Source organism: Fundulus heteroclitus, chromosome 16 (genome assembly GCF_011125445.2).
Source record: "Fundulus heteroclitus isolate FHET01 chromosome 16, MU-UCD_Fhet_4.1, whole genome shotgun sequence".
Lineage (NCBI taxonomy): Eukaryota > Metazoa > Chordata > Actinopteri > Cyprinodontiformes > Fundulidae > Fundulus > Fundulus heteroclitus.
This window is the reverse complement of record NC_046376.1, coordinates 29,432,852-29,486,928: the sequence shown is the minus strand read 5'-3', so window position 1 is coordinate 29,486,928 and position 54,077 is coordinate 29,432,852. Positions and strand designations below refer to the sequence as shown.

The following is a 54,077-nucleotide window of genomic DNA, read 5'->3' as shown; positions in this document are numbered from 1 at the left end:
AAGAGAGAGATGCTCCGTGCCTCCTCTCCCCTTCCTCTCCTCCCACGCCCTGAGCTGTCTGCTGTGTTTGGGTGCTGTCAGCAGAGTGCCCCTTCCTGCCTCCCGTCTCCTTCTCGGTCTAGTCGGCAGGAAATAAAGGGATTCGTTAAGGGGGGGTCTCTCGGGCCACGTCGCTTTCTGGGATAGCAGGAAGTGATTAGTTTGTGCAGAAACCGAATGTGGGGACTTTGCCGTGGAGAACTGGCCCCTGTGGCGAGGAGGAATGCAGTCAGTCTGTTGGGTGGGTGGAAACCAGCTCTTTACAACTGCGTTCTGTCTGGAGGTCATTTGTTACCACTTCCAGTCAGTTTGTTTTTTCTATTTAATAACAGCTGCATGGTGGCAATTTTCTCATCTAAGTCAACGAGATAATAAATATTTTAACCTTGGCAGCGATTTAAGCTTTTCCATTACATGAATAACAGACTGATGTGTGCAGCTTTTAATTCAGGGTCACATCTCTAGGATTCATTGCTGGGGTTGAGCATGCATGCCAGCGTCGACTGTAGAACTGGTGTCTGGGTCACGGCCCTGTAGCGACTCCTGCTGCTTTGTCTACTGCAGTCCTACGCTTTTTATTCTTATTCCTAAACGCTATTTCAAGAAGTAAAGTCTGCATCTCCTTCATTATTATCAGCCGAGCTTTTAAAACAACCTTGATAACAGAGCGTTCACAACCGCTCGCACCAAGAAATCTACTTTTGTCCGAAAGATTTTCTCCTCAACCAGCCGTGATTGGTAATCAAGCTAGTCCACATCTGACAATCCGTCTAGTGATATCTAGTGATCTGGTGCACAAGAACATTTTGAAGTGCACAATAAAAGAAGAATACAGTATTTTCTTGGTGTACTACTATCTGTGTCACGTAAAATATATAAAATATTCCCTTTTATAGTCCCACAGAGGGGAAATATTTCCCGTCCCATAGGGGGCAGTGTGCTGCCAACACTGAGTGGCACACGGGGATCAATCTGTGGTCAAGGGTCTTGCTCAGGGACCCAGAGTGACATACTGAGCTTTTAACCGCCGACTTTTAGGGCCTCTGCAAGACACAAGTGCCCAGCTCCCTAAACAAGTTTAATTTTCAAATTATCCAGAAAAAACAAACATGTTTTGGTAATTGTTTGTTTTAAAAAGAAACTAGGATGCTTTACAAAATTTGTAACTTGAAATCCCCACAGAATCTCTGACTGGTTCATCTCTCAACTTATAATCAAATAGAAATCTTTTTGAGCTACTAAAATCAGCACCTTTGTTGGTTTTTAAGTAGCTCTTACGGGCATGAAGGGACTTCCCTCCACACGAATCAACATCAGTATAGTGGCAATGAAATGAAAAGACGATTAAAAAAAAATATCTAGTTTGTAAATATTTATGAGGGCATCACAAAGGAAAATTGGATCGACCCTGTTTAGTCTCGACGTGGAAAGGATGAGTTGCCCTCTGCTGGTTATTATGAGTATTGCACGCTTTAACGTGAGTATGAGATACTTTATTATAACACTTTTGTCAAATACGTAAATTTAATTGGTTTTAACTTGGCAAAGCATTTTAACCACACAGCGGGATGTATTTGCCCCTTTAAAATAAAACACCAAAAAATAATATTATTTATATATATATATATATATATATATATATATATATATATATGGAGTATCTCATGCTCTTCCCACATGACTTCGCCGTGTTTCTCCTTTGTTCTCTGCCTTCAGCAACACACACAAGTCTTTGATTTACCCTTCTTATGGTCGGCGTCCTGCTTTGATTTTTACAAGTTGCTGCTGCATCAACATTTTCCTCCTTCATCTTGTCCCTCTCTGTCCCTGCCCATTGTCTTTTCCACCTGGGGCTCTGTCCTGCCGCTTCCAGCCGTCAGAACCAGGCGAAGGATCAGGCCCAGCAGGCTCTGGTGTCCCCCGCTCAGCTCCCAGAAGAGGCGGAGTGTCTCACGGTGCCCAAATACAAGAGAGACCTCGTTCAGAAGCTGAAGATCCTGCGTCAGGAACTGTCCCAGCAGCAGCCACAGGCCGGCCACTGTCGCATCGAGGTGTCCCGTGAGGAGATCTTTGAGGTCAGAATACCGTCAAAACCTAGCAAAGCATGTCTGGTATGGACTATAGGTAGTTCATACAGTCCCTTGTAAAAGTATTTATACCCTTGGGCCTTTTCAGCTTCTCACACATGACAACGCCAGGCTGAATTTACTGGGATTGTATGTGATAAACCAACAGTGTATCAGGGTGATTGGAGCTAAATATGAATGCTCAGCAAAATGTGTCATTGTCCTTCCACTTCGCAGTTATGTGCTAATTCCTGTTGGTCTATCACATAAAACCCAAAACAAAAGCCTGTGGGTGTAACGTTTGAGGGGCGTGAATACTTTGGTAATGCACTGTAACTAACCTCAGAGGGAAACCGTTGTCACAGCTTGAACACACGACGAAACGCCTGATCTCTCTGGTTCTTTCTGATTTAGTGCCACCAGAGTGGAGTTTCCTTCCAGGAATAAAGAAAACTTTGTTTAAATCGTCAGTTTTCCACTTATTGCTGATACGTTTGGTTCTTTTAGATGGAGCAACCAGTGTGTGTTGTCTGTGTACCTCCATCCATACAATTGCTTATTGTGCGAGCTATTTGAAACCATTCTTCTCCCACCTGCCCCCCCCCCCCCCCCCCCCGCCAAAGGTCAATGCCCTGCACCGTCTAGCTGTGAGAAGGTTTCTCTCACTCGTCGTTATCTATGATGTGTGAAGGTAACTCTGCTCCAAATCCAAACCAGACCTCTCGTTTAGAAGAGGATTTTCTCAGTGGGGCAGTGTTTTTTTTTTTTCGTTGCTTTTTCTCTCTCTGTCTCTCTCTGTCTCTCTCTCTCTGTCTCTCTCTCTCTCTCTTTCTGTCTCTGTCTCTCTCTCTCTGCATCTAGGAGGTGCAGGGCCTTCACCAGAACAACACCACCTGCAACAGACTGCATGACCCTCATAAAGCACACGCTGGAATGTGCTGGAACGGCCGCGTCTGTTAATCTGAGCGAAGACATTTTTGTTGGCTGATCTCAACGTATGAGAGGCTGGGAGGACAGGGTGTGTGTGTGTGTGTGTGTGTGTGTGTGTGTGTGTGTGTGTGTGTGTGTGTGTGTGTGTGTGTGTGTGTGTGGCGGGCTAAAGCAAGTCTTAAGGGTTCGGAGAGACAGAACGGCATAGCTTCTCCAGACCAACTCAAGCAGTAAATTATGCCTCTATAGGAAACTTTTCGGTGGTGGACTTTCACAGCTGTCTCTGAGTTTATTTTCGTAGAGTAGATAAGACATTCCTGTTCCTCCCACAACACCCATGAGTTTGTCTGCTCCGTCCTGAGGGCATGGTGGAGCCTGGCAGAGGAATAGGCAGTGTTATTAGAGTCTTGTGCTAGTGTTTATTATAACTGCCTCTAATCCACTTAAAACGAACCACCCACTGAAGCTGTAAGCTGTCTGCACGTGTGGTGAGCACTGGCAGCCTCAAGATGCAATTTAAAGGGGACATATGATGCAAAATCCACTTTTTATTTAGCCATTAAATACATTTGTGGCATAGACATCTCTATATTCTGTCTGGGTCACACTTTTCAAGCCGTTCAGTTTTCTGTTACGTCTTTTTTGAACAACTACACTGCAAAAAGGGAACTAAAAGTAAGTAAAAATGTCTTGAAATTAGTGTATTTTTCCTTGATTTGTGGAGCTAAATAAGACTATTTGCCAATGGAATGAGTATTTTTCCCCCTAAAATAAGATAATTAGATATCCTGCACTAGAAATAAGATGATGGAGATGAATTGTTCCTATTTTAAATGCAAAAATCTTATTCCATTGGCAAATAGTCTTATTTACCTGCTCTAATCAAGGAAAAATACACTAATTTCAAGAAAATTTTGCTTACTTTTAGTTCCCTTTTCGCAGTGCAGATCACCGTATTTGCTGCGGAGCTGCTAAACAAGGTCATGGAGGTCTAGCTTACCAAATTCGTGACTACGCCATTTTTATTCCTTGGACCTATTTTGTAATCCAAGCCGAAGGTGCCGAAGTTACAAGTGGATAAGTCGTCTGTTTTTCATCACACTGTCTCTCCAGCGTACTACAAAAATGGCCGAACGGGGTGGAGAGGAACACTCTTCAACTTGGAGAGATGGCGGGGTTAAGTGCCTCTTTTTAATTTAAAGGGACAGCACCAAAATAAGTTGCTCTCAGGCACACCTTAGAACAAAAGAGTGAATGTGGAGGTAAATTTTCAAGAAATTCGGGCCAAAACATTGCAGTTCCACTTTATATTTACCACAACTAAATGATTTCTATGTGTAAAGGGAAAACTGAAAGCCATACGTCCCGTTTAAAAGACAAAAATGACTGTACACTGTCACTTTTTGGTTTCTTATAGAACTGGGTCACGTTCAAAGTAGGTTTTGGACATCCTGTAGCTATTAAAGCTCTTTCTAAAACTTGTTGACCTGTGGGGTTTCAGGTGTCTGAAGCAGTGAACAGTCAGGTCTGCAGAAAGGATCAAGGCTGAGTTTCCCTCCATCCAGGAGATGTACAGGTCTAGGGTCAGGAAATGGGTGCTAAGGCTACTGCAGACCTTTCAAGCAAATAATTTAAACTATTTCCTTCAGGTTGGCGCCACGGAGACAGTTTCTTCTCTCTGATGAACACAATGAACACCTCACATCCTGAGTTGTCTACTCCACACTAAGACAAAATAAGCATATTTGTTGCCTTTTTCCTTAGTAATAAAAACAGTTGAGCTGTGAATTACTAAAAGGGGTGCATCGCTGTTGTTGGTCTGCTGAATAAGATACGTTCTTGGCTCAGTGTGACCATCGCTTTAACTCTTTCCAAATAGTGATTCCAGAAACTGATTTTTCGTAAAGATTTGACTTTGCTCACGTGTGTCCGTCTGTCTTGCAGGAGTCATATCGGCAGGTGATGAAGATGAGGCCGAAGGACCTATGGAAGCGGTTAATGGTGAAGTTCAGAGGCGAAGAAGGCCTCGACTATGGAGGAGTAGCCAGGTGGGCAGAGCCAATGATTGTTTTATCCTGTGTAGCCAAGTCATTTATTGGTCTGACAACATCATATGTCACACACAGTAGCTTACAAAAGTGTCCATGCCCCTTGAATGTTTTTACTTTTTGTCTGAGCACGATCAGAAAGTGTATTTTACTGGCGTGGCCTGGGATAGACCGACACAACTTCGAAGTGGATGCAAAATATACTTGTTTTTTATAATCATTTACAAATAATCTGAAAAGTATGATGTACTTACATATTCAGGCATCGTCACTCTTAATATTCCTAAAATCCAGTGAAACCAGGTTCCTTCATCAGTCCGTTTACCCAGTCAAAAAAGAAGTAAAAAAAGAAAGCCACATGAAGTCTTGTTTGCATTTGCCATGAGCCGAGTAGAGGACAGAGAAAATAAAAAATGACACTGCACCTCACCCTGAACGCACCATCGTCTCCATGAAACATGATGGTGGCAGCTTGATGCTGTGGGGATCAGAGTTGATGGGGCGATTGAACCCTAGGAGAGGGGGAAGTGGTGGCCTAGTGGTTAGAGAGCAGGGCGCTTGCTTCTGGCAGAAACTGCAAGGATTCTGGGTTTGAATCCCACAGACTGACACTCTGGATCCCCGAGCAAGACCCCTAGCCCCATAAAGCTTCCTGAGCGCCACACAGTGTTTGGCCCCTGCTCCCTAAGGGTTAAATGGAGAGGACACATCTCATTGAAATGTATGTTGCAGTGACAAATAGGTAATTATATATAAAAAATAAAAAAAAAACTGTCAGACTTTAAAGTTACGGCAAAGATTCATCTTCTTGCGGGACAAGGACCCTAGACAAATAGAGGTGCAATTGAATGATTAGGACCCAAACAAAGTCATGTAAGAAGCTCTCCATCCCGTTTGACTGAGACTGCACTGTTTTGGAAGAAAAAATTAGCAAAGTTTCAATTTCTAGACGAGCAAAGCTGGTAGAGATATACCCCTAAAACACTATCAGCCATAACTGCTGCAACGTGTTGCCCTGCAAAGTACAAATGCACGTCCCACTTTGTAGATTATTTCCTCAGCAATTTTGAAAACTGTGTATAACGTTTGTTCTGCTTCACACACGCGCACTGTGGTTCTAAAAGTAGTGGTAAATGCTTGTGCATGGTACTGTAAGTATATTTTCTCGCCCGTCTCCTTTGCAGCTAATGTGTGAACCCTGTGCCTTGTACTGTGCAGGGAGTGGCTCTATCTGCTGTCGCACGAGATGCTGAACCCGTACTACGGCCTGTTCCAGTACTCGCGCGATGACATCTACACGCTGCAGATCAACCCGGATTCTGCCGTAAACCCTGTAAGTCAACACCAGGAAACATGGCTGGGACCAAAGCAGCAGAAATAGTGGGACAACAACGAAGTTTCCAGGATCTTTCCCCCTCATTTTCTTTTTTTTTTTATGTGCTTTTGTACCGTTTCATATTTTTTTATAAAAATGTCCATCTGTTTAGTGTAAAACTTACCTTTTGAAGCTAAGAGTCAAAGTTGGCTGTGTTAGCTGACACTGCAGACAAAACACTGAATATTATGCTGGAAATGCAGAACGTCAATCGAATGCTTTTGATTAAAGGAAGATCAGACTCCGTCAGCGGGCAAACATTTTTTTTTTATCGTTCACATCTTTAGCACAAGTTCGCATTCAGTTCAGTTTATTTGTGCACCCCCGATTCACAAAGCCCGTCGTCTCAAGGCACTTTCCAATAAAAACAAAGTCACTTTAGTCGAATCCAGCAGGACGGATTCCAAGTCAACTTCACTCATTGCACCTGCTCCTGGTTATAAAGCAACGCTGTTAAGTTCAGTTTATTACTCAACCGGGTTTAAAGGTTTTCTGTCTGAGGAAACAGCGGTCCGCTGCACTGTAGCTCTCCGTCTGGTCGGTTGGATCGTTGTGAAACAACGTCTGCGTTGTTGTTTGTTTAAACTACAGCCTGATATTAAAAGTAAAAGTGTTTTTCCCTCCTTGCAGGAGCATTTGTCATACTTTCACTTCGTGGGCCGCATCATGGGGATGGCTGTGTTCCACGGCCACTACATCGACGGCGGTTTTACTCTCCCCTTCTACAAGCAGCTGCTGGGTAAACCCATCACCCTGGACGACATGGAGTCTGTCGACCCCGACCTGCACAACAGCCTGGTTTGGATCCTGTACGCCTCGTTTGTTACCGAGCCGTGTTCAAGCACATTTATAAGGCTTTAGCCCAGTGTTTGTTTCCACCGTACTCACCCTTTTAAATGTTCTCCTGCCACCAGGGACAATGACATTACAGGTGTGCTGGACCACACCTTCTGTGTGGAGCACAACGCGTACGGAGAAATCATCCAGCATGAGCTCAAGCCCAATGGGAAGAGCATCCCCGTCACACAGGACAACAAGAAGGAGTACGTCCGCCTCTACGTCAACTGGCGCTTCCTGCGAGGCATCGAGGCCCAGTTCTTGGCGCTGCAGAAGGGCTTCAATGAGGTCATCCCCCAACACCTGCTCAAGGCTTTCGATGAGAAGGAGCTGGAGGTGCTTGAGTTTCCGTTTGTCGCCGTCTTCTCGGTGCGTCTAGAGTCTTGGAAAAGCGACGCGCTAAACGGTTCCTCTCCCTCCCCGTAGCTGATCGTGTGCGGCCTGGGAAAAATCGACATCAACGACTGGAAGTCCAACACGCGGCTGAAGCACTGCACGCCGGACACCCACATCGTTAAGTGGTTCTGGAAAGCCGTGGAGTCCTTCGACGAGGAGCGCAGAGCCCGGCTGCTGCAGTTCGTCACGGGTTCCTCCAGAGTTCCTCTGCAGGGTTTCAAGGCCCTTCAAGGTAAACCGAACCCCCGACGTGCAGAAATAGACATTACCTGTGCATTCCTGGTGACGGTGTAGGTACCAGATTGACTCGGGTCCTGCGCCTTCTGATGACGTCACTATACATGGTTGGTTTAACGTTTGCTCAACTGCGCAAAATATTGTAATTGGTCTGGACAACTTACTAAAGTAATTATAGCGGGGTGTAGGTTTTATTCGAGAGCGGGATTGCGGTTTGTAAACGAACAATTTTACGAAGAAAATCGCCATGGTCCCTGTGCCTCCCGATGACGTCACCTTATGGCAACACCACTCAAACAAACTACATAGAGCCCGCGGTCTGCATTTGTAACGAATCAATTTTATTAAGTTAATTTAGCGGTTTCTTTTTTCTCAAAAGCTTGAACAAATATTCAAGCCATTTTACAAAAAAAATCAACAAATATTTGACAATTGGCTCAATGTTTGGAAGAATATTGTTAACAAAAATGGAAGGGCTAGCCAGACTAATTTATCCAGCATATATCTTAAATGTACCAAATACCACAATAAAAAAATAATCAAATTCATCACAATTTCATCTGGAATAATAAAAAAACATGTGATCAGAAAGAACATCAGTACAAAAAGGAGGAATGAACGTTATTGATTTTAAAGTGATGAATGCGGTGATAAAATTAAATTTGGCTGCTGACTTTTATTAAAAATTAAATGAGTTTATGGTTTAGTTTCCCTTCACAACTTAAAAAAATTGGAGGAATTAAATTTCTCTAAGGTTGTAACTTTGATCCTGCAAAATTACCGATTAAATTGTCAGACTACCACACAAGTATTCCAAAATGATGTTAAAAGTTTTCATGCCTCGACTAATTTACAGGAAAATAACCGTAAATTAACAAAATAAAATTGATTTGTAACATAATCTAGTTCCGCGGGCATAATCTAGTTTGTTTGAGATGAGTTGCCATATATAGACGTCATCGGGTAGCGCCCGAGCCAATCTGGCAGCCCGAGACGATCTGGTACCTACAACGGGGTTCCTATGAAGTCTGAAAGGTAACAGAACAATTCTGAATAAGGATTGAAGAAGATCAGTATGGGAAACTATTTTTATTTTGCAAATTTATCCCTTTGTCTAAGAGTTGTCTCCACTCACTAATAGATGTGTGTGTCTATTAACCTTTACATTGGTCTCTATTCTCCTGTCTGTTCAGCCATTCATCTACTTTTTAACAGTTTATAGCCCACATTAAAAGTCTGGCTGCTGTTTGCTTTAAATTCATGGTGACGTTTTCTATTTAATAAAAAAAAAATAATTCAACAAAAAGACTGGAAACTGTAGTTGAAATTGTGAGACAACGTTAAGTAGTTTGAAGAACAAGTGTACAGAGGTGGAAAGGTGCCGTTTCTCTGCCTGACGCTAAGACTCAGCCTTTGCGCGTGTGAGGCTCTTTGATCCGGAATGAACCCTCTCCCTCTTAATGTTCTGCTGCGGTTCAGCGGGTCCAGCCTGGCAGACAGGACTGCCCACACATGATGAGTACCAGGTGATCCACTGGCAGACAGGACCCTTCAGCACCTCTTGTAACACGAACAGCTTTTCTCGGGCCAAACATCAGCAAAAGCTGTAAACCTAAAAGGTTTCACAAGCGAAGCAGGACTTCATTGGATGGACGTAAAGCCAAAGTATGGGGACATATGAACTTAACAGAATCAGCGTCATGCTGGGCCTTGTGGTCATGCCTTATTTTCAACCTTTTGTCACATTACACCCATAAACTTTGATTGGGATTGCATGTGCGTTGCATAATTGTGAAGGGGAAGGAAAATAACACATGGTTTCCGACATTTTTAAGAATAAGAACATTAAAAGTATGTATGTATTCAGCCCTTTTTAGTCCAGTACCTCTAATAAAACTCTGTGAAAACCATAGCCTTCAAAAAAGTCACCGAATGGGTAAATAGGCCGTATAAAAGGTATTGTGCAAGGAGAGAGCATAGTGCTGTGGGGTTAGCAGGGACAGGAAGGCTGGTCCATTGATGCAAACATATTAGAGGGTTCAGAACCAACATCCCAGGCAAATGTATTGTGGTTTTTGGTCGTAAACTGAGAAAGTTTAACAGCAGTCAATACGTTTGTTGTAGCAGAATAAAGGCCGTTGTCTTTAGGCACCATAGATGATTCTGAACCACAGAGGCATATTTAATACAGTTTATTAGCAACATCCTGTTTTTGGTCTCATTAAGTGGCGTGTGGTTCCAACTTCTGTTAACACTGCCCACGTAGCTGTGCCTTTTATTTTCTTATGCGATTTATTCGTCACAGTTTGCATCAAATATGTTTCACGTAAATGGCAGCGTAAATATTAGCATTTCTATCAGATGAACGTGTTTGTTTGTGGTCAAACTCATGAACTGTATTTAGTTTAAACTGTAGGCTGAAGGTTACGTGGGTGGATAGAGACCCCCACACAAGTCAGAGTGCCTATAGGCTTAATTACAAAACTTAGCTGTTGAACTAACACGGTAACCTTACGAAACAGCTAAGAAATGACACAGACTGATTGATATTGATATTTATGTTGCTTTTTGCTTGTTCAGTGACCTGTTTTGTGTTGAGGCCATCACACGGATAAAAACCAAGGAGGTGCAGAGCCTGCTCCTATCTCTGGGTCTGACGGCGGTTTACGCTGCGTGTCTAAATGACTAACTACTTCATTCATTAATCCCAAACCTAGTTCCAGAGTAGTGTTTGTTCTCGGTTTCTGAGTTGGTAGTCTCTCCAGAACCTGAAGAAATTATTATTATTATTATTTTTAAGTCTTCCTCTCAAATGATTTCGTCTGCAGGTGCTGCTGGACCCCGACTCTTCACACTACACCAGATTGATGCCAGCACCAACAACCTGCCCAAAGCCCACACCTGGTGAGGAAGCCATCTGTGTTATAACAGCTTCTGATCCTCTGACAGATTGTTCATTTTTAAGATTAGCAGCATTATACTAAATAGGGAAACACAGCACCCTCTATATTGTTGGCACCCCTTGTAAAGGTCTTAAAACACCTTTATTGCGGTGGCATAATGTCCTGCTGAAAACCTTTAAAAATCCTAACCTGTAATTTAACTACATTTATATTGTGTTGCAAAACATGCTGTGTTTAAAAGACATTGCTGTTTATACAATAAGCTGCACCATGCGCTATTGGTGCCCATAACCATTCTTACAAAGTAAACTTGTCTGGACATTTTTTCTTATTTATATTTTTAGTAGAACATGGTCTTCAAGTTGGACAGACTCATTTGGAGGTTTAAAAGTCAGAACAGGGCTAAAGGACCAACTGGTGGTGGTGGCGCCACCAGTTGGTCCTTTAGCCCCATAAAGACAAGGAGCGCCCCACAGGCAGCAGCCACTGGTGCTACAAATACCTCTAAAAAATAGGATAAGTGGATGTTTGGGAGTCTGGGCTGAATAAAACTAATCTCTGTCCTACCATCACAAATGTAAACACTTTGCTAAAGTATAATGGGACCTTAATTGGAGCTCTTTGCTTTGGTCCCATGAATTTAAACTTTTCAGCAACAAACTCACCGGGTGGGTTGGGCCTGAAATAAAGGATGGATAAGTTGCATACGGTGGAGGATCTGTCATGCTGTGGGCCACTTCTCTTCTAAGATTCCTGGGAAGCTTGAATGCATCATTAAGTCCTTGAAATACCAAAATATTTAGAATCAAAAGGTTGTGTGTGTGTGTTCAGATGATCACACACACACACACACAAGATCTTTATAAACTAACTTGTTTTTGTTTCCCCAATACAAAAAATCCGCTTAAATTAACGGCCACATTTCTAGAACATTTTCTGTGCAAGGTTTTGCAGCAGAAATAAAAGCCGAGTGTATTTCTCACGCCTCTTTAACAGGGGTGCCAACAGGTGTTGAAGTGCCAGTCACACTCGACAAAAGCCTATATCAAAATGGAGTCTCAGACTTATTTGTCGTTTGTACTGATTTTCTTTGCACTAACGTCCGTGTGCCGTTCTTTCTCCCCCCCCTCCAGTTTTAACCGAATCGACATTCCTCCCTATGAAACCTATGACAAATTGTACGACAAGTTACTTACTGCCATCGAGGAGACGTGTGGCTTTGCTGTGGAGTGAACGACGGACACGTGCAGAACCCGACGACAGCCGGAAGCTGCTGGGGTTGACCTTATCAAGCCACCGACTACAGAACAGCTCCTTCAGTCCGGGTCGGGTGGGAGGGGCTGCTCTCTGACACGTAGCCAAACTAAGAGAGGAGGACACCAGAAAGGCCCTCCGACCACAGGGTTGTTTATAAACCCTCTTCCCTTAATATCATTTTTAGCATTAAAAAGGATCTATCCAGCTGCTAATAACTCTATTTACTAACTTGTGGAAGCTTCAGATTTTTCTGACGCTTCTTTTTTTTCAGCATTTAAGAATAGACCTTATTCCATGTAGCAATGCTTCATTTTAACGAGCAGAACACGAGGTCTGTCTGCTCTTAAAGAAAGTCACATTTAAAGGACTGATTTGTTTGCTGCAAGAATTTGACAACCACTTGGAAACACTAAATCTGGATGCAGAGAGAACAAAATTGGAGGCCCAAAGCGATCACGCCGGGACCATCGGCGTTGCCAAGGAGGCGATGTGTGCGCAGATGGGACAGCAAGGCTAGATACTGAGACACTGAGCTGCAACCGACTGTTTACAACCTCCTCCAAAGACAGAAGCAGGGACCTGTGCTCCCTGGAGCCCTGATTCGCACATTTAAGAGCTAGGTGTGTCTGAAAATGAGTAAATGAATGCATCGCTTGAAATGTGATATTTTTGTATAACCAGGATATGGGGTGGGGATGAGAAACAATAAAATTCTATGTAATATATATAATTTATTGCTATTATGTTCCAGAAACCCCTTTTTCCACTGTTTACGGGGGATAATACACAAATGTTACCAGTTATCGTTTCAATAATAGAAGACAGTTTGTGGAAATAGTGGTTGAGCTTGACAGAATGATGTGACTTATTTTGACAGAATCTCTACATCCCGTGTTGGGAGAGGTCTGTCATAAGGGCAAAAAAAAAAAAAAAAAAAGTCCTCTTGAGTGCCATAATCATTTTTGACATACCGTATTTTTCGGACTATAAGGCGCACCGTGAATTAACATGTCTACGTGTGTCTTTGTCCACATATAAGACGCACTGGATTATAAGGCGCATTACATATTCTTCCCAAGTGTGTAATAAATATCACTCCGCCCCTCTGGTAGGGAGACCAGATGTCCCCGATTTCTGGGGACAGACCCCGTTTTGGATGACCTGAAAAAAGCTGTCCCCGGAAATGTTCCCGATTTCAGTTATCACGATGGAATAAAAATAGTTTAGCGTAACAAGAGGTATTTATCTGGTCTTGCCGCTTTCCCTAGTAGAAATTTGCTGAACGCACCTTCCCTGCCCCCCATCAGTGTTGCAGTTCAGACAAAACAAACCAACAACCCAGGGAGAGATTCTGTGCTTTAAAAAATCAGAGACGTCCCAGTTTTAATTAGAGAAATTAAATCTGGTCACCTTAAGTTAAGGAGGAAATACACTGGCTACGTAACGTAAGTGGCGCGGCTTATAGGCGTGTGTTTAAAAGCATAGATTTAGACTAGACGCAGCAAAGTACGCAGAAGCGTAATTCTGCAGAGAGAAAAACTTTCATCATGGTTAAGTAATTACAGAAAGACAAATTATAAGTAATATATGGGTAAGGTATTAAATTATCAGTAATATATCCTATGTTTTGATCTCCTAAAAGTCCGTGTCTTGACCATATCTGATTAGAAATCGCAGATTTTAGTTTGTTAGCTTGTCACAACTACATCATGGCGCTTTATTTTTGATGACTCTTATTTTGGTATACTTCAGGAAGTGAACTTCAACACAGGATGTTGTTTTCCCGTTTATTCCCTGCCAAACAGGAGCAAATACGCGTCTGAAATTAGAACTTCTAACTTCATTAGAAATTAGAAGTCTAATTTAGCCGTTGCGTAGCGTTATGATTCTGGTGTATATTTATTTACTGATTAAAATGAATAGCTAACCTAAGCGTAGGACGCGTGTATGCTGCTTTGCTGCGCTTTGCAACGCGTCCGGTGAGTTTCCTCCTTAACACCGCTATCTCCTGAGAGGGAGAGCTATCCATCTCTGTCGGGAAGACAGAGTAGTTGGACCACACTGCCCTGTTTCTAACATAAGGCCAAAATAAACTTAGCTTTTATATTGAATTAGCTTACCTGGTTTATTGTTGCTAGCACGTACTCCGGGTGAGGGCTGCGTTACGTGACTGTACTTCTAGTTTAGACATTACAGTCAGGCAGTCTTGTAGACAGCTCAGGGGTCCGATCAGGTAGTGACACAGTGTACCGTAATGCTCCAAATATCCATTGAGCTGAGCAGCTTCGTTGCTAACTAAAGTCGTACTTACACATTTTAACAGATTTTTGAGCACATGGTACCACATAAAATCGGTCAGTGTGCACACAGCAATCATATATAAGGCGCATCAAATTTTTTTTGAGAAAATGTAAGCATTTTTAAGTGCGCCTTATAGTCCGAAAAATACGGTAATCAATAATTGCAAATATTTAGCTGACCCTTTAAAATCTATTAATTATTTTATTATTATTTCCACCCTGGAGTGTGGTGGGCAGTCATTTGTAGCTGGACTATATTCATGCAGCCGGCAGTGTATCGTGTATGGTGGCACGAAGTTCATCACTATCTGCTTTGTGCTGCCTCCATGTTATTTGATAAAGTAGAAACCTCTACTACCTTTCAGCCATGTGGTGCTAAATAGCATTTACTTTTGATATATCTTAGCAAGCGGGCTCAATGAACCTACTACTGCTTAAAGTGCACACCGCCCTGCTCATGCTAACACCTGTTTTGTGGCTAATGGAGCTCTACCTGGCCGCCTTCTCAGGAGCTGCCATACATAGTTTGTAATATTTAAAAACTAATGCTGGCCATTTGTCTTGATTTTCTCTGTAAGAGGATTAAAAGTGTCTTTTGCATTCATATTTTCACAGCAGACAATAACATTATCCATGAGCTGATTTTTTTTCACTTTTGCATGTGTCCATATGATCTTTGGCTTGAAAGCTGACTGAATGGGATGAAGTTGTGATTCAAATGAATTATTCAGTCGTCTCTGAGAAGTTTTTTTGTTTTCTTTTATTTTCACAGTTACAAATAAAATTCTTGAATGTCTTTTTAAAAAGAAAAAATGCTGCCTGTTTAGCAATCTCTGAGACCGCGGACTGTTCTCATCATTTGCAAACACTTAAAAAAAAAATCTTTCACAAATGTTTGCAAAGTGAAAAGTGTCCTCAGATGGTGCTTTGTACAGTAATAAGATATTGTTCATATATGTGGATCAAACAAAGCGTAATTTATCTTTAACTTAAGTAGATGTTTGTTTTTGTTTTCTTTTAACTACGATCTGCAAAAAGGAATTGCACACAAACAAAAGGAGCTTGCTGTGAGTATTTAACGGTGATATCTGCGGCGGATACGAACTCACCTTTTTTTTTTTTAAGTCCAGTGCACAAGCTGATCCCAGCGGGTCACCCTACTTTCTGTTCTACACTACATGGCTAAAAGTCCCCCCCATAACTGCCTCCTTTTAATAAAAAGGTCAATCTTGAGATTTTATGTAGTTTCTATTTTTTATTTTTATCCAAACAGCATGATCCATTAGCAGGACTGTATTTCTCATAGCCGACTGATGCAATTTTATGTATGTTAACACTATCATTTTGTAAGAGTATCTTATTTTTGTGTGTAATTAGTTCTAATTAAACTTGCCTTTGTCTAACAATGTAAGGCCTTGTACAACAACATGTTCCGTCTTTTCTTGGGCCTGTAAGAAGAGTGCACAAAGAGAGTCTGCCATTGCGTTAGTGTAGCTCCCGTCTAGACCTGTGATGGTTTAAACGCCGGACAGACGGCTCAAAAGGAGCAGGGGTTTTAAGGAGGGGAAAGTGTCATATACTGCTTTTGGTTCATCAATCTGAGTCCAACTAAACTCTGCTTTTTACCCAAATAATTGACAAAAGTAGCCTTATCATAGCCATCAGTGGTTTATGATGCAACGCTTTTGATCATAAAATATATTTTATGAAACAAACATCTGGGTTTATGGAGACAAAAAAAAAAACATGGAATTTTTAGGGGTTATTTTAGTTGTGTTTATTTTTAAGGTGAATAAGTAACCAATATTAAGACCCTGCTTTTTAAAAACACATTGCCATGTTACAACCACCAACTTTTAGAATTAGTATTAGCCTTATTGCTCATTCTATTCTGGTGTTTTACACGTACAGAGAAGTTGCCTTGGTGAAAAGGTACTATACAAACAAACATACAGCGGACATAAATGTAAATGTAGAATGTGGAATAAATACAAGCACGCACACATGGATTTTATTGTAATTTTATATGGTTGAGAAAGTGCCGCATAATTGGGAAGTAGAGGTTTAGGTCTCACCCAGCCAGAGAACCTTTTCCCCCCTGATCTACTTGGCCGGTGGCAAACTGCAAACAGGACTTATTTTGGCTTTATTTTGAATTTGACTTCACTGGCTAATTGGGTGACTTCAGAAAGGAATTCGTTCCACTTTATTTTATTTTTGGGGTATCAGGATAAATGGAGCTGAAAACAAATACACACCACACTTTTCAGATTTTTATTTGTTTAAAATGTAAAACTGTATAATTTTCTTTTCACAACACAAGCATACATTGTATTCATCTTTTACTTACAACCCCCATAAAATACATTAGTAAAAAAAAAAAAAAAAATGAAAAGGCAAAACAGATATCAATAGTTTTACATGGCACCGTAGGATCAGAGGTTCTACTATAACAAAAATAAAGAATAACTGAAATTAATGCAGCTCTCCTGTGTTTTTATGTCCTGTTTTATCGTTCAGTTATTGTTTGGAAAAAACTTTAATTCATTGATTTGTTACATGTTTATTTTTCCATAATGGTCCAAATTAGGTCAATACAATAACCCAGTTTTTGCAGAAGGCCGGGTTTTTTTCCTTCTGACTTTGAAAGTTAAGATAATGCCATAAAGAATCTGCGTAACATATCGGCAAGTGGATATGAAATTAAACAGAAATGTTAATATGAGTCTTATTCAAAACACTGTGAAGTAAAAAAAAAATCCTCACAAAAGTCTGGGTTGGTCTTGATTGCGTCATTTACTGTAATATAGTCATCGGAAGTTGGGCGTATAACCTCTCTTTTTCTCTGGTACATATTCATCCGCCAACAATCGAAACAGTGAAGCCATAAAGTTAACCATGTATAATATCTTACAAACATTTATTTGTTACTTGGTTGTTCTAATCAGTGTTTTTAATTAAGTTTAAAGTAGATTCAAATTCTAATCGCCGATTTTTTGCGCGTGGTCTGTTTTCTCTTTGTGTGTGTGCGCGCGCGTCTTTGTTTAAACCCCTACGTTCTTAATTTCCTCTGTATGAATACTCAAAGTGCAACGACGCCATGATAAGAAGTCAGGACCTTGATCCTGGTGTGAAAACGATGTAAAAGTTGTGACATTTCTTTGTTCTTTTCACGTTTGGGGAAGAACTGGGATGCGAAACTGTTGCGGCGGATGAATCCGTCGGAAGTGAAGACTTTCCGTCTCACATATAAACCGGGCCTCATTTCTTGGAAACCGGCATTTCAGCACCACTGCCGGCCGCTGTTTCTGTCTGCTGTCGAGGCCACTTTGTACTTATATAAATATTTTTTAAATCGCAAGTTTTGATCCCAATATGCCTGGATATTCTGACAGAGACCGCGGCAGAGATAGAGACAGAGGGTAAGTTCGTGTTTCTTTTATGTAATTTGTGTTTTTAGAAGAATTTTACTGTCGCGTGACATGGCCGATAATACTTCAGATACTGAAAAAAAAGTGTTGGAGCTGTGCAGTACGTTTCCTGGCGTCGCCACGTTTACCACACAGCGGTTATTTAGTAGTTTTCTTAATAAAACATCTGTATTTTCAGCCCTTCGTCGTTTCGTTTAGCCTGAGGCCTAGTGTGGCCTCGTGCCCGCACACAGCTGCAGTTTGTTAGCTTGAGGCTAACCTTTGCGCAGCTAGCTCCAAGTCTTTCCTCTATTGTGACCCGTTTTAGTAACAAACAAAGTAAGATTGTGAAAAAAGAAAACGTTAAATCATTTCTGACGTCCATTTTATGTCTGGTTAGGGACTCATGTCTGATATTTTTGTTTCCGGCAGAGAGGCTTGAGGAGCACGGCTAACGTGACGCTGCTTAGCTAGTCGGCGTTTCGCCATGTGGCGGCGTTAGAACGCGGACACAAAATGCCGGCAGTGTTTCCTTTTTTTTTTTTCTCCCCCACCTTTCCTCCTAGTTCTCCCCTGGTTGGGAGAACGCGATAGCTAATGTAAACGAGGCGTTTCATTTTTATTTCCCTCCCATTTTATCAAGTGAAGTTTATGGTGTGTAGCTTTTCGTGTTAGAGATCTATATTTACCGCAAATGTTTTTTTTGTGCTCACGAATGTCCTGCTCTACCCCCAACTACAACGTTTTAGCGCTTAAAATACAGAAACTCGTTTATTCTAAGGCTTAACAACCTTGTACATTTTTGTATATAAAAAAAGCCAGGATTCTTTGGATCATTAAGATGAATCAAACGCAGTTCAGTTGTACTAATTCTGTTGTATCCTGGCTGCTGGTGTCATGAATTGGAAGTCTACTTTGTCCACAGGGGTTTTAGAAACTAAAATATTTGCTTCCATCTGCAGCTATGGCGGTGGACCTCCCAGGTTCGGTGGGAGCCGGGGTGGTGGTGGTGGAGGAGGAGGAAAGTTCGGCAATCCTGGTGAGCGGCTGAGGAAGAAACACTGGAACCTGGATGAGCTCCCAAAGTTTGAGAAAAACTTTTACCAGCAGCATCCTGACGTTGCCCGTAGAACACTGGTACGTATATGTTATGTAACTATAAACAGGGTTTCTCCTTCATGTGTTGGTGCTTTGCAAACATCTGACTACTGAAACTTCTGTTACAGCAAGAAGCTGAGCAATACAGAAGGTCCAAAACTATTACAGTGAAGGGGAGGGAGTGTCCAAATCCCATAACCCAGTTCCATGAGGCGAGCTTTCCTTGTAAGTTTAAGAAAAAATACTGTTTTATTTGTTGTTTAATGATCACAGTGCATTTTAACTCTTTTCCATATTTATTTTTTTGAAGCTTATGTGATGGAGGTCATCAACAAACAGAACTGGACTGAACCAACACCAATCCAGGCTCAGGGTTGGCCTTTGGCTCTCAGTGGCATGGACATGGTTGGCATTGCTCAGACTGGCTCTGGCAAGACACTTTCCGTAAGTTGGACGTTTTCTTTGGCACGTTGTACAATTTGCAGCAGTATGCAGTCTTGATAATCAAAATCCTTTGTTTTTTTTTGCAGTATCTTCTGCCTGCAATTGTCCACATTAATCACCAGCCTTTCTTGGAACGTGGTGATGGTCCAATTGTAAGTTCATGTTTAAGTTTCTCATTTTACCACACCTGTTCTGTTTTTAGCAAGCTAGTATTTATATTTTATATGCTAGTGTTGAATTAAAGTCATTTTTCTTCCTGGCAGTGTTTAGTGCTGGCCCCCACTCGTGAGCTGGCACAGCAGGTGCAGCAGGTGGCGGCTGAATACGGCAGAGCTTCTCGTCTGAAATCCACCTGCATCTATGGAGGGGCACCCAAAGGGCCTCAGCTCCGTGACTTGGAAAGAGGTACAGTTTGTTTCTGTGTTTAAAAACTGCTGATGGCGAGCGTTTTGAAAGTTTCCTTCTGACGGTGCATTTTATGATTTCAGGTGTAGAGATTTGCATCGCCACTCCAGGCAGGCTCATTGACTTCCTCGAGGCAGGAAAGACAAACCTTCGCAGATGTACTTACCTGGTGCTGGACGAGGCAGACAGAATGCTGGACATGGGATTTGAACCACAGATCAGGAAGATTGTTGACCAAATCAGGGTATGGGTCGTGTATTCATGCCTTTTTAGCTTTCCTGTGAAAACATGTGACTTGCTAAGGTGTACCTTTGACTGACTGTTGGATTGTTCTTGCAGCCTGACAGGCAGACGCTCATGTGGAGTGCCACTTGGCCTAAAGAGGTTCGCCAGCTGGCAGAAGACTTCCTGAAGGAGTACGTTCAGATCAACATTGGTGCTCTACAGCTTAGTGCTAACCATAACATCCTCCAGATTGTGGATGTTTGCAACGATGGAGAAAAAGAGAACAAGTGAGTAGTGGAGGCCCCGGCTGCAGATTGTGCACCCAGAGGACACTGTCTTTAAGGCGTTTTGACCTTAACGTACATGTTCTTGTAGGCTAATCCGTCTACTTGAGGAAATCATGAGCGAGAAGGAAAACAAGACCATCATCTTTGTCGAGACCAAAAGGCGGTGTGATGACCTTACTCGAAGAATGAGAAGAGATGGGTATGTGTTGAAATGAACTTGGAACATATGCAGACATGTTGGTGTTAATATTTCACAGTAACAACTTTGACTTCATGCAGGTGGCCTGCAATGGGGATCCATGGAGACAAAAGTCAGCAGGAGAGGGACTGGGTTCTTAATGGTAACTATCAATTTTTAGTTTCTCTTTTTTTATTTTATTAGAAATGTCCAGAATTTAATTAATTCTCCTTTTTGTCATTCTTTAGAGTTCAAATTTGGCAAAGCCCCAATCCTCATCGCTACAGACGTTGCATCCAGAGGCTTAGGTCTGTATCCTCTAAACTAGACTCTTTCATACGTTGAATGCTTTTGTAAAAGAAAGTGTTTTGCTTTCTTTAACACTTCTGCTTCTTTCTGAGTTTCTCCCCTGACCTGAAGGAGCAGTCTGTGTGGCAGGGCCTTGGCATGACAAGCCCAGGTATCCAGAGGGGGAAGGAGGATTCTTGGAGGTGTCCAGACTGGCGAGGCACGGGTCTCCCAGTCATGCAGAGGTGACCAGGCCCAAACGAAGCATAATGTGCTGGCCTGCCTAAAAATGGGGGAGAGTTGAGGGCTGGCCAAAGTTCCTCCCCCAAGTCCTCTTTTTTCTTTTCTTTTTTTCCCTGGCCATGGTTTGGACTGTTTCACACGCCCAGGTCAAACTGTCCCAGCTTAAAAGCTCAGCTCCACTGCCTCCTCTTGTCTTGCATGTACTTTTGGATTCTGCATTGCAAGTCATTTGAGCCAATTGAACTGTTCTAGTGAGACGTTTGAGGCATGGTTAATGATGCAGTTTCATAGACACGAGTCTGAAGAGCAGTCCGATCAAACCCTCACCTCTGTAATGACATGGCTACTGGCGCTTTTGGTGACAGTGGGACATGGTAGTTGGACACGGTTGGACAAAATCCAAGCTCACATTCCTCCCTCGCCTGCGTTTCAAAGTCATGTCGAGACCTGCCAACGAGAGACATTATGGTCAAGTGAACGCTGGGTATGGAAAAAGATGACATGCTGAAGGGGGGTTGACCTGTAGGCTTCCTCCCGAGGGGCTCTGGTCTACAGGTTAACTCGGCAAAGTTTGAACTCGGTAGCCAGCAAGGAGCTACAGGGTTGGAGGGTTTTTTGTTTTTGTTTTTTTAGGCCCAGTTTCTAAGGGGAAGTTTATTTATTTTTTTCCTGTAGAGCCACATTTTTTAATAACAAAGTAGGGTTGTGCTGCAATGGGAATGGATTATTGAATGCATACTCCTTCAAGGTAAGGCTTTTGCACAGTGTATCAGAAGCAAACGGAGTGTGCATCTTTTGTCTCTTCCCACCGTAGTCTCCCTGTTGCCGCTAGTCTTTTCCAGCCTTGAGGCTAAGCCAGCCTTTTCATCCAGTGATGGGGTCTAACTTTATTTTTCTCTTGATCTGGTTGTTGTGTTGGCTCTGGCACACACAATGTGTTGCCCTCCTTTCTGCCACACCGCAACATCTTACAGATGTGGAAGACGTGAAATTTGTCATCAACTATGACTACCCTAACAACTCTGAGGACTATATCCACCGCATCGGCAGGACGGCTCGTAGCCAAAAGACCGGAACGGCCTATACCTTCTTCACGCCCAACAACATGAGGCAGGCCACGGACCTCGTCTCCGTGCTCCGAGAGGCCAACCAGGCGATTAACCCAAAGCTCCTCCAGATGGCAGAAGAAAGAGGAGGTAAAAATAATTGGTGAGATGCAAAAACTGTGCTGTAAACAGCAGTTACTTTCTTTCCGCAGTTTGTTTTTTGGGTTGCATTAAATGTCAGACGGGCTTATAAAGTCAAGACAACTATTGTGGCTTTCTTTGTTTTCCAGGTCGTTCAAGGGGCGGCAGAGGTGGTGATTATGGTCGGGATAGGTATTCGTCTGGCAGGCGAGATTACGGTGGTGGTAGGGATAGAGATAACGGTAGAGGTTATAACAATGGACCAAACAAGAGTTACGGCACAGGTTCTCAGAACGGAGGCTTTGGAGGCTCCAACGGCACCAGCAATGGCTACGGGGGAGGCAACTACAACAGTAACGGACAGTCAAACTTCAGCAACAACCAAACCGGGTCGTTTGCCGCCCAGAACAACTTCCAGGCACAACAGTTTGCACCCAACAAGCCTGCCGTCCAGAACGGCGCGGGCCATCCTCAGTTCTCCTTCCCTCAGGCACAGGCTCCTCCCCAGCACCCTGCCCCACAGCACCCCCCTCCACCACTGGTGCCGTACCCCATGCCTCCACAGTTCTCTCAGTAAATGCCCCGCAAACTTGAAAGAGGTAATTTATTGCATTTTGTCTTTTTAGTTCTATACCTGATGACTTTTTGTATTTACACGAGGGTTATGTGAACCTCCTGAAGCTTTTTAAGATCTGCAGCGCAGCAGTAGTTCTGTTGCACATTTGTTTATCCTGTATTTAATTTGTTACATTCCTCCAGCAATATTTAGTTTGTTTTGTACCAGATGATTAAAAGTGTATTAGTTTTCATGTGTAGCATTCAGAGTGATGTTCAGCTCCTCCATTGTGCACTGCATGATCTTTGAAATAAACCCCTACAGAAGCCTTTTGCCTCTTCTGCTTCCTGATTCTAAGTAAATGATCAACTCGTGTGCTACCTTTACTGTCCAGCAGGTGTCAGACTTTCCTGTTTAACGGTGGAGACTTTGCAACCAATTACTAAATAACTAGTTGAGGAATATTTGCTTTATTTCACATGTCTACCCTGCCAGAAAAGTTTAGGAATATAATAGCCGGCCAGTTCCTAGAAGATTCACAACTGAAGCATGAACTGTTAAATGAAGGTAGTCACTGGCATTGGATAAAACTGCATCATTTAGCCTTTAAACAGTTTTAGTTGCTCTGGCTATTAGAGGTCTGTCCTGGTGAACCTCTGATCTTATCAGATCTGTTCTACCTTAAGTTATTTCTAGATCTCATTTCTATTGAACAGAAATGCCTTTGTTCCATAATGGGGAATCAGGTGACTGGCATAAACAAGTAGACCCTGGACTTGCACACAAATTAAAATGAAAGTGACTAGGGGGAGAGTCCTTAGTTGTCTAAACACTTGAGTTACCGTCACAGGGACTTGGATTATATAAGGTTAAAAAAAAATATTAGTGTGGCTTTAAAAGCCAATTTCTTGAAAGCTTTAGGTGGCCAAATCTGCTCTACACTAGCATTATGCTAATAACCAGGGATTTATCCAGAAAGTTCCCAACAACCATGAACAGGCCTCACTTTTCTCCATATAAAAAGTTTTACCCAAAAGCATGAGGTAAAAAAAAAAAAAAAAAAACTAGGCTAAAGCTAACATTGCAGCTAAACATCCTGGATTGTAGAGAATCTGTAGTCTGAACATCGATGGCTGTTCTATACTCACCAGAAAAAAGTGTTGGTGGGGAAATGTTTGGCCACTCGGGTTCACATGAGACAAAACTGACAGGAGACTGTTCAGGAGAGTCAGTGTGACAAGCAGTTTGTTACATCTAAGAATGAACACCTTTACTTTTCACTTGAGCACTTTAGCTTGCATATTTAGCACTTTAGAGAGCATGTATCACTTTAAGATGAATATTTACACATTTCAGAAATGACTGCACACAACTGTTGGTGTTTATTGGTTATTGTCTCTCCTTTTTCCTGGTTTTAGATCCAGAGGCACTGCAGCACTTTAACAAAGTGGTTGGGGCCCTGGAGAAGGGTGACAACAATTAGAGTACCAACAAAGGCAACATTGCCATTTAATCTTTGTTTTATTGCATCTTAAAGGATTATCCAAAGGAGGGGAGAGTTCAAAATAATCCTTAAATTTAGGAAGGATGAAGAAATGAATCAGTCTAGTTGCATTATCTAGGGAACTGAAAAACAAGGTGGAAGATGTAGAAATGGCAAAATTCCTTCAAGATGGGAGTTTGATAAAATGTAAAGATGAGATTCAGCGAAACAAGACACTAAATATTCAAAGCATTTGCTAGTAAGTAGTGTCTGACAAAGTAGTGTCCAGGAGTTCTTGAAGAAAATAAAGTGTCTCGTGGAGTGATTTGTGGCAATCCTGTTGAGGATCTGGAAAAATTAAGACGAAACATTGAAGGTGGTGAGGTGAAGAAAATCAGACGATTGTTGAGAGCAGTTAATTTCAGGATTAATTTTGCCAGAACAAATAAAAATCGGTAGCATGAGCTTTTTTTTGTTCAATATGTTTCTCCACCTCTTTGCTGCTATAAATGTCAGAGGTATGGGCACATAGCTGCAGTGTGCAAAGGGAAACAAAGATGTCCAAGGTGTGGAGAAGAGCACAGGTTTGAAAAGTAAAGGGGATGAACATCTGTGGAGGTAATCTCTCAGTGACATACGGAGGTTAAGTCAGGAAGAAAGCTTTGGAAGTTCAGAAAGTGAAGGTGGATAATAAAAGTTATGCTGAAGCAGTGAAAAGGCTGCCAGGACAAAATTCAGTGCTGGAAACATGAAAAGTAATTCAAAGCGTAAGATCAGAGAGCAGCTTTAGAGGACATGTTAAAACAACAGGTAGAACAACTCAAAAGCTTATTCTGTTCATAGCCTACGTGATTAACTGCACAGACCAAGTCAAACATAAAATGGAAGAATTAAACCATAAATTATAAGTGTTCAAGAAACTTGGCTGAAACCAAGCTTAGATTTTGTCATTAATGGATATAAGAGTATACGCAGGAACAGAGAGGAGGGCCAAAGAGGTGGTTGTGTGATATTTGTCAAACAAAAAATGTCATATAGAGTTTTGAAAAAAGGAGAACTTTGGGTAATTATAACAATTGAAGTTTGGAGTAAAATTGGAGCTGTGAAGATAGTTAATTTTTTATAATCCATGTAAGAGGTTATCTTTAGAACAGAAAATTTAAAGGGGAAGATATGTTGTGGAGATTTTAGATTGATTACTGACAGACAATTAAAGATAATTGCGAAGTGTGAAGCCAACTTAGAAGCTGCTAAACAGTGAATTAATCAGAAAGGAGGGAAACATTAAGAAAGAAATGTACCATGGTGGACAGAAGCATGAGGAAATGTAATTAAATCTTGAAATAAAACATTTAAGGTATTAAAAAGAACTCATATTATACAAAATCTTATTGAATATAAAAGGCTGCAGGCAATTATGAGGAAAAACAAAAATGCAAAGAGGGTATTTTGGAGAAAGTTTTGTAATTCAGTAGGAGGAGAAACAAAAATAGATCAAATATGGGGAATGATTAAAAGAATGAATGGAATTAAAAGAATTTGGCTGTCCAGTTTTATTGGATAAAGGAATTACAGCAAAAAAGGATGATGAGAAAGCAGAAATGTTAGTTCACACTTTTATTAGAGATCATGGATCAGAAAGTACAAGTGAAGAAGAGAAGCAACAACAGAAGCTGTTTAACAGTGAAGATCCACTAAAGGCTCACAAACTCAGTGGAGAACAGCCGCCGGATGTTAAACGTTTTATTTCTTACTTTTGCAGGACATATAAAATATTTTTTTCATCTTCGGAATGAAAGCCTGGAAAGATGCACTGAAACAGAACAAGTTCATGAAAGATGAAACATATTTAGAGAATAGATTTTAAACATCTTTGGAAAGCTCTCAGCATAATTAAAATAAATCAATTTGTTTTTGGGATCTTACCATTTGACTTTTATGAAAATCTTTATTCCAGTCTACTTGTTTGAAATTACAACCATGGAGCCCCAGGAATGAATCACTTTGATCAGAGTGTAAAATTTAAATAGATCATTTACTTCAGGCATGTTCAAAGTGCAACCCGTGGGCCATTTGCGGCCCCTAGACTGATTTTGTGCGGCCCCCCATTACATTTCAAGAATGATGATGCTGACCAGAACCTTTTTATTTTCAATTAGGGCAAATTTATTACAGTTAAAGTTAAGTTACATTAATTAAGTTAAATGTTAGGTACATCACACACAGGTTTTTAAAAAAAAAATCACTTTTTTCTTGGTGATGTTATTCGCTGCTTTTGATTTGATAATTATGGCCCACGAGCTAAAAGGTTTGGACTGATTTACTTAGAGAGGGGAAAAAAAGCACTTTTAACCCATAGTGAAGATAGTTTCTCTGAGTTTAAGAACAACTTCAGTTAGGTTAAATGAACAGAAATTTAGATTAAAGCAGCACCATGTCAGTTTTGACCAAAGTATTAGCTGATTTGAGATTTATCAACCCCTTAATCCCGTAAACCCTCTTTTAAGGGGGCTTGAGCTCTTCAGCAACAATAACGCGCTTGTAGCTGCCTAACTGAGACCGACACACTTATCATATGTCCAGATGTTCATTTGAGACTCCTCTGTAAAAGTATCTACCAAATAGTAAACAGCATCCCACATTTTAAATTTCAAAAATAAATTTCAAATACCAAAAATTGTGCCAAAATGGCAGAAAAATAACTAAATAAGGGTCTGGCTGGATTTTGCTTCTTCCAATCTAAATATGTAAACCTTCTCAATTGCTTGTTGTGTGGACACCAAACTTGCTACAGACGTCACCAATATGTTGTTGTTACATTTTATCATGTTAAATTTCTTCTTTACAGCAAACATTTTGTATGTAAACATTTGCTTTTTTTGTTGGAATTTCTTTTTTGGACGTTTAAATCTCATTTACTCAGACCCATAATAATTTACTCTCAAATTTTCACATCCACACCGTCCTCCAGGTCCTTTATGTTAGTTGATAACAAGATTAACAGTTTAGGCATTGTACAAGTTCAAGAAATGCCTTATAAAGTATAAGTATGCATATTTTTTTTGAAAATAGAGCCTTGGGCTTAAGAGGTTAAATGATTCTTCAGGCCAATATGCAGCACTCGGCTTGTATTGATGCTGCAGCATGACCAAGAAAGTGAGGAAGAGACAACAGCAACGCCCAGAAAAGTGCAAATGGGACAGACGGAGTGAAACTGCTATGAAGAAAGTGGAGTACCTGCAGGGGAAGGATATTGTGTTCAACACCACACAAAAATCAAAAAGCCAGCGCAAGATCCAAACACCTCTTCTTCAACCTGCAAAGCCTTCCCACCACTGTGAGCAGTCCATGCTTTACAAAAACCCATCCCAGTGCAGTACAAAAGATGCAAAAACAATAAAACTAGTAGTCCTGCCTCTTGTGAGGGAGCATTTAGGAGCATATGTACCTAAAACAGTGAGTTTAAACCTGACAGACCGCCTTTATGAGAAATAAATGAGAGATGAGCTGCAGATGTCGATGAGTAAAGAACAGGTGATTGTTAACTGTGCTTACATAGAGTCAAGACAAGAGGATGAAAACCAACATCGTCTAACATTCTGATGTTCTGGTGAAAAAGCCTGGGTTCACCATCTCGACAACACATCCGTTTACTGGAGCATCACCGGGCGGGAATGTGTCTGTGGTGCAGGTGTATTAGCGATGATAAATGATGATGCTAAAGATGCAACTGGTGCTGATGCTGCAAGTAGCACAACGGGGTTCCACCAGCTTCAAGGTGGGCATCAACTACGAGCCTCTCACGTTGGTTCCTGGAGGAGACCTGGCCAAGGTGCAGAGGGCCGTGTGCATGCTGAGCAACACCACGGCCATCTACAAGTTTGACCTGATGTACGCCAAGAGGGCCTTTATCCACTGGTACGTGGGCGAGGGCATGGAGGAGGGCAAGTTCTCCAAGGCCCGGGAGGACATGGCCGCTCTGGAGAAAGACTACGAGGAGGTGGGAGTCTACTCCATTTAGGGAGAGGATGAAGAAGGGGAGGAGTACTAGACCCAGCAGCGAGCCCAAAGCTTCCATGTTCAATTCCACTGATTCCCGGTAAAATAAGTTATTCACAAATCATCTTAGATGATATATAATTCTTGAATCAGAACCCACACAACTACTGGCATGTTGGGAACATCAGATGTTATAAGGTCTAAAGGCAGCTGGGAAGCACTCCTTGGTCCATCTAGGATGCAACAGTCTCCCTAAAAGCTCTCCAGCTGTGCAACAGACTCAGGATGTGCTGAGCTTTCTGCCACACTGACTTCCTGTAGGATCTGAACTAATTTGTCTCTTAGCATTGAACTCTTTCAATGCTTCCTTTGTCTCCCTTCTGGGGGCCGTTTCACTAAAGCAGTATTTAGAAATCCAGGATAAGGACTGAAGCCAGGCTCCACCTAGTTGATCCTTATTTGTATCCGTTTCACAAAGGCCAAGGGGTGTGAGTGTCAAGCCAGGTTTAAGGAATCCAGGTAAATGAACATCTGCGGCTTTCTTCAAGAGATCATGAGCTCTATCTCTGCCACTATGGATGAGCTGCGTGCGCCACACTTCAAACCATTTCTCTAATCCCCTCAACATGCAATAGTCTAATAAAGGGCTTTCTATCGAACCTAGAACCAGTTTTATAAAAGACAATTGAACAGTAACAATGCCCACATGGATTATTATAAAGCACCGACAATGATTTATCAGAAATGTCAAAGTAAAACTAAATTCCAGAGTAAGTACTCAGGTAAAAAAAGAAAATATTAATATTAAACGGTGGATAAACACCAGCCTATTCACAGAACGATGTGGAAAAAATGTGCCATATGCATGATAGCACAGCAACATCTCAGCGTAGCTAAGGTGTTTGCAAGTGTACTTTAGCATCTGGGATGCAGGTTCAGAATTTGCAACCATTAGCATGTTGTGAATAGTTATTGAGTTTGTTGTGAGCAGCAGAGATTATATTGGTTATAATTCTAAAATGGTATGTGGTATATATATGCTATCACATTAATTTTAAAAATATTAATAGCACCTTAGTGAATGCCAATATGTATCACTGGTATTTTAATGCAAGTTGATAAAAAATACCAAAACACACAGATAAGAGAAATTAAATAGATTGTTTTCTGATGGGTGTGACTGAACAGATAAAGCTCCAGCATTAACTAAATCGCTGTGGTAATTTATGTGCTACTGCTGTTGTGATACCGAATCAGGAGCTTAATTCAGCCAGGATCTCTGAAAAACCCTGGCTGAATCCACTATCCTGGTTTTATGAAACAGCCCTCTGGCTTGTGGCAAACGGGGCTTATTTGGGCTTTCCAGCAGATTTTACTTTCTCCTCACTATCAAAGCAGAATTTTTGGACCAATGTTATCTTATCTATAGAACCCTTTACAGGACAGCTGTATTTCTACTTGGATTAAGTTACACAAGTTGCACATCAGTGGAATCGGTTTACTTTTTTTTTTACTACCGACTGCTTTATTTTCAGGTGTGCCAGAGTAAAGGGGGCTGAATGCAAAACGTATGCCACACTTTTCAGATTTTAACCATGTGCTGCTTTTTGTTGATATGCACAATATAATGGAAGCTCCCTGAATGGGGAAACCATAGACATAATATAAGAGTAGACGCGTCATTGGGCGGGTTCTGCCTATGCTGCGATGCGTCAGAGCGTCCGCCATCTTAAATGTGGCAAATCGGCAGTTACTCAGTCACTTAAACAGTATCAGAGGGACTTTAATCTCTGAATATACTTTGTATTCGTAGTATTTCTTTTTTGTAATATTACAAGTTTATTTTCGTATCCCTTTAGCTTCATTCTCCTGAATTTATTCTAAAGAATAAAATAATTAAAATAATCTAACCTGGCCCTATTACTCCAGGAGTGAAATAATTCTGCAAACTGTGATTATTCTGGAAATGTTCCCCCTTAATTCTCATAATATGATGTTTTTATCATAACATTATCACTTTTGTGTTTGTTAGTTTATTTTTACTTTAGGACTTTTTTTTCCTCATATTATTAATTTTACCTCTTTAATACTCACCCAAAAAGTCTGTTCCTAAAGGTTCACATGTGACACGGGTTTATGAAATAATGAAGACCACAATGTTTAGATTTAACAAATTTATCCTTATATTCATAACACATAAACACACACACACACACACACACACACACACACACACACACACACACACACACACACATATATATATATATATATATATATATATATATATATATATATATATATATATATATGCGTGTGTGTGTGTATTTATTGCAGCACAGGAATGAGGCATCTTTTCTGATTCACGTTCACAATAACAGAACTCGACTTTTTTCTGCCACATACAATATGGCGGTGACGTTGACGTGCGAACCTGCGCCCTATGACGCGTCTACGTATATGATGTCTATGGGGGAAACCACATGCGCAGTACGACTGCAATGAGTAGAGGCAGGCGATTTCCACACATGCTCGTGTTGAGTTTCAGATAACTTGCTGCCCACTAGTGGCGTAACAGGAAAATGTCTCCGTTTCTACATGTGTAGTGTGCAGTGTGCACGGAGATCGCAACTAAACAACAGGAACGGAAAAAATACCGTTTTAATGGATTCTTGTTACATGCACAGAGCCTCAGTGAAACACATTGAAGTGTGTGGTGAAAACATGATAAAATATGGAGCATAAATACTTTCACAAGATACTAACTGCTCAGCAGCTGCATGGCAGGTAGAGCTGGTTTTCTTTAGTGGTTATATCAATAAAGTAAAGAAGCCAAAAGAGAACAAGACATGTTTTTTAGGGGCCTTTGTAATCCTCCACTCGGACCAACCTTATCGCCCATGCTGTTTTAACTACAGCTGGGGTCAAAGGTCCAGGCCAGGTGTGACCCCCCCACCCCTCTTCAAGTCACCTTTCCTGTCTCACCACCCTATCCTTCCTGTTTAATCAGTTCCGCTCACACCTTTGTTCCTTCTCCCTAACCCCTCCCACTCCCCCGCAGGTATGAAGGTGTTGGCTTCATCACACACACACCCACTCAAAGCATGAGGACGGACGGGGCAGCGTGCTGGATTCATTTCTTCCCACTGACGCAGCAGCAGGTGCCGTTGAGGCGCTGCCTCCCGTCAGTTTGGCCTGACAGGGTGCGCGTGTTTGGGTTTAGCCCGAACACACACAAGACGCTGAGCGCCGTGTCTGTTTTGTCAGCGGCGGTCCTCGGTCGGTCCTTCCTTTGACTGCCGGCGAACTTTGCATTCCTCGCACTAGACCTTGACTCTTGGATAACTGCACAGGGCGTGTGCATGATAAGCACAGATAGATGAAAATGTACTTCTGAGCTCAAGGAGGTGGGCTGATCCTCCAGCTTTTGAAGCACAATCAACGGCGCGCACCCTGTTAGGGTTTTAAAGTCTCTTCCTGATGTTTTGCTGCAAATATTTAGCTCCTATAGCAGGGGTGTCAAACTCATTTCTATATAGGGCCACTTTGGCATCATGAAGTCATTAAAAGGGCCGGTTGCACGTGTATATACGATACTTTTCAATTTCTAATTTCATTCCAGTTCACATAGAAGTATAAAAAATGCACAGTAACATAAAAGTAGCAATCTTAGGCCCAGTTTATACAGTTTATCTGCAACAAAAGTTGATATTGGGGTGAGTTAAACTTACAGGAGGCACAGATTTAGGCAATTTATACACTTTAAAAGGATATATGCCTCTACTTTATGACATGATATGCCTTTTTTTTTTTGGCTCTTGAGGGCTGGATAATTTACCTTGACGGGCCGGATTCAGCCCGCGGGCCTTGAGTTTGACACCTGTGTCCTATAGAGTCTTATTTGGGAAGAAATTGTGTGTCGTCTTACCTTGCTTTCTGTTTTTGCTCTTAATTCATGCAAATAATGGGATAAAGGGCTTATTGTGACGCAACCATGATACAACAAGTTGTTCTACATTCCTGTACTGTCACTGTTATGAAAGCAGAGTTATTCACAGACCTTTGTCAAAAAATCATACCCATCAAACTTTTTCACGCTTTCCCTGCATTTGACCTTGAGCTTCAGTACACTGTGCTGGGCTCTTGTGTAATGGATCAACAACAACTGGTGTTTACTTGTGAAGTGGAGAAAAAAAATGTCATTTTTACTTTGATACCCGCAGATAAATCCAAATAATAATGCCAGAAAACCACCTCTCCACATCACCCTGAGCACGGCAGCTCCACCGTCAAACATGGTGGTGGCAGCATTGAGCTTTGGGGGGTGCGTTTTGGGGAAGCTGGTCAGAGTTGATGTTGGCTGGCGTTCAGTGCAGTGGAAAACTGTAAGGAAACCAGTTAAAGGCCTCCAAACACTTCCTACTCACTTAAGCTCCAAATTATTCATTTTAGTATGAAGTCTGTGATTGGGCAACTTCTAAATGTTTTCTGTCTAGTAAGAAGAGGCATGTTGGTAAAATTCAAGGACTACTTTAAATCTAAATCTGCTGGGGTGTGAATAATTTTGGGCTTGACTGTACATGGCTATAGCTCTAATCATGTTATTACAAAGTACTGATCTCAGCGGGCTAAATACAAATGAGCACCACACTTTTTAGATTTAAAGCTATGTATCTTCACATGTCCATTTAACAGTTGGTCACTACTTTATTTAGTTTTTTTTTTCACATAAAATTGCAGATAAATGACACAACAGGGGTTGTGTTGTGACAAAACTGGAAACTCTGCCAGGGCTACCAGACATCTGAAAGGCGTACCTTCTTTTATGTGGCCTTAGGGTAGCAGAGATAGAGCTGGATCGCGTTTTCTATTAATTGCTTTTTGATTTAGCATAACATGAAAAAAAAAGTATTTAAAACTGTCCAAAAACTGGAAAGGTGAAAGTCCAAAGCTAAAATATAATTTGTGTGATTGTGTGTTTTCTTTTATTTCCGTACCTCTTTCCTGAAATGTGTTTTTAAAATAAACCTGATTCTGAGGATGTGATGCTGGTGAAATTATTAGAATAAATACACGGCAGGTAGATAAAGCCAGGGGAAGTGGAGCAGGAGAGCGGAACAGGTCGACCCGGTCCGCGGCGCTCGCTGTGGATGACACACCTACACCTGCTGGCCTGGGAGGAGCTGAGACAGGTGGACGCTCTTTAACTGAGAGGAGGGGGTAGAGATACCACACGTGAACCGGAGGAGAAGAGAGCGGGGTGCTGGAAGAACCGCAGCACGACTCAGATTACAGCGACAGGTCCAGACGGCCTCCCAAGATGTCGATCAATAAGTGAGTTCTGTGTCAGCTTTCCTTGGTGTGGGTGTGTTTGTGTTTGTGTCTCTAGTCCTCGATCTCGACAGCTGCTCATGTATCGTTTTTAACTCATGCGGAGGAATGCCTTTTCTGTCAGCCTGTGCATGGACGATGGTTTCCTTTATGTTTGCAGAGGCCTATTATACAATAACAGACGATAAAAGTGCAACAGGACGACCTCAACTCTCTCCTCTGTCCTCTTTCACTGATTTCCTTCTCAAAAGTTATTTACTATCTTTGGCCAAGAGCCGATCAACAGCCAGCGCTGGCTTATCAGAGCCACTTCTGCTGCCATTCAGCGCCTCTGACTCACTGAGCCGATACGTCACCAGCCTCTCATAGAAACTACAGCCCAGCCAACATGGGAGCCGGGGCCCCATAAGGGTCTTAGGGCTTTTGGCTCCTAATGGCTTCTTTTTGTGTAAACCATAAGCTGTGTGGGTAAAAGCGTTTTTTAACCACAATGCAGACTGCAGCTGGTTCGTGGAGGATTACTGAGAAAATCCCTTGGAGTTGTCCATCATGTTTTCATCTTCCAAATTCAACATCCCTTTATTTAACAGACTCAAATGTTTAGATTTATTTGGTCGTTTTTAAAGCATTATAGATGTTGAGTGGATAGCAATTACCTTGATGGTGTATTTACATTTATCAGACTTTATTTGTGTTAGGGTTATATTACAATTATTTGATTGGGTTCCAGTTTGGCAGCCACTGAATCTAAATTAATGCCTAGCATCCGTTCCCCAGTCCTCATGGACCAGTCATCTAAAATCAGGTTCAGGTTTGGGATCTTTAATGCTTTACTCTGCTCCCTGTAACCGTTTCAGGGCTTTATTTATTGGCAGCTACACCAGACATTTCTAACAACCTTTACTCAGTTGTCCAGAACCCACAGAAACAGGGAAATGTTCTCTTTTGGATTGAGAGCGCCTTTAGCTCCGTGTTCTCCATCTGTACCTCAGAAGCAACGTATTCATGGTAAAAATGCTAAACCCAGTTTGTTACTTGGTAAATAGAATACATTCCTGATTTAAATAGTACACAGATGATTTTAGACAATGGTGTAATGTCTGGAAACTCAAATATTTTTATCCAGACCACAAAAATAAGAGCAGAGTGTGCCCCCAAACTTTTTAAGGCTGTGTAAAAACCCTTTGTGTAGGACCACTATGTGTCCCACTTTTTACCCAGAGTTATCCTGCCAATAAAGCCCATGTGAACGACCCCATTTCCAGCCCCCATTAAGCCAACGCACAAACCCTGGCTAAATATCTGTCATTTCTTCACAACGCCGGCAACTGATGGGGACTGGGTGGGGGTTGACTTCTGCTGCCACTTATCTCTGCGTCTCACTAATTGCCACCCGGTCAGAGCAACGTCAGCTCTGCTGTGAGCAGGTGCAGCCTGTATCAATGCTAGCTGTCACCTGGGGGGATGGGGTGGGGGGGGGGGGGGGGGGCACATACCTCTGAACATGATTAGAGTTTCATTATGGGGTGTGGTGCAAAGGAGTGGCGCTGCAAAGTCTCCTGTTTGTTTTCAATGACAGAGCGGCACCGCGGGCAGATGAATGGTGCACGACTCTGTCGTTAGGCCGTCACAGCTCAGGGGATTTTGCAGATTCATTCTAAAATAGCTTTTAGGAGTAAATCGATTGGCCAAAACAACAACAAAACGTTTAAGTGCAAGAGAAAGGCTTTTCCTCATGGTGCCGAAGTTAATCCATACAAGGGATCCTGCATCCAGAGTCTGAATGTGTGGAAACATTCACAAAATAGACACAGAAAACTGGTTGTGTACTGGTAAAAAAAAAAAAAAAATATTGCAACCAAATTGTAGCGATTGAATCAATTCAAAATTGCCAATCTTTCAATAACCAGCTAGTAGTATTAAAGATCCTACGTTTTTTAAAGGCAGTTAACTCAACATAAAGGTTACTGAGTAACTTCCTTACAGACAGTTACATTCCTGCTCGGGGAGTGATTGAAAAAAACAAAACTATTTCTCCACAGAAACTATTTGTCACACACTCGTCTTCCTACTACAACCCAATTCAAGTTACACCTGTCATTAGCTACGAGTCCCGTAATAATGCTGCTCGTTTTCCTCAGGCGGAGCGTGCAATATGTGGAGGAATGTCACTGACAAACACAAAAACCACATTCCTGCCTGTTGCACAGGAGAGGACGGGATGGGGGACACTCCCCGCCACCCAGAAATGAGTCCTCTGGCACTTAATCCGGGCGGGTCCCAATAAATAGTTTGCTCTCGCGTTTTCACGCAGGAGGACTCATAAACCAAACAGACGAAGCGCCCAAACAGGTCTGCTCCAGCTTTTCACGAGCAGCTGAGGCGAACCGGCGTCTCTCTCCTCTCGGCGGATGTCGGGTCCTCGTCGCGGTGGCCTGCAGGATTCGGTTCGTTTTGTCGGGATTTTATGTGATGCAACAACACAAAGAAGTGTATTATTGGCCAGTGAAAGGAAAATTAGGCATGGTTTGTCAAGGTTTTTAGAAATAGAAATCTAAAAAGCGTGGCACGCGTCCATGTCATTTAGATTCATCGCTCTGGTTGAATGTCCAGAATCCGTCCCCCTGCTTCATGAAAGCATCCCCACAGCATAATGCTGCCACCACCGTGTTTTAGAGTGGGGACGGTGGGTTCAGGAGGATGTGCGGTGCTCATTTTCTGCCACATGCAACGTTTTTCATGAATTGTGGTCTCGTCTGACCAGCATGGAGTTATGCAAAGATTAAATTAAAAGCAGAAAACAGTGGACCATTGACCAACTAGGTAAATTCTGCTGGGAGCTGGTGGTGCTGAATGTGATTTCTGATGGAGGCATCAGAATTAAACTTGCTGAATACAAATTCCACACTTTTTAGGTTTTCATTTGTAAAAAAAAATAAAAAAAAAAAATTAAACCCCCTTTTTTGTCTTTTGAATCACAACTGTGCCCTGCTTTGTGTTTTGTACCACAGAAAATGCCCACCAGAACACAGTGTGGTTTGATGTTATATAATGCCCAAACCTTTTTATTTTTTTATTCAAGAATTTACTGAAGTAGGATAATGGACTTTGGATCAAAACAAAAGCAAAAATCTGCAGTAAGGCGTATGGTAATGACCATCTATGTCTGTCTCTACGCAGGCAGCAGGCATCTGAACTTGCTGTGGTGATCAACCGCATGCAGAAGAATGCGGACCAGGTGGAGAAGAACATCCTGCGTGCTGAGGAGCTCCTGACTGTGGTGAGAACCCAACCTTCACCGGAGCTGGTGGATTCAGAGCACAGAATACCCTTGACCGCCCCGTTCTCAGCTTAAAAAAAATGACTGCTCCTGCTTCTGTTTAGGACAAAGAGAGGGACGGGAAGAAGAGGAAGCTCCTTTACCAGCAGGAGATCTCCCTGAACCTGGGTCAGGCCGAGGAGCTGCTCAAGAACCTGTTCCTGGACGTGGGCAAAGCCAAGAAGCTGAAGCACCCGCAGAACTCTGAGATAGAGAAAGAGTATGTTTATTTTGGCGTGTCCCAGATTCCTTAAAGCACAAAGAGATATCAGCATCCCTGGCGTCGCCTCAAACCCGTTGTGTCTCATACCATTTGGGCCACTGTCCAAACACTGGCGTTTTTCACATTCCCTTTCACTGCCGCCAACCCAAATTCTCTGCCAAAGGTAAACCCTTTTGTGTTTTTTTCTTCTTCTTTTCTTTGCAGTGTGAAAAACCTGCACGATCGCTGGGCTAACAACTGCGCCATCTACAGGGACCTGTACGACCAGGTGCAAGACCTGGAGCTGAAGCAGAAGATTGACTGGGGCCCTGTTCTTCAGGAAAAACTGGTCAGTCAAACCGGGACGTTTACGCCACTTTCAGATCAGCCCTGAGTTTTGGCGCCGTCTAGAAAAATAATAGCAGTGGAACCTCACTAACCAGATCAGACACTGGTTTTGGTAGATATTGCGATTTGGCGAATGACTCACGGCTAGGTGTAGTAGTGTTAGAAAAACCAGCTGGGCGTACAGGCTGCTGATCGTGTGACTGAACCATCCTTTAGAAAAGGCAAAGCTCAAAATAAAACCAATGAGTTCATTCATCCTGACTCACACAGGCGGCCCAGCTTTAGGGACGAAGGCAGCAGATGCTGCACAGTCTGGTCCTGTTTGTATTCCTCTATGAACAGTACGCCGTGGAGCACGGTGGCTCAGGCATCATGATGGGGGGAGGTTTGTTATACCTGGAGTCTGTCCTAGTTATCGCACACCGGGGGTCAGTTTGGATGTATCAGACATACACAGTCTTGCGTATTACATGAAGAGGGCATGTCGACTTATGCTGGGGAGGAAATGCCTGCTTAGCATAAACGCACCAGTAAGGGAGCAGCATCTGGGTTCCAGACCCACAAAATGAAACCTCTGCTGTGGCAAATCCAGTCTGTGCACCTTAACCTGGTAGAAAACAGATTCAAGAAGAGGAAGCTCCTTCTGAGACAAAAAGAGGATTTTTAAGTCCAACCCTCCTGGGTTGGAGAACCTCTTCACAGGTTCCAGAAGCCATTGTAATAATTTTGAGAATGCATTTTTTTTTTTTAGCACACTGCTCTTGTCTTGAACCATGTCGTCACGATGCGGTTCCGTTTTAACTTCGAACGCCCTGTGCCTTGCAGAACCACATACTGGGAGAGGAGTACGGCCCCAACCTGTACGACGTAGAGAAGCAGATCGCCGAGCACAACGTTCTCCACCAAGAGATCGAAGCCTACAGCAGCCAGCTGCAGCCTGGCTCCACAACCTCCCCGGTACCGGCGCGACCCAGGCAGCGCGTGTGCGCCCTCTGCAGAAAGTCTGTATGTCAGAGCGCTTACCAGTCTCTCCTTTGTGCTTCCAGGAGGATTACAACGCCTTCAAAGAGAAATATGCTAAACTTTTGGTGAGTTGCTTTTGTCTCACGAGTCACCGGCCTTAAGCGTTTCATAGAAGTGCTCTGGACGCTCCCGTCTTTTTACGCCGTGTGTGTGCAGGAGAGCTCCAAGCACAGGCGCAACCACCTGGCCTCTCTGTACGAGTACATGCAGCGCTGCAGCAAGGAGCTGATCTACCTGACCGGCCAGCAGGAGAGGATTCTCAACAGAGACTGGAGTGATGGCATGACCGACCCCGCAGGAGTCCGCACCGAGTACGAGGTGAGGGGACGAAAGACCAGATGAGTCCCTAACCAGTTTGATCCGTGCATTTAGAAACATGTGACGTCTGGGCGGTGTCAGTTTCAGAAATGTACCAAACCAGTGAGATGCATGTCTTGTATTTGTGTTTGCGTGCAGAAATTCAAAAGGAATGGACTCACGGCACACGAGGAGGAGGTCAATCACCTCCAGCAGGAGGGAGAAAATCTGGTTCTATCGAAACACCCCGCCAGCGAAATGATAACGGTGCATGTCACACACCAGAGGCACATCTCTGTACTGGACGCAGCAAAAAGGAGTTACAACACAGTCCAGCTGGATTTTAAAAGGCAGGATTTAAACTGAAGTTTGTTTTCTTTTGTTTTTTTTCTGCCAGGTCCAAAACGACAGAGTGCAGCTGGAGTGGCAGGCCTTCCTCAACCTGTGCATAGCGCAGGAAGTACACCTGGAGAACATTGACAACTACAAGAAGGTAGAGGGTTTAACGATAGAGCAGAGAATCCGTCCGCGTTGACAAAACATCTGTAGCTGATGCTAAGGCGTGAATGTGTCATTCAGTTCCAGCTGGATGGAGAGACGCTGTCCGAGTCTCTGCAGAGACTCGGTTCCACCTTGGATCCAAAGTCCCTGACCAACAAGAGCAATCCGGAGATTCTGCTGGCGCTGGAGGTATGGCAGGTCTTTCCCTTGGCAGCTTGCCTGTTCATTTATTCTAACCCTGCAATAAATTTAACGAAAGATTACAGACTGCCACGACCTATAGTTGAGCTTTAGTTAAATATTAAAATTCAACCTATTCCTAACTTTTTTTTTTTTTTACATTATTGTCACATTACACCCTCAAACTTCTATACAGTATGTGTGTCTTGAAGGGATTTAATGTGAAAGACCAACACTAATTATTCCAAGCATTAGTTCCAAGCATATTTATGTGCCATCATGGCCCAGTAAATATACATAGCTAAATGAAACTGAGAACATGTGACAAGACACGAGGGGCCTCAATACAGATGCACACCCTTTTTATTTGTGCATTTGTATCAATTTCCTTCCTCTTCACATTTATTCTCAATGCTTTGCTGCTCTGTCACATAAAATCCCAAAGAAATGCAACAAAGCATGTGGTTGTAATGAATAATTTGGCTAAGCAATGAACTCTCACTGACACTGAGACAAGTGGGGGAAAAAAAAGGAGTCAGTGAGACGTGACCGTGTCCAGTCTGACAAGTTTCTGACCCACTATTTAGGTCTCTCGCCGGCTGGTTTGCTTTGTTTGTTTAGTCTTCACCATTTCCTGGGCTCAGTTTCAGATTAGCTCTAAAAGTAGACTTTTCTTTTTTTTTGCAGCTTTCATGAGTTTGTGGTTTTACTTTTTAAAATATGCACTGTTGAATATTAAAGACTTAACTTTCTTAATGAGATCATAAAGATTGTCCCACGCTCTTCTGTCATCTAAAAGCTGAGGATGGAAATGTGTTGGATTGAATTCCTGTTTTATCTAACCTTATACCAACTTAAGGGAGATGAACCATCCGTGAAAAGGAATGAGCAGCGAATGGAGGCCCTAAGGGAGCTCAGCAGGAATATTGCTCCTCTGAAGCTGCGCAGGATCCAGTCCAGCAAACCCATCCCCGTGGTGTCCCTGTGTGACTGGGCAGATGAAAACGTAAGACCTCACCGGCAGTCGTTGAGACGCATCGCTGGGCCGTCACATATGAATAAAAGTCGGTCAAACGCTTCTTTGGCCATGTTTGTTTTGATGCAGGGGTCAGTGGAGCGCGGCGAGACGATGATCCTGAAGTCCAACTCAAACGATAAGTACTGGGATCTGGAGGACAGTCAGGGGAAGGCCACAAGCCTCCCAGGGGCATGTTTTGAGATTCCACCGCCTGATCCAGAGGCCTTGGAGACTATGAAAAGGTGCAAAAGACAAACTCTGGAATTACTTCACTAACTTTGTCTTTGACGTTTTCCAGTCTGAACTCCAAATCATATTGGATGTGTTTCTTTGTCTAGGCTGGAGAGAAAACTGGCAGACCTGAAGAGCAATAGAACGGCACTGATGAATTCCCTGAAAACCCCCACAGCAGAGGTGATCCGCCCCCAGAAGGCTGGTGAGAGGAAAACATCTTTTCATACACTGGATGAAGTCAAATCTGCAATGAAACGTTGAAATCGTCAGAGTAAACTGTTCTTTTTTTCCCCCTCACCAGCTGTTATTGAAAGTGCTCCTGAGGATCCGAAACTCACAGAGCTCATCGGTGATGTAGATAAACTCAACAAAGCTCTGGTGAAGAATGAGACAGAAGTCCTGAATAGACTGAGGACCCCACTGAATAGCAGCAACCCTATTCAAGACCTGCAAAAAAGGGAGCAAGATAATGAGGTGAAGATATATGCTGCAATATAGTGCTGTGAGAAAGCATTTGCCCCCTTACAGACGCCCTTTATCAAATGTAAATGTTTCAAACTAATTTTAATGTGCGACGATAACCTGAGTATCCAAAAGTGTCCACTTCACTGTTTAACTATAGGAGAGAGATCTGTGAGAGAACTCAAATGTAAAGATCCCTGCTGACAAAAAACCCCAAAAAAACAAAACAGGTGACCTTGTTAAATAGACTCAAGGTTCTGGCAGGCATTCCTGGGTCTACAATGGAATAGTTCTGTCGTTATCTCTCCAGTAAGACGTTCTGTAAAAGGACAGACATGTTCTCCTTGGATTCTGCTTCTCTGACTTGTGGCGTCCCCCAAGGCTCAGTTCTAGGCCCATTAATATTTTTATTTTACATTCTATCATTAACTGGTATTATTCAGCCATTTTCTGACGCATTTTATCACTTTTATGCAGATGACATCCAACTGTAGGTATCCCTTAAACTGCACAAGCTTGACAGGTTGTCCACCCTTATACAATGTTTATCTCCGTCAAGTGACTGGCTCGCCAGTTTAATACTGGTATTAAACACAGATCAGACAGATCAGACAGACTACTTGATAATTGCTCCTTAGCCACCTGTACGGACAAATCAACGAGTTATTGCTCTTTTTCCTCAGCAACCAAATCCACAGTAAAGAATGCAGGAGTTAAATTTCAGACTTCATTAGGTTTTGATTCATATTCAATCCATTCTCCCACTTCTTTCTGTCTTATAGAAACATCTAAAAAATACATGCCATGGTGTTCTGAGCAGATCTTTAGAATACAATACACTCATTTGTGTCATCCCATTTAGACTACTATAGTGCCTTTTTTTATAAGTTTGGACAGATCTTCATTTTCTTGCCTCCAAGCTATTCAGACTTTTTACTAATTCAAGGAAATTCGCCCATATCCCCCCAGCCTAAAAGTCCGTCTTGTCATGTACACACACAGGCTGAAAAAAGAAATCTCCTCTGGCCGAAGTTTTCAGAATCATTCGTATTTACATATGTAAAATGGAGTTCACGTGTGGATGAAAGTCCTAACCACACAAGAATTTTTTTGTTTTCCCAGATATCCGACTACTTGTCGACTTGCCTTGCTCTCCTTACATTGGATCCCAGTTGATTTTAGAATTTGTTTTAAAATTCCCGTCCGTGCCTACAGGGCTCTAAATGGCCAGGCTCCTGGATTTTTAAAAACCAAACTGTTTTGTTCTACCAGGCTTTTATGTCATGATTTTATTGCCCTGCCTATGTTTTATATTAATGTGATTTCCTTGTACAACGCTTTGTGACATCGTGTCTTTGAGAGCCGCTTCATAAATAAAATTTTGCTTACTTGCTATTCATATCATAACTACAGTCAAACATGCTGGCTGCAGTGGGATGATGTGGGACTACTTTGCTGCCTTTAGACAGGATCGGCTTGCCATGATTGATGGAACCATGAACTTTGCTGTCTACCAGTAAACCCTGAATGGCTTAAAAAAAGTCATATCCTGGATTAAACTGAATCCTGTGTCATCATCGTATCCAGAGTAACGAAATGAAAACAATTCTCCAACAGAGAATGAGCAAAGGGGGGCACAACCAGTTATGTTGTTAATTGGGCATTAAATTGTTTGATTAAGACAAGGCTGGTTTGCTTTTTTCTCTGAATAAATTGGTTTTGTATTTACTCAGGTTATCTTTGTCTGATTAATATTGGTTACGTGATTTGAAAAACATCGACAAAAACATAAGACTGTAAGATGATGATGAACAATGTGAGAAAATGTTTAATTTAAAAACATTGTCCCTGTCCCGTAGAAATCTGCTCTGACTGTCAGAAAGCTGGAGTCTGACAAGTCTGCCATCCAAAGACAAGTGGATCCAATTTTGACCAAGAAACCTCTGGGACCACAAGCCTCCTTGTTGCCGCTCAAACTCAGCGCTGCTGACAACAAGATCCAAGACATCAATACGCTCATGGATCTTTATAACAAAAAGTACTGCCGTTTTCTTTTATAACCAAAGATACAAAGGTGCACAGACTTTTTAAAATGTTTCTGCTACTAAACCTCTCGCTTTGTTTTTTTGCACCAGAGCAACAGCCTCCATGTTCCTGGAAAAACAGCTGGAAAAGGCTGATATCACTGTTTCCACGTTTGAGCAGCAACTAACCAAAGACGGTGTCATTCTCGATCAGCCAGATGTCCTTCAGAGTCGCGTCAAGAAGCTGCAGGTGCTGTATCTTATAAACCAGCAAAGCACTGGGAAATCCAGAATCATATCATCATTTCTCATGTTTCTTATTTCCCTCGCTGTCGAGCAGACTATGCAGAAGGACGTTCTCTCGAGAAAAGAAGAACTGAACACGCTAGGCAAAGAGCTCGACCTGACCAAGCAAGCTTGCAGCACCCTTCAGCAGAGATTCAACGAGTACTGCCCCGACATCCGGCGCCAGGAGAATCAGGTGAAACTCCTGAAGAACCGCTACACAAGCGTCAATAATCAGCTCCAGGATAGGTAAGAGGAAAAAAAAAAAACTACCAGCCATGGATCTTGCAAACATCCCAACGTTTCTTTTGTTACATAAACAATTGTTTTCATTGCCTTAGGTTGGCTCTCCTTAAAAAAGCCTCCAATAAAAATCAAGAGTTTAACAATGTTGCTCAGTCACTGGACTTCTTCTTGCTGAATTTGCCCGATCACACAATCAAACCTTCTGATGGTTTGAGAGAGATACAGACCAAGGAGAACTTCCAAAAGGTAAGGAGTGCTTTTCTTTCTATTTCATTTCGTGTACAGCGTCTTGCAATGCGTGATTTTAACATTTAATCGTGTTTCTATATTGTTAGACAGTGGTGGAGGACATTGAGAAGAGGTCTGGGGATTTGGACCGACTCAAGGATCTGTCCAAAGATCTGCAGAGTGTTTTGAATGTGAGTGCAGTGAACATGATTTTATTTTCCCACTTAGGCTGCTGTCGTAATGTTTCTTATCCTTCCATGTATGTTGATATACCGCAAAATACACATTACATGAACTGGAACATCCAGAAATAAGGCATATTTTGTGGAAAGTTAAATCCTTTGAAGTGTGTGTGCCCCTGTTTTGTATAGTGTGTGAATGGACTGGAATGAAAGGCGTAAAATTCACAATGTTCTACATAATCAGGACAACACAGGTTACCTTTTCTCTGACATCACTATTTAATTTTTTCATATTTTATTAGATTACATTTCTGGTAAATTCTGGTTATATAACAAACTGAAGACTTTCCATGGTAATTATTGGGAATTTTTCAGGAGATTAATAACATACAATTAATAACTTTCTCATAATATAAGCAACACTTACTTTACTTTCTTGAACTAATCGACTCAAATGTCTGGTTTCAAATGTCAAATGTAAAAAATGTGACCTAAATAGTCCAGGTTGTGTGATGGAGGAATGTAAAGTGCATGTATGAAGTGTGGCCTCAATAACCCTGCAGTGAGAAGTGTGCTATTTAAATTATCTGTAGTATAGACAGAAGTACTTACATAAAATCTGGTTGTTTTTTGTCAAGATTATACTAAAATATATTTTTGAATACCTGAGCAACCTATAACATTCAAAATTTCTCACACACACACACACACACACACACACACACACACACACACACACACACACACACACACACACACACACACACACACACACACACAAATATACACACATAGTTTTATTTATGCCACTGAAACTTAAGGCACATACCCAAAATCGTGTTGGGCTGTTGACATCATGTACACAGTTTTATAGTTAGACTGCTAAATCTTTCCTCCTATTTCCCCTTTCAGCAATATGAAATCAAGTCAAAAACCTATTGTGACACTCTGAACGATAATGACGACAATGCGGACGGTGAGGACTACGAGAACGGTGAAGATGAAACTTATAAGGCAACAGCTCCAAAGAAGCGTCTAACATCACCTCTGGCTCAAGACGTGGAAAGAACGGTGGGGATCAAACAAGACCAAGATGACTTAAAAATACTCTCAGAATTATCGTTAGTTTTGAAAGTAATGCTTCATTTTTATTTCTTGTGCAGGAGAAAGACCTGCTGAACCGCTTCTCTGAGACCTCGGCTGAAAACAAACAGCGACTTAGTCAGCTGGGGACAGCAAAGAACATGATTGCAATGGTAGAAGATCGGGAATTTCTTTTATTATTACTATAGCATCTATGCAAAGGTGTGCTTTTTATTTACAGCTTTGTGCTTTGTTTTCTCTTCTGCAGAATGAAGATAAAGTGAGTCAGGTGGCTGTCACTCAGCAGCTGCAGCTTCAGAGCCAACAGAAGAACCTCGTGCAAACTGATGGTCTAAAAAAGGAATTAGATGAAGAAATAAACAGGCGTTTACATGCTGAGAATAACTTGGAAAGCTACCGAAAGAGGTTTTTGTCTCTGAAGCACAGGAGAGGAGTGGAAAGGTTGGAGGAGAAGGAAGTGGTGCAGTATTATCGTGAACCAAAACTGGAGGCGGAGATCAAGTCACTGAAACAGCGCATTCAGGATGAAGAATTCAAGGCATCCAGAATCCAGTCTGAGGTAAAGCTGATCAATGAGAAGATCATCACAGTGGAACTACAACTGACCAAAGTGGAACCTAAGCTAGTGACCAAAGTGTTCACTGAATATGAACGAGACCCCAAACTTGATAAAGAGGCAACTGAAATCAAAGATGAGATGGAGAGGATTCGGATGGCGCGTCAAACAACAGATACTGAAATTGTCCGTTTGAAAACTGAGCTCACGCTTCTATCTCAGCAGAAACCAAATATCAGGCAGAAAATTGTCAAAAAAGAAGTGGTGAGACTGGAAAAAGACCCAGAGATGCTGAAAGCATTTCTAGCATTCCAGGGTGACATTGCAGAAGAGGAACTACGCAGCAAGTCTCTCAACGATCTCATTTATAACATCAGGACCCAAATCAATACACTGGAGAGGGTCATTCCATCCATTGAACCCAAGATTGTGACCAAAGTTGTGAAACAAGTGAAGCAAGATCCAGAACTGATGGATGAGTCAAAGAAAATAAGAATCGCTTTGGAAGAGGAGAAGGACGAGAATGCCATCATAAAGAAGGAGCTCACCACCCTTCAGTTCCGTTTTGGGGAACTGGAGCAGCTCAAGCCCAAAGTTGAGGTCAAAGAGATTATCAATGAGATCTACAGAGTTGATCCTGACACAGAGATTGAGCTGGTGCGTCTGAGGAAGAAGCTGCAGGATTTGAGCCAGCGCCGTTCAGACCTTGAAAACGAGACTGACTCAGTAACAACAACCCTGACCACCCTACGCACCCAGAAACCCAAAGTGGAGTACAAGGAGGTGACCCAGGAGGTGATCAAAGAAGAGAAGAGTCCAGAGGTCATGAGGGAATTGCAAAGACTGAACAACCAAGTCTCCCGCTTACAAGTCAATTATGACACCACCCTTGAGCTGCTAACCCGCCTACGTAAGGAAAGGGATGAACTAAAAGTTGAAAAATCCAAAGTGGAAACAAAACTTCTGACAAAGGAGGTCATCAAGTATGAGGACGACCCTCTTCTGGAGAAGGAGGCTGATAGGCTTCGAAGGGATGTACGAGAGGAAATCCATCAACGCCGAAGTGCGGAGGAATGTCTCTTTGAGCTACAGAACCAATACATCACTCTTGAAAGGCAGAAACCAGAAGAAAAGATTGTCACCAAGGAGGTTGTTCGCCTTCAGAAAGACCCAATGCAGATCAAGGAGCATGACAAGTTGAATAAAACATTGGACGACGAAACAAAAACACGCAGAAAACTTGAAATAGAGGTCAGACAGCTGAGAGCACTGATAATAGAAAAAGAAAAAGACATAGCCAAAATGGATGATCGCCAGAAGAAGATCCAAGTAGAGTCTGAGCTCAGGCAGATCAAGAGTCGCATTCTTGAACTGGAGAATGCTCCACCTCCCGTTGAAGAGAAGATCATTATCGAGGAGGTCCTGAAAGTGGAGAGGGACCCCAAGCTGGAAAAACTCACTGAGGGTACTCGTTTTGAAATGGAGAAGGAGAGCACCAACATCAGCCGCCTTGAGAGAGAAATTCGGAATCTCAAACTGAAGTTGGAGATTCTGCAGAAGGAGAAGTCCATTGAGAAAGTTGTTTACAGAGAAGTGGTTCGAGTAGAGAAAGACCCAGCGGTTGAAGCCGAGAGGGATCATCTCAGAGATATTGTAGCGCAGGAGAGGAGTCTGAGGCGAAATCAAGAAGACAGCCTGCAGAGCATAAACAACCAAATACACCATCTGCAGACATCAAGATCAATGACTTCTCACGAGGAGACAACTCTAATCACAAGTAAAGATACTCTGCAGAGGGAAAAGGAAGAGCTCCTGAGACAACTGAAAGCCCTGGAGACTGAAAGGCATACCACCAGCATTACCTTCCAACAACAGTCCAAGTTGATAAGTGAGAGGAACCAGATGGCACGCCAGAGAAGTCTAAAAACATCCACTGAGATCCAGAGGCTGGAGAAAGACATCCTGCATGAGAAAGATAAGATACACCAGAGGGAGACCCTGATTGCTGAGCTCCAGAACGGTATAAAGTCAGAAGATCATTCGGAAACTCACACCAGAGAGACAAACCTCTCAACAAAGATCACCATCTTGGATCCAGAGACCGGCAAAGACCTGTCTCCCTATGATGCTTACTTGCAAGGAGTAATTGATCGAAACCACTACCTTCAGTTGTCTCAGCTGGAGTGCGACTGGGAGGAAATCACTTCAACCGGCCCAGATGGAGATACAACAATTTTGCAAGATCGGCAAAGTGGGAGGCAATACTCTGTCAAGGATGCTCTGAAGGAAGGCCGCCTGACTGAGTACGATGTGATCCAGTACAAGGAGGGGAAAATGACTACCCCTGAGTTTGCCCTCCTTGTTGCAGGAGAAAAGCCAGCACCTTTCATTCCTACAGTAATACCAAGATCCCCAAGTAAGCCCATCCCATCTTCCCCCATGAACCCCATGCCTTCACCCTTAAGGTCTTCCTACACCAACTTGAACACTCGGCAGAGTCGCAGCAGTTTGAACAACCTCGCCGATAGCACATCAGAAAACAATTTCCCTATCTCTGGCATATTTGATACCACCACCGATAGCCGCATGTCTGTGCGAAGTGCTCTCACTCGTAAACTAATCGATCAAGACACTGCAATAAGGCTGCTGGAGGCACAATCAGCTTCCGGTGGAATCGTCGATCTGACCAAAGTTGACAAGCTCTCTGTCCACAAAGCAGTCCAGCAAGGCCTTATTGACTCAGGTCACATGTACCAGCTGCTGAATGCTCAGAAAGCCTTCACTGGAGTCGAGGACTCTGTGACCAAACAGCGTCTGGCAGTGGGAGAGGCAGCACAGAAAGGTTACATGCCCAAAGAGAACGCCAAGAGGTACATGGAAGCACAGTACCTCACTGGTGGGTTAGTGGACCCCAATAAGGCTGGCCGCCTCACCATCGACGAGGCACTTGCAAGAAATTTGATTGATAGCACAATGGCTAATGAGCTGAAAGACGATGCTTTGCACTCCAAAGAGCTGGTAGACCCCATCACCAAGGAGAAAATATCATACAAGCAGGCTATGGATCGGTGTAAGAGAGACGTAACTACTGGGCTCCTGCTGCTTCCTGTAACCTCAACAGGAACAAATGCTCCATCCTACTCTAGCTACAACTTCTATTAACAGCAAAATTCAAAAAGAGATTTAGATTAGCTCCAGATTGTGGTGCTAGCAAACTGACTGGAGCAGAAACATTAATGTTCGGGCATACATCAGATGAAGAAAGAGAAAAACATTTATTTTGGGGGGAATGTACTCATAGACTGTTTTTCTTGGTAATGGTTCTAGTTTTCTGTAAAAATGAAGGTATTTTTGTCTTAATGTCATAAACGTTGCCTTTTTCCCAAACATTGTGAAATACTGCTTCACATGCATGTTCCTATTAAACTCAACTAACTTGCATTCCTTTTTTCTGACCTTTTTTTAAAAATAGTCTTTAATTGATCTGGCAAACAAAACTCTGTTTAGTATATAAACTGTAACTCATTATTTACTTTAGCTACCTTTTAATCTCATTTAATATAATATAAATATATATATATATATATATATTTCATTTGAAGAGTCCTTAGAATATTTGGCCAATGGCTCACTCATGGGGAAACATTTGAGGCAGTAGCTGTAAAAAATTTGGCATCGCAGAGTGTAACAACACATTCCTTGCAAACGTTGCACCACTTCAACATCGCCCACCTGTGGTTGTCACTACAAACACCCTAAGTATAGCTTCAGGGAGCTGCGGGCTTTGTTTTTGATATCAATAGGAGGGCCGTCCTGTCAGTGGTGTCTGTCCAGGAACGACTCACTCCACATGACAGTGAGTCATGCTCTGGAACTGTCTGTGCTTACCTCAAGGTAAAATTCCTGTACTCTATGTACACAGCTTGTAAACTAAGGCGAGTCATAGGCTTGGAAACGCAGGATTAAGGGTACAGATTAAACGTGACTCAGGCATTTGTTGAATTAACAATTAGGACAACCTAACAAGTGATACTCTGGAAAATGTAGTCAAAGGAGGACCACTGATCAATGTTTTTGACCTTCCACAGATCTACCCACATCCCAATGCACACTTCAGAAAGTAGTTACCCTTGGTTCATTTTAAAATTAGGAAAAGGTCTACCACACATTTATCTAGTCAATATTTGATATTAGTGGATTAAGTGCGTGAAAGACCCCATCTGACCTCCCCCCAAAGAGGGTTCACAGCTACAACTGTGGCTGGCATGTCCGTCAGTCAGATTACCCGATGACTGCAAGGACTTTGTAGGATTATTAGCCATGAGCCTGTCTGGAGGCTGAAGTGACCCCACTCTGTGTCCAGGGGGAGGGGGTTAAGGAATGATGGTTGGGTCATCTCCAAAACATGAAAACAGCCTGGCATGCGATGCGTTTTGTTGTTTTTGTTAAATTTTTTTTACGAGAACAAAGAAGCAACACGTTGAAAGTTTCCATTTTTTCATTTCTTTCTTATTGTACTGACAGATGCACAACACTCAGAGGAAAAAGCTTACTGAAAGGCCTAGAGTACGACAGCATCCCATACACCACACAGATGTGAAAATGATTTGCTTTGACGGGACTGTTGCCTGACTGATGCACATAATAACTGACTCCTGTTTTGTGTTGCTTGATTATTATTGTTTTGATTCAAATGGAGCACTGATGGAACAAAAAGTGAGCATCTGCATTTTGGTCTCGCTAAATTACACCACAAAGGATGGCGACAAAGGCTCCAGTAACAATAATTGGCCCAACACCATATCTGCTTCAATTACAAGTGGCATAATTCAGTTAAACCAACTGTCAATTCTTCTTGTTAAATTTTACATCAGTAATTTAATATGCCCTATCTGTAAAGTGTCTGGTATATACTGTAGACTGGCATCTGAAAAATAAAACTTTATTGAAACTGAATGACAAAGTAATGAGGTCTATTTATTACTATCAGAAATAGATAAATAAATCTAAAATTCCTCTCCAGATTTCTTCTGGGTTTACCCTTTTCTTACAACAAAATGTGAACAAAATCAGAAAAATTAGACAAAAATAACCAGAGTAAATCTCAAATTTTACTAAAATCTCAGTTTTAAAACGAATGTTCCAGTTGTTAAAGAAAAAGGAATTCTCCAAACCAATCGGTTACTATGAAAAAGTAATCATGCTGTTTGTTAAATCATGAATTAACTGTGATTTTTAGCTGAGTTTAATATCACTAGCCATACCTTGCCCTGATTACTGCCAAACTGATTCAATCAGGAAATCGCATAAATAGAACCTAATAGACAACATGAAGTAGGGGAAAACCACAACACATCCTGGTCTGTTCAAAAACAAACTAAAAAGAGATTAGGAAACAACATAATGAACATCCTTCAGTCAAGTATGGGATACAAAACATTATCCAAGGTTTTTTAACTACAGGGAACCACAAATAATTAAAAAAAGAAGGAAGTTATCTGTGTGTTCTTTCATGGAATGAAAGGCCAGCCTACCAAAAAAAATTACTCCTGGAGCAAATTAGGATTTCATCCAGGAGGTTGTAGAAGAACTGAGAATAAAATCTAAAGCACAAGCCTCGCTTGCCTCAGTTAAGGATCATTATTCAACAACAGGAAAAAAAAATTGGATAAAAATTACCTACATGGGAGAGCTCCATGTTGAAAACTTCCAGTGGGAAATAAGAATATAATGGAAAGTCTCACATTTTTCAAAAAAAAAACAACCCCCTCCCCCCAAAAAATTAAAAAATAATAATAAACAAAAAAACTGGTTGATACCCAAGAGTTTTGGAATAATAATGAGACAGAGGGTGTGTATTTGGTTACATCTAGCATACAAGTAACACCATTTCAGAATAAGAACATCCTTCTGACAGTCTAACATGGTGGTGGTAGTTTGATTATCTAGGGCTTTGCTTCTTCAGACCCTGGATAATGTGGAGTAATTGATGGAACCATGAATTCTGCTGTCAGGAGTTGGATTTTGGATTGTGGACCAAAATTCTGGAAACAAGCCTGGAGCCGCACAATGGAGGTTCAAGTGATTTATTAAATAAATAAAGTGAAGCTAACAGACAGGCAGGGTAACACAGGAATAAGACAAGGTGGAGACCAGAACCTAGCCTCGTGAGACCATCCTGATCTCGCGAGCTTTCAAGGTTTCACTCGCAGATCAGTCTGGCTACCCTCCGTTAAAGAAAATTTGGAGCCGTTCACCAAACGAACGTCCAATCAGCGTTGGCTTTGAGGCGGGTTGAGGTGTGACGCAACGGGAAGCGCGTCAGTTCAATCTAAACAACATGACGGTTTCAGCCGATAAAACTAGCGTTAGCGTGGCTATCGAGCAAGTTTTATCGAAATTACAGAGTATTTCTCTGCTGAGCTAACGAGCCTTTACCTGCAGCAGCAAGAGTAGCTTGGCTTGTGGTTGTGTTTTCGTCGTCGCTCTGTTACGAGCGACGACGAATCTGATTGGTTCATTTGGCCCGTCTATCACCAACATAGGCCAATCAGCTAACCAGTATTTTCGCTCCTTCCCAAAGTTACTTCAACGGAAGGTTTCCAGATGGATATGCGGAGCAAATCTATCTGGCGGAGTCAGGTAAACCAGAACCAGGGTAACACAGCGGACATACATGGCTGGTGGACACAGAGGACCATAAAACTAAGTATGACTGAATATATGGGAGAAGAGACGAAGGAACAGCAGGGGGAGCAAATTAACACAGGTGAGAGGAGTAAAGGCAGTTAGGTTGAAGGAGAGGGAGGGCAATGAACTGGCAGGGGCAGGACAGAATCTCACAGGGAACTATGATGAATGACCAGACATGAGTGAATGACCTAACTAAACTAAGGACAGGGAGGCAAACAGTAGAAATAAACAGAAATATAAACAAACTACTAACATCTTCAAGAACAAAAAGCTAACAAGTGACAGAAACAAGAATCTATAGATAAACCATACTAATGAAGTCAAAAACCAGCAGTCTGCAGAATCCCCAAGGAGCTACAAGAAGTAATCAAAGCCCAGGACATCCTGATATCTGCTCTTCGGCAGTAAATCCTGGAGGAGAATCGTCGGGCATCAGTTTGCAACCTTTAGCTCAAGTTCAGTCAGGTTATGCAACAGAACAAGGTTCTGAAAAAAAAAAAAAAAACAGCAGGTTTTCTTCACCTTCGAATGGCTTGAAAACAACAAAACAAAATGAAGGCTTTGGACTGACGTTATGTTAGATACTGTACATTGGACCGAAATACTGTACTGTAAGGGGATGACCTTAAACAAGCCCTTCTTGCTAAAAAAACAACCTCTGATGAGGTTAATTCAAACACTTCTGCAAAGAGGAGTCGACCACAGTTCCCCCAAAGTGATGTAAAAGACTCATTCTCAGATATTACAAATCCTTGATGGCAGCTATATTATATGTATTTAATTTATCTCTGGGATAAATAAAGTATTTTTTAATTTAATTGAATAGAATTTTCTAATGGACTTTATTAGGTTCTTAGGAGTTAGACCAAAACAAACCAGAGTATAAATTTCATCATGAGAAATTGTTTTTCATTCTTTTCAAAAACAACCATGACATGGATTGGTATGGATTTGCATCCCAGTCTACTCTGATGCCCCTAATTACAATCCATGGCAATAAACTGCCTTCATAAATCACGTAATTAGTAAAGTAACTTAAACAATGGGGGATTTAATCTCAGTTTAATAAACGCACGTTTTATGTAAAGATATGTTAGAAAACAAAAAAATAGTGACCACACAGCTGCCCTGTGTCACGGAGTCGGTAGAGGATCAGTGAATGCAGACGGGAGGCCTGAGGGATCATAGTCAGATCTGTGTTTAATAAAGCAAAGTCCAAACAAGGAATACAGTCAGCAACAAATCAAAACAGAGAAAACAGGGCTAACACATGAAGAACAAGAAGAACAAGAAACTCAGGACGTCAGCAGATAAACTGGAGAATCAGGCCATGGCTGACAGAAAGCCACGGGTATAAATGCAGAGAGGTGGTGACTCTGGTATAAGGATCAAGTGAGATTAATGAAAGAAAACATGCAATAGGAGAGGCCAGGAGTAACTGAAGGAAACACTGACTAATGAACGTGGCATAATTATACAAGTCAACAATAACTAAACAGAGCTTGAAAAAAATACAGGAGAGATTAAAAAGACGAGACTAAAATTGACCAAGTACCTCAAAAAGATGTGTTACACAGAAAAGAGGAAGTAAATGGAGCACAGCATGTACAAACACAACCAGATTACTATAATAAATCAAGAAATACAACTCAA

The 54,077-nt window shown here is 42.0% G+C and overlaps 4 protein-coding genes across 5 annotated transcripts in view; all 4 read left to right on the top strand.

Annotated features, from left to right (window-relative positions):
- Positions 1-13,025, top strand: part of smurf2 (SMAD specific E3 ubiquitin protein ligase 2) — a gene marked incomplete in the record, with an annotated part of 41,036 nt that extends 28,011 nt beyond the window's left edge. Inside the window, 8 exon segments of the mRNA XM_036148387.1 lie at positions 1,913-2,114; positions 4,980-5,083; positions 6,302-6,416; positions 7,089-7,267; positions 7,373-7,631; positions 7,722-7,923; positions 10,757-10,832; positions 11,965-13,025. Of these exon segments, the coding sequence (XP_036004280.1) occupies positions 1,913-2,114; positions 4,980-5,083; positions 6,302-6,416; positions 7,089-7,267; positions 7,373-7,631; positions 7,722-7,923; positions 10,757-10,832; positions 11,965-12,064 (1,237 nt within the window).
- Positions 13,026-17,659: 4,634 nt separating this feature from the next.
- ddx5 (DEAD (Asp-Glu-Ala-Asp) box helicase 5) lies at positions 17,660-23,038 on the top strand. 2 transcript variants are annotated; one of them, XM_012867861.3, is made up of 13 exons: positions 17,660-17,810; positions 18,761-18,935; positions 19,025-19,121; positions 19,207-19,340; positions 19,427-19,492; positions 19,604-19,745; positions 19,829-19,989; positions 20,085-20,257; positions 20,346-20,456; positions 20,537-20,598; positions 20,684-20,743; positions 21,941-22,175; positions 22,303-22,411. In XM_012867861.3, exons 1-13 carry the CDS (start codon positions 17,764-17,766, stop codon positions 22,328-22,330), a joined length of 1,491 nt encoding a protein of 496 aa, XP_012723315.2. In that variant the 5' UTR covers positions 17,660-17,763; the 3' UTR covers positions 22,331-22,411. The 2 variants fall into 2 exon arrangements, with proteins under 2 accessions (XP_012723315.2, XP_012723314.2); XM_012867860.3 differs by having other exon boundaries at positions 17,661-17,810; positions 21,941-22,162; positions 22,303-23,038.
- A 4,878-nt stretch (positions 23,039-27,916) lies between these two features.
- On the top strand, positions 27,917-28,213 carry LOC118566335 (tubulin alpha chain-like). Its single transcript, XM_036148065.1, has one exon. It carries the CDS (start codon positions 27,917-27,919, stop codon positions 28,211-28,213), a length of 297 nt encoding a protein of 98 aa, XP_036003958.1.
- Positions 28,214-33,397: 5,184 nt separating this feature from the next.
- evplb (envoplakin b) lies at positions 33,398-50,687 on the top strand. Its single transcript, XM_012867832.3, has 22 exons — positions 33,398-33,525; positions 36,703-36,802; positions 36,907-37,061; positions 37,269-37,392; positions 38,217-38,348; positions 38,438-38,479; positions 38,571-38,732; positions 38,871-38,978; positions 39,109-39,204; positions 39,291-39,401; positions 40,252-40,398; positions 40,498-40,652; positions 40,749-40,846; positions 40,946-41,118; positions 42,966-43,144; positions 43,242-43,380; positions 43,471-43,664; positions 43,757-43,907; positions 43,997-44,080; positions 44,984-45,142; positions 45,235-45,327; positions 45,423-50,687. The coding sequence occupies exons 1-22, from the start codon at positions 33,512-33,514 to the stop codon at positions 48,891-48,893; spliced, it is 6,087 nt and encodes a 2,028-aa protein (XP_012723286.2). The 5' UTR covers positions 33,398-33,511; the 3' UTR covers positions 48,894-50,687.
- Positions 50,688-54,077: the final 3,390 nt, after the last annotated feature.

Coding starts and splice junctions, on each gene's coding strand:
- ddx5 (XM_012867860.3), top strand. CDS start 17,764: ATGCCTGGATATTCTGACAGAGACCGCGGCAGAGATAGAGACAGAGG. Junction 17,811..18,760: donor GGCAGAGATAGAGACAGAGG/GTAAGTTCGTGT, acceptor TTCCATCTGCAG/CTATGGCGGTGGACCTCCCA. Junction 19,341..19,426: donor GCTCTGGCAAGACACTTTCC/GTAAGTTGGACG, acceptor TTTTTTTTGCAG/TATCTTCTGCCTGCAATTGT.
- evplb (XM_012867832.3), top strand. Junction 41,119..42,965: donor AAAGGGAGCAAGATAATGAG/GTGAAGATATAT, acceptor CCTGTCCCGTAG/AAATCTGCTCTGACTGTCAG. Junction 43,908..43,996: donor CCAAGGAGAACTTCCAAAAG/GTAAGGAGTGCT, acceptor CTATATTGTTAG/ACAGTGGTGGAGGACATTGA.
- LOC118566335 (XM_036148065.1), top strand. CDS start 27,917: ATGCAACTGGTGCTGATGCTGCAAGTAGCACAACGGGGTTCCACCAGC.